This window comes from Medicago truncatula, chromosome 1 (assembly GCF_003473485.1).
Source record: "Medicago truncatula cultivar Jemalong A17 chromosome 1, MtrunA17r5.0-ANR, whole genome shotgun sequence".
Classification (NCBI taxonomy): Eukaryota; Viridiplantae; Streptophyta; class Magnoliopsida; order Fabales; family Fabaceae; genus Medicago; species Medicago truncatula.
The window spans coordinates 4,839,456-4,911,367 of record NC_053042.1 but is presented as its reverse complement, the minus strand read 5'-3'; the positions used below and the strand labels follow the sequence as shown (position 1 = coordinate 4,911,367).

General features: G+C 32.3%; 6 protein-coding genes and 1 long non-coding RNA gene across 8 annotated transcripts in view; 2 read left to right on the top strand and 5 right to left on the bottom strand.

The window, feature by feature from the left end:
- The window catches only part of LOC25482041 (AP2-like ethylene-responsive transcription factor ANT), a 4,533-nt gene extending 2,309 nt beyond the window's left edge, over window positions 1-2,224 (top strand). The window contains exons 6-10 of the mRNA XM_039832553.1: window positions 26-114; window positions 307-380; window positions 758-808; window positions 898-974; window positions 1,212-2,224. Coding sequence (XP_039688487.1) covers window positions 26-114; window positions 307-380; window positions 758-808; window positions 898-974; window positions 1,212-1,858 — 938 coding nt within the window. The 3' untranslated portion in view covers window positions 1,859-2,224. The remainder of the gene's footprint in view (window positions 1-25; window positions 115-306; window positions 381-757; window positions 809-897; window positions 975-1,211) is intronic.
- A 5,243-nt stretch (window positions 2,225-7,467) lies between these two features.
- On the bottom strand, window positions 7,468-13,365 carry LOC25482040 (ruBisCO large subunit-binding protein subunit beta, chloroplastic). Its single transcript, XM_013610502.3, has 14 exons — window positions 13,057-13,365; window positions 12,843-12,968; window positions 12,263-12,400; window positions 12,083-12,178; window positions 10,646-10,888; window positions 10,320-10,554; window positions 10,023-10,192; window positions 9,663-9,740; window positions 9,478-9,549; window positions 9,295-9,399; window positions 9,023-9,115; window positions 8,825-8,917; window positions 8,029-8,152; window positions 7,468-7,667 (listed from the first exon to the last, which is right to left on the bottom strand). Exons 1-14 carry the CDS (start codon window positions 13,243-13,245, stop codon window positions 7,654-7,656), a joined length of 1,776 nt encoding a protein of 591 aa, XP_013465956.1. The 5' UTR covers window positions 13,246-13,365; the 3' UTR covers window positions 7,468-7,653.
- Window positions 13,366-17,870: 4,505 nt separating this feature from the next.
- On the bottom strand, window positions 17,871-23,581 carry LOC25482039 (ruBisCO large subunit-binding protein subunit beta, chloroplastic). The gene is made up of 14 exons (XM_013610501.3): window positions 23,263-23,581; window positions 23,046-23,171; window positions 22,549-22,686; window positions 22,345-22,440; window positions 21,076-21,318; window positions 20,751-20,985; window positions 20,454-20,623; window positions 19,904-19,981; window positions 19,721-19,792; window positions 19,538-19,642; window positions 19,273-19,365; window positions 19,097-19,189; window positions 18,432-18,555; window positions 17,871-18,068 (listed from the first exon to the last, which is right to left on the bottom strand). The coding sequence occupies exons 1-14, from the start codon at window positions 23,449-23,451 to the stop codon at window positions 18,055-18,057; spliced, it is 1,776 nt and encodes a 591-aa protein (XP_013465955.1). The 5' UTR covers window positions 23,452-23,581; the 3' UTR covers window positions 17,871-18,054.
- Window positions 23,582-28,812: 5,231 nt separating this feature from the next.
- On the bottom strand, window positions 28,813-30,685 carry LOC112420274 (zinc finger MYM-type protein 1-like). Its single transcript, XM_024779054.2, has 2 exons — window positions 29,486-30,685; window positions 28,813-29,379 (listed from the first exon to the last, which is right to left on the bottom strand). The coding sequence occupies exons 1-2, from the start codon at window positions 30,683-30,685 to the stop codon at window positions 28,813-28,815; spliced, it is 1,767 nt and encodes a 588-aa protein (XP_024634822.2).
- Window positions 30,686-39,651: 8,966 nt separating this feature from the next.
- Window positions 39,652-44,165, top strand: LOC25482038 (transcription factor bHLH74). 2 transcript variants are annotated; one of them, XM_013610499.3, is made up of 8 exons: window positions 39,652-41,241; window positions 41,647-41,847; window positions 41,955-42,020; window positions 42,186-42,254; window positions 42,511-42,582; window positions 42,897-43,028; window positions 43,117-43,198; window positions 43,567-44,165. In XM_013610499.3, the coding sequence occupies exons 1-8, from the start codon at window positions 40,615-40,617 to the stop codon at window positions 43,587-43,589; spliced, it is 1,272 nt and encodes a 423-aa protein (XP_013465953.1). In that variant the 5' UTR covers window positions 39,652-40,614; the 3' UTR covers window positions 43,590-44,165. The 2 variants fall into 2 exon arrangements, with proteins under 2 accessions (XP_013465953.1, XP_013465951.1); XM_013610497.3 differs by having other exon boundaries at window positions 39,654-41,241; window positions 42,888-43,028.
- A 16,773-nt stretch (window positions 44,166-60,938) lies between these two features.
- Window positions 60,939-65,109, bottom strand: LOC120579851 (uncharacterized). The gene is made up of 4 exons (XR_005645588.1): window positions 64,691-65,109; window positions 64,495-64,596; window positions 62,643-62,733; window positions 60,939-61,879 (listed from the first exon to the last, which is right to left on the bottom strand). It is a non-coding gene; the product is annotated as an uncharacterized lncRNA (long non-coding RNA).
- A 548-nt stretch (window positions 65,110-65,657) lies between these two features.
- Window positions 65,658-68,104, bottom strand: LOC25482033 (uncharacterized). Its single transcript, XM_013610492.3, has 4 exons — window positions 67,788-68,104; window positions 67,443-67,638; window positions 66,494-66,580; window positions 65,658-66,084 (listed from the first exon to the last, which is right to left on the bottom strand). The coding sequence occupies exons 1-4, from the start codon at window positions 68,015-68,017 to the stop codon at window positions 65,932-65,934; spliced, it is 666 nt and encodes a 221-aa protein (XP_013465946.1). The 5' UTR covers window positions 68,018-68,104; the 3' UTR covers window positions 65,658-65,931.
- Between the last annotated feature and the right edge of the window lie 3,808 nt (window positions 68,105-71,912).

Below are 71,912 nucleotides of genomic sequence, written 5' to 3'. Positions count from 1 at the left end.
TTTGTTTGTGAAAATGTTACTAAAGGTGGTTATGATATGGAAGAGAAAGCTGCAAGAGCTTATGATCTTGCTGCTCTCAAATATTGGGGACCTTCAACGCATATAAACTTCTCGGTATGTTTCACGGCATAGTGACTTTAACGACAGAGTTCAAATTCTCTCTGAGACAGTTACAAAATGATCATCGGTGTCAGTTTAATTAAAAATATTTTTCCCCTTACCGGATTATTTTTAAAAAAAAAACGAGCGAAATTTTTTCTGGATTTGTACTCCTTAGAGTCTAATTTCCTTTATTATCTTTGGCAGATTGAAATTTACCAAAATGAACTTGAAGAAATGAATAACATGAATAGGCAGGAATATGTTGCTCATTTGAGAAGGTATAAACACTTATTAACTTGCTATTATTGGAGTGAGGACCCACTGTGGTCCCTAAGAAAAAATGCATCATCTAATTTAGTCTCTTAGAATAATATAGGACAACTTTGAGTCCCTAGAGACAAATAAGTTGTGACAACTTAATTCTTACTTGAACTAAATTGAAAATCATGACAATGTTCGATTAAAGACTAAGTTGTCTCGGTTTATTTTTCTCAAGGATTAGAATATTCTTTTATTTTTCTTAGAGACTAAATTGTGTTAGCCATTTTTTCTTGAGTATCACAATATCCCTTAACTCATTATTTTGTTGCTAAGAACTATCAATTATTGATGTGCTTAATGATATGATGATACTAAGCTTTTGGATGGTTTGCAGAAAGAGTAGTGGTTTTTCAAGGGGTGCTTCAATGTATAGAGGGGTGACAAGGTTTTGCATTTGATTCATATTTGTCTATTTTCCTCTATAGATTATTTAAGAATGATTTTGTACTAACTTTAGTTTTAAATGTTATGCAGACACCACCAGCATGGTAGATGGCAAGCAAGGATAGGCAGAGTAGCTGGAAATAGGGACCTTTATCTTGGGACATTTAGTAAGTCCTTCCAATAAATAGCATTTCCAATCCGTGTACTTCATTACACAGTCATAAATAATAGACTTTTTCAGCATTCAAATTCAAAGTCTCATAAACTTTTTTAGAATGCAGCGTGTATGACACCGACACGTTTAATTACATTTAGTTGTGTTGTGTTCGTGTCTGTCTCGTATTGGTCTCCTAAGAGCGCAATTTTCCTAAAACGTCTAGTAATTTTTTTTGAATTAAATTCAGGCACTCAAGAGGAAGCAGCTGAAGCATATGATGTAGCCGCAATCAAATTCCGCGGCCTAAATGCAGTGACAAACTTTGACATGTCCAAATACAATGTTGAAAAAATCATGTCCAGCAACACCTTGCTTGCTGGTGAACAAGCTAGAAGAACAAAGAAGAGTAAAGAGAGTAATGAAAAAACTGAGGCCAACGAGTGTAACAACAATGTTGTATCAAGTCCAATCATACATAGTCAAGAAGTTGAAGCTGTGACCAACAATGAAAATAATTGGAATCAGTCCCCACAACAAGAGTCAAATACATGTGACCAAAAATTAATTAGAAATTCTGATTTCTCAATGTCCCTACAAGATATCATTGGGATTGATTCAGTAGGAGGATCTAGCCAAGTTATGGTAGATGATTCTTCCAACAAGATGATAAGGACTCATTTTTCAAATTCATCTTCACTTGTGACTAGTTTAAGTAGCTCAAGAGAATGCAGCCCTGACAACAAAAGTACTGGCCCCACAATGCTTTTTCCAAAACCTCCAACAGGGTCAAAAACTTTGAGTCCTATTGCTACTAATGCTGGATCTTGGTTTCCCTCAGCTAGTGCTATCTCAATGTCCCATTTTCCGGTTTTCGCGGCTTGGAGTGATGCTTAGTGCATATTTGGAATGACGAGCATGAACGAAACCACAGTACTATCGTGATTTTGTCAAACTTGTGCTCGGAAAAGGAAAAGAAAAAAAAGAGCAAGGAATAGTTGTTAGGGTAAGAAGAAAAGATGGAATTTGATGTAACATTGATAATATGTATGTTAGTGAAGGAATTTTGGGATTAGTTTGGGGTGTAGGAGAAATTTATGTGTCATTTTAATGTATGCTAGTGGAACAAAACCTTTTCCAATCATAGCTTTTTGGCTCTTTAATTTGTGGATGGAAAATATGTTTATGGAGGGAAAGTGTTATTAGGAGGAAGACTAATGATTAATTTTCAAATCAAAGTGAAATGAAATGATGTTTTGACAATTTGATTTGAGTCTTTTATTATTGAATTTGCTTTATTAGGTGATGTACATTTTTATGGGTCCAGCTAAGTACAACAACGACTTTATGTTTGGCAATAATGCATAAGGTTGTGGTACTATTATTATCTTGTTTAGTTTAGATGTATCTTTGTATTTCTCAAAGTGTTTATGCGAAGGCAAAAATATTGAAGTACACCACTCATCCTCAATCAGAAAGATCAAAAGGTGATGTCGTAAATCTTCCTGCACTAAAGTTTTTGTCTACCCCATTTTCATAATTTGTTTAGATTATTACTTGGTGCATGTTTGGATTCACTTTTGAGAAAGATAAAATGGTTTTAAAGATCTAAATTTGATAATCACATGTTTGAGGTTTTTTCGATTAGAATTGACTATCTCTAAAATTGATTTTTAGTGTGTTTGGTTTAGTTTCTCTCTAGTTGCCGCCACCGCACATATGGTAATATTTACGGTGATAAACGTGGTTTTTTTAAACATAGGCTTTAACTTAGAACTATTATTTGTAATTTCTATCTCTAAACGTGGTTTTTATATTTAAATTTGTTGTTTAACCTTTTTTTATGTGATTGTTTTCAAATATCAATCATTTTAATTTAAACTCGCATTTATTTTAGTTATAAAATCGGTTAAATCAAAATCAATTTTTAACTATGCTAAACCAAACATACAATTAGTTGTAAAGTTGTGAAAAACATGTGTGCCTACCATTATTCCTTTTTTAAAGGCAATCTTTCTTTATTCCTTGACAAATCTGAGTTTTATGAAGATTGATGATTATTGTCAAATGAAAAAAGAAGATATGTTTTATTGTGACGTAAAAAGTGATTTCATGTCTTGGTGTATGTTGTGTAAAAAAAAATGCCATGGTGTATATTTGGATATACGAATTTCGATCTTGTTCGTTGATCCATCTTGATCGTAAACTGGGTTCAGAGTAATCTTCGAGTTTTACTCGTCTCATCCCAAACATTTAAAGGATACATCTACATTCTATTTATTCTCTCACAAAAATATATCTCACACTTGACTTTTTTGCTGAGGTTTAAAAAGTATTGATATGCCTAGCTATTCTATTGAACCCTTTTGTACGCTCCTAATGTATGAAATGTAGCACATTATTACTTATTAGAGTTCTTTTGTTTAAGGTTATTGAGTGCTTACTTTCACACACACATGTGTGTGTCCCTTGTGTTTTAATATATGTACTCGATTGCAATTTTGATTTTTAGACCGTAACATTAGGAGTTAGGACGACAAGGAGGAGGAATCAATGTCGGCAATGTCAGCAATGGCTGTATCTCTGCATGGAACAATAATGTATTAATAATCACTCAAAAGTTAAATTATGGTACAATTTTCCTAGATGGAACAAGTCTTTGTTTCTTCAATTAAGAGGTGGTAATATATCCCTAGTTCAACGGTGCAAATAGGACGAGACAATTTTTTCTTCTTTTCTCTTTGTCTTTACCCAAAATGAATTATATGTGGAATATAAATGAATAGTTTATTTTGACAAATGAAAATAAAGCATATAAAATAAAGTGAAAACAAAAAGAAGTACTCATTTATTGCATGACAAACTATAATTAAAAAAAAAGAAGTAAAGATTGCATGACAAACTAAAGGTTAAACTAAATTAAAATTGATGGTCAAAAAGCAAGCAAAGTCTTGTGGAAAAAATAGGAAAGCAAAAGATGTACACCACTTTTTTAATAGAAAAATAATAAAGATGGATCCATTTCAATCGCATGTTTTTTTTTTCCTACTAACCTTAGTGATTAGTCAACAAGTATGATTACAAATCTTATTCTAGACATATCGTAAGAACAATTTTTTTCCAATTTTGCATGAGCTGGATCATACATATAGATTAGTATTGTATTCAACTTTATCATAAGTTGAAAACTCTCTATGAAGAAAATTTCATAACTATATATATATATATATATATATATATATATATATATATATATATATATATATATATATAATCCAAATTATAATTATATGTAATTTTTTCTTATATTTATTACTGGATAGAGAAGGTTACAACTAACTGAGAGATGAGAATAGAAAGATAAGATACTTAACAAATAAACTCAGACAATGCACAAAAGTCGACAAAGGGTGACAGAAACGCTCTGTGATGTTTTTGTCTTGTGTAACTTTTAATGCATTATGGCCTATGGTGCGGGCATGGCTAGGAGTGGTAGGGGTCGAATCTCAATCAACTTCAGATCATTGTCAGCAATTTATTCATTACGCAGGTTGTTTGAGAAGGCGACGGTCTTTCTTCCACTTGATTTGGTTGCTTTGTGTTTCGGTGTTGTGGAATGAAAGGAATGATAGGATTTTTAGAAATAGACAAAGTACTCCTCCTTGCGACAAATGTTAGATAAAGTGAAATCAACTTCTTTGTGGTGGTTAAAGGCTAGCAATCCTGTATTTAGTTTTGGTATTCATCAGTGGTGGTCGAGCCCGCTTTTATGTTTGGATATTGACTGATTTGGTTGTAATTTTGTTTGGAACTTGAGATTTTCATGATTTGTTTGGCACACCTTGTGCGGTAACAATTACGGTGTCCGTATTAATATATCTCATTTTTGCATGTTCAAAAAAAAAAGAAACGCTCTGTGATGCTTCAAGTTTGTGTCTGTGTTGCATAATTAGATGAGCACAATTGTGTTGTAATTGTTATGCGACGCAGACATCAAGGTTGGTAGTGCAGGACAAAGGAAACGAGTGTGCTAGAATGTATAAAACGAAACCAAATGCAAAGAGGGAGATCACAAATCTATATCGGTTATACGGATAACCTGTGTAAAAAAAACATTCTACACCGATTGCAAAGACAATCGATGCAACAAATTTACACCTATTATCCTTACAACGGTATAAAAAATTTGCCATTATTTAAAAAAGTGCAAATGCTTCAATTTTTTTCATAGTTTACAGTAAAACCAAAATAAAATCTATTGCCTTGGTAGAATGTATCTATGTACGATCACAAAAGATATAACATTGATAGTCTGAGCTTCCAATTTCATATACCCTCTATTTTTAATTTTACAAAAAAAAAAATTTTTTGGATAATACAATTTTTGTACTAAACTTTTGGGAAAGTGTACAGCACAGTGATGGTAAATTTTGTACAGAATTTAGATAGATAGGTCATTGATGAGGAAAGGTCCCCTACCACACACACATATACAACCATGCTGAATGCAATGCAACATAGATGGTCCCCTTACAACTTGGTTGAAACTAAAAATATGGAATGTCATATTAGTTCAGTAACAGGACCACTGAGTGAGGGACAGAAGAAACCTTGTGACTATTTTGTGGTGTTATTGAGGGAGAGAATATTGAGTGTCCCCTTTAGACGGTCCATGTTTCCTTTGAGGAAGCCTTTAATTTAATTACTGCATCTATCTACCAAATCTTCTCATTTCAATTGATTGTCCTTGCATGCAGTGATTGCACAAAATGAAATTTATCTTCTTTTATATTTCAAATAAAAGAGAATATGAACTCAAATAAGTAGAAATCAAAATGTCAAAACAAGAATGTGATGAGAAGTGAGGGTGCTAAACATAAACGTGGGGTCTCTAAAATATGAGTCCACATTATACACTTGCTTCCTAGAGAATTTTATATTAAGGTTTGAAAAAATAATTATAAACTTCACTCCCTTAAAATAGCACTTAGTTCAGAAATATCATATATCTAGCGTGTTTCAAGGGGTCAGCAGCTACATACTAATCAGTTTTTATAATGACATTGCGGCGTATCGCAATGGATTTTTTGGTTTTTTAACCGTCAAGTTCCTAGAAGAAAGAACCCTGATAATTCGGGGTTTGGTCGGGAGGTTAGTAAATCCTGACCCTTAAAGCTATACATTCGTATTCCTCCAAACGGCAAACATCCATAGGGTCATTGATAAATTCACCATGTCCGTATTATTCAAATGGATAAGGGCTTGAGGCAAATATATGCTACGGATTGTCCACCACATTTTCACACATACTACAAATGCAATAATATACTGAACTGCAACTGAAATTTTGTTGGCGGTGATACTGTTAATTTCTGAATAATTGACCAAATAAGCATGATTTCAAAAATGGACCGGGACATGTTGAAATAGCATTGTTAAGAGTGTTAGTTTAGTCTGCTAGGGATTAAATTAATCAGTTTGGAGCTGGTTAACCACTGATTGCTAGTAACCATTGAGCTCTAATTGATAAAGAGTAGTGCTAGCAACTGATTGCCAGTAGAATTGTATCTCATTTTGTGTATCTTTTTCAATATGATTCCCTGTAAGTTTGCAGGAGAGAATAGAATTAGTAAGTGTCCCCTTTAGACGGGCCACGTTTCCTTTGGGGAAGCCTCTAACCTGATTACTACCTAATCTTCTCATTTCAAGTTGGTCATCTCCTCGTTATAAAATTTAAGTGAGGGGATGGTGCTTTAGTTCAAGACAGAGAAGACATTCAGACTCACAACGCACTTACAAAAGACTTATTTTTCATTGATTGTCCTCAGGTGAAATGATTGCACAAAATGGAATTTAGTTGTCGTTGTGTATTTAAAATAGAAAACAAGATGGACTCATATCAGTAGAAATCAATGTGCCAATGAAACAATGTGATGAGAAACGTAGGTCCTAGATAGCCATAAGTTAACGTGGTTGCTCTAACTAAGCTGAGTGATTGTTTCCTGCTGAATCTTACTAAGGTTTGAAAAAGAAGATAACAAAGCTACACACAATCACACTCAACTAAAATACATTAACACATAGTTCAGAAATATGATCAGTGGTTTGCCCAAAGTTTTTCATTCTTGTTCCTCCAAAATTTTCAAATGGCTGTTGACCATATGACTCGGTCCTGGACTGCATGGCAAATATGATGTCCCTGATGAAAACTCCCATTCTTACATTCTATACTATTCCTAGGTAAGAAGGGCATGAGGTAAATAAATGCCAAGGACTTTCCACCACATTTTCACACAAACTACATATGCAATATAAATAGAGAATTTGTTATGGGAACGGGACATTTTAGAATAGTTTTGTTAAGAATGTTAGTTCATTCTGTTGAGGATCAATTGCAGTAACTACCAATTCCTATGAGTTTTAACTTTCTATTCTTCAAGCTCTCCACGCTTATTTCCAGGAACACATACAAAATAGTTCGATAAAAGTAAAATATACTGGACAAATGATTTGCAAAACCTTTTTCGATTATTAGCTCAAGAGAAACAAAAATGTCACTCTAGTTCGTTACACTACAGGCGTCAGTCCTACATTTGGACTTGGTCCTACAAATAAAATAGCTACCAGATTGTGTATCACATCGGAAAAAAATAGGAGGAAAACGGTGTTCCCTTTTTAAGCAGCCTCCACTTCTACATACCGAATCCTAGTAGAAAAGAAAGGCAGAGTCAGCCAACAACATTTTACAAAATATGTGAGATAACTAGTATATAAAATCATATTTTGCGCCTTAAAATTCAAGATTCTTAGGTTATCAATTGACAGTTACACACGGAGTAATAGGAATAAATGGTATTTTTTTTGGTTACAAACAAATAGATATAGTTTATACATATTTCACATAAAAAATGTTAACAAAATATTTATCATTATTTTCTATTTTCACTTTTAATTAAAATATCACTATCTTTTTATAGATATCATACATACATTTCCATTATTGACACGGCAATAGAAACAAAAATACTGCAAACTCAACGATTCGAATGAATGTTCAAACTATATACCTGAATTGTCCATAGGGTTGCCAACAGGTGCAACCTCAGGTTCCTTTATCTCAACAACAACACAGTCTGACATTAAGAATGTTTTCGCAACAGAGGCTGCATGTTCCAGGCAACATCTGACCACCTGGACAAGAGTAGGATGCTTCAGTTTATCAAAGTTTTGTATCAAGAATAAAATATCATACTGTTACTATGTTATTGTAAGATAAGCATTCACACACATAGAAGGCAGAAACATGCACAATAAGGTACTCCCTCCGTTTCTAAATATAAACAAATTTTACTTCTTAGGTTCATTCAATTAATGATGTATGTGGTTTATAATAGACCAAATACATCATTAATTGAATGAACCTAAAAAGTAAAATTTGTTTATATTTAGAAACGGAGGGAGTATGTTCCAAGAAGCATTTTAAGAATCGTCATAGAAGAGTATTACACCCCAATTTCCCTAATCAAGAAAGTAGAACATAAAACAAACCAGGTCTTGTTTCTCACATTAAAAGTCCAGTGACACTTCAACAAATTTGTAATGTATTGTGCCTAACATCCTCCACATACAATTTTTTTAAGGAATGATACACTACCATTTTGCAACAATATGCATGATTTAAGAACCTAGTATTTGGTATGAAACCAAAATTTAATCAAAACTAACATAAGACATCCATACACAAACCATTTATAATGATGCGGGCCCTACAAGCTAAGTTTAATTTACTAGAGATAGCTGTAAATTCATATGCAGATAAGTTAAAAATAAATAAAAAAATACAGTAATGAATCTATAAATCACCTTTGTTGGATCAATGATTCCGGCAGACATCAAATCTTCATATTTGCCCGTGGCAGCATTATATCCATATCTCGTATCGTCGTTGGATAGAACCTACCAATATACAAGTTACATAAGTTACATCAGCACAACAACACGCGAGAATAACACCAGCATTTACACAACAGCACAAGTTCCAAATTTAGCCAACTTTTATACCTTCTCACTAACAACACTGCCATTTACACCAGCATTTTTTGCTATTAATTTCAGAGGGTAACTAAGGGCTCTTTTAACAATGTCTGCTCCAACCTGCGCCGTGTTTTAATTATAAAGTCATATTCAGAGTCAGATAGTTGAATATGAAATAATGATATAACTGAACAGAGCACAAACAAGTCAAGAACACTTTCAACGACCTAAAACGAAAATATCTCCATATACAAAAAAAAAAAATACTTGAGTTCTTGCAATATCGAATGATGACTAACTTTTTCTTCATCATTTGCAAGGGTAGCTTTGATTGCATCCACCTTTGATGCAAGTCTGAGCAAAGTGCAACCACCCCCAACTACAATACCCTCTTCAACAGCGGCCTAAAGGTGAAGAAAATATGAGCTTATCGAACCGGTAAAAGGATAATTTAATGAACATCATGGGAAAGATAAAGTCACCTTTGTAGCGTTAAGAGCGTCTTCAACTCTCAATTTCTTTTCCTTGAGTTCTGTCTCAGTTTGTGCACCAACCTATACTCGTAACAAAATAAAACTTGCACTACTTAATATGATCTGCAGAGAAGTTAAAAAAGCAAGCTTATTATCAAATTTCAACGATTTCACTGAGATGGAATCATTATTACCTGAATTACAGCCACACCACCAGACAGTTTTGCAATCCTCTCGTTCAGCTTCTCCTTTTCATAATCTTGTTCTGCAGCCTGTATAATATGTAGACATTTTATTAGAGTCGACGTAACAGTGAATCTGTCATACTCTTCTATACGTAAATTTCTCCTTATATATGACCACTCGTATGCTGCATATATACATTTGGATTACTAATTTTAACTATCTACCTAATGTTATGCATAACTCCAAAATATTTCTCATTTTTTAAGTGTATCATTACTTATTCTTCATGTACAAGGTCTCAAAAAAGTCACATGCCGTGCAAACAATTTTTAGGGGGTGGAGAGGCGGGGAAGGAGAGAGAGGGAAACCTCTATTTGGTTCTTAATTTGTGAAACTCGCTTGGTAACTGCTTCTTGGGTACTTCCATCACCAACTATTGTGGTTGTATCTTTGGTGAGCACCACCTTGGCCGCAGTGCCTAGAACCTCATTCCCAGCTTTGTCTAAGCTAAGGCCAACCTCCTCTCTGATAACAGTACCTATAAGCGAATTAGGAAGATACATATTGTTACCAACAGCTAAACCAAAAAAGGAACAAAGGGAGAAATTATACACTTCTCAATTTAACAAAATAAGCAAAGACATAAAAGATTCAAATTTATAAACCTCCTGTCAAGATGGCAATATCATCAAGGTATTGGCTCTTGCGTTCTCCAAATCCAGGAGCCTTAAGTGCTGCAATCTTCAGTGATCCTCTAAGTTTGTTCACAACAAGAGTTGCCAAAGCTTCTTGTTCAATATCCTCTGCAATGATCAAAATAGGGAATCCGTTTCTAATTGCGTCCTCTAGTATGTTAATAAGATCCCTTGCATTGGATATCTTTTTGTCTACTAAAAGCAACTGCACAAAAACATATATAAAATTTTAAGTAAAAACACAAGTTGATGGCGAAGATAATAATAAGTTGGCGAATAGAAAACAAATGTCGCACCTTGCAGTTCTCAAATTCAACAGTCATTTTCTCACTGTCAGTAACAAAGTAGGGTGAAATATATCCTCGATCAAATTGCATGCCCTCAACAACATACAGATTGTTTTCAGCACTCCTTCCCTCCTCAAGTGTCACGACACCCTTTCTACCAACCTTACTCAACGCCTCAGCTATCATATTTCCTACCTCGTGATTGTTCCCTGCACTAACTGCTGCCACATCAGCCAATTCACTATCCTCAACCTGCAATTCATACAACAACTCTTTTAAGGTTAAATGAAAAAGATGAGTGAAATCATTTATGAAGCACAAACACCTAACACGGTGTAGACATGTTGACACTATTGATGTAAAAAACATAAGACATTGACACCGGTGTGTGTGTGTGTGTGTGTTATAACTTAATAAAATATTAACTATTTATAAAATATTAAAATTGAGAATCAAAATATACAAGTGCATCTAAATAGGGATGTGCATAAAAACCGGTTCACATGAACTATAACTGAAAATCCAATTAATCAATCTAAAAAAACCTAACTGTTTATTTGCAAAAACTGATACTGTCCAATTTAAAATTTTAAAAGCAATTTGGTTTATTGTTTCTCAAAACTGGGGTATATCTGTACCCATTTCACAACCCCTCTTCTGCTATTCATATGATTTCACGAACTTCCATTTCATAATTTACAAATCTGCAAGTTCTTAATTTCAACCCAGAATTGAAGGCTAATGTTTTAGCACAAAACCATTTCAATTCATAAAAAAAGAAAAAAAAGGTTATTTTAGTTTTGTATTATAAACCAGTTCACCGATTTTGAATCGCATTGAACCGGGTTTACAAAAAAACTGATTTTGGATGAAAGAAGTTATACGAACTGAACCGAACCATAAATTTAGTTCAGTTCATGAACCATGCACACCCCTACATCTAATTTGAGAAAAAAATTCATTACAAAATAATTTTACAAGAAGATATATAGTCTTTCACCTTCATTTATCTATGCACAACCAAAAAGATAAAGTGATATAATCAAATTGAATGTCTTAAATCCCCTCATTGATTATCATTTCTTCAACACATCTTTAACCCCACAGATGTGTTCAAGGAGTACCTAAGGTGTGTTGAAGCAAAGAAAAAAAAAACTTTTTGGTATTTGTTTAAGTTGTCTTACACATGTTGTACATGTGCCGTGCAACGACGCATGTCGGACATGGAGACAAACCTAATCCCAAAGGTGTTTGTGTCTCATAGGAACTAATTGCTAAGCAATGTAATCCCAAAGGCGTTAGTGCTTCATAGATATTAGCAAATAATTGCTAAGCAATGAACACACCAAAATATGCAAAAAAATGTGGGAAGTTTGTGGTACCCGAAGCCCGTGGAATAAAAATGCTTAAACATAGATACACAAGAAAACAAGAAAACGGCTTCACCTCTTTTGACATTAGTTTAAGTTCAGCGACAAGAGCTTTCGCTGTCTTCTCAATGCCACGTGTGATAAGCACAGGGTTTGCACCAGCTGCAACAACCTATAAAATAAAATTTCACTCTAAATGAGACCCCAATTATGTAACAAGCAAAACCAAATCAAGCATTTATTAGTTACTTATTACCTTAACACCTTCTGCAATAAGACCCTGAGCCAAAACAACAGAGGTGGTAGTTCCATCACCAGCCAAATCATTTGTCTTGGCGGCCGCCTGTCTAACCAATTTAGCACCAATATTCTCAACCGGATCCTCCAACTCCACCTTTTTAATGCAAATGCAAACAGAACATCAGATGAAACACCCCATATAACTAATTCACTAAAAAAAAAAAAATCAAGTAAAATCTTAGACCCTAAACACCCCACTTTAAAACAAACACTGCACATAACTAATTCACCTAAAACAATAATTCAACTAAAATCTTAGACTCTACACTCAGACAAATTAAATATATTACCAAAAACAACATTTCAAGTAAAATCTTAGACCTTAAACACCCCACATAAAAACAAACACCCCATATAACTAATTCACCAAAAACAGTGATTCAAGTAAAATCTTAGACCCTGAACTCAGACAAATCAAATAATTTACCAACTACAATAACTCAAGTAAAATCCTAGACACTAATTGATACAAATTCATATAATTCAAATATATAAAATATCAGCAAATTCAAAAACAGACTCAATAAGAAACACACCTCTTTGGCAACAGTGACACCATCATTAACAATCTTAGGAGAACCATACTTGCTCTCAAGAACAACATTCCTTCCTTTAGGACCAAGAGTAACACCAACCAAATCCGCAAGCTTGTTCACACCATTCTGAAACAAAAACACAAACAAAACAATTAAAAAAAACATTAAAAAAATCATTTTTTTCGTTTTTTGAGCATGATTGTGAATAACCCACCTGGAGTTTCTTGATAGCGGAACCATCTTTGTTGAAATGCAACTCCTTGGCCATGGCTGAGACTTTAGGGTTCCGACTCTTCCTGGTTAGAGCGACATTGCTGGTAGTTTTTCTGCGGGAAGAAGATGGGAATGAAGAAATGGAAGCGGAGGAAGAGAGGTTGCATGAGGATAGATTTAATGACGCCATGGTAGTGTGGAATTGGGAGAAAATGGTGGCTAGGGTTTAAGAGGATTTGGTTTTGGATAAGTTTTCTAACCTTTGTTGCTCGGAATTGAGAATGGAGGATGAAATGAAACTATATATTAGGTAGAGGTTTCAATGTTTAATGGTACAATTTTTTAAGTTAGTTTTGTCTCTATATCTTTCTAGAAAATTCATTTTGGTTGTTAATCATATTAGTCCTTGATAGCATCGCAGAAACGCTTATTTTTAGGATTTAAATGAGTCTCACGTGTACAAATTAGTCATTCATAATTCTATAATAGTAGTATCATTTCGATCCGGATCTCTCACAAATTTCTTAAATAGGACACACTAATCCACTATCAATAATTTTATATCATTATATTTCAATTTTTTAATATAAAAAAATATGAGTCCCGCTTAAGATTGAGGGTCTTAAGTAAGACCCCAAAAAAATTCTCCCAATCAGGGTACTTAATAGGTATCAGGTCTTAAATGTTTAAGACATGGTCTAAGGTCTTAAATGTTTTCGAGTTTGGAGGGGAAGGGAGAGGAAGGCTGCGAAAAAAAGGAATGAGCAAGTAGAAGAAATAGAGAAAAATGAGATTGGAGGCTTTGGGGGTTAACTTTTTTCATAATACAAAATCCTCCTCATTTGGGGAACTTAAAAAATTGTATTAGAGAAGAGTTTTAGAGGGTTTATACGAATTCTTCAATTTTAATCTATGTTGTTATAATATTTTAAAATTAAAAATATAATCATATTGTCGCGTCATTTTTTGGAGATCAAGGCTATTTGATTAGCTTTTGAATCACTAATTCATTTCACGACTGAACATTTAATTTTTAAAGAGAAAGGGGAAAAAGTTCAAACTACCCCTATTTGAAAAGATTTAGGGTTCGGGGGTTAGTTACATAAAGGGAAGGTATTAGCACCCCTTATGTCTGTAGTACTCTATGGGGACCTCTTGATTTTATTTAATTTAATGTGCTATAAACTTGCTTATTATTTTTTAAAAGAAGGAATGAAAGTGGAAAAATAAAGACCTAATTATCTACATTTTTTATTGATTTGGAAGGACATGGTCCTCTGCCTACGTACCCATGAGGGATCAAAACCTCGTAGTTCGGGGTAGAAATTGACGTTTGATTGATTTTGTGTTTTTTATTAGTTTTGAAAAAGGTTTTAAAATGAAAAGCCAAGTGGCAAATAAGAGTTTGTTTGTGTTTTTTAATTTAAAAGAAAATGGACTTGAAGTAGAATTAAGTTGATTGAAATTTGATTAAGAAACAAAGACGGTCACTTGATTTAAGATCAAGGTTTATTGTAAAAAAAATATTTTTGATGGTTTTTGTTATTTGAATGTTTTTGTTATTTTGTATGATAAATAAAACCTAAAGCTAAAGCATGAGAATTTTGTAGTGAGGTTGGATCACCACAAAATCTCTTAACATAATCTATTTTTTTTGCATTTTTTATAACATGAGAGCAAAATAAAAATAAAAATTACCTTGAAACCGAAAGGGACAGAAAGGAGTAGAAAAAGAAGAAAGACTCGTCAAGACAAGTCGAAGAAGGGAGAAGAAAGAAAAAGCACAGGAAGCATCAACTGTGAATTTCGGGGTATTTTTGCCAAAATTTCGTCTAAAACGATGGACATTTCCGGTTTTAAAAGTACGAACAAAATGTGTAAAAATAGAGAAAAGTGGTCAAAATTTGGGGTATGACACATATGTTAATTTATCATTTTCTAAAAAATTATTTTGTTAAATATTTTGAACGATTTCTTCATTTTCCCTCATATTTTTCCACCCTTCACAACCTTCCCTTCCCCTCCCCTCCAAACTTTCAAACAAAGTCTAAAGAAAAAAAGCATTTTTTTCATAGATTTTCTTTACTCTAATTTCATTTGAGGCATTGTCGATGTTAAATAATATCTCTTTAAAAAAATAGGGTTAATTAAGTTTTTAGTCCCTATAAATATTTGCAGTTTTGTTTTTAGTCCCTATAAAAATAAATCACACTTTTCAGTCCCTACAAAAAATTTCGTTAGTGTTTTTAGTCCCTGTTAAATTAAAATTTGTTTAATTACACTTAAAATTTTAAATTTTTTAATGATTTTTTACATACTTGTTTAAAACATTATAAAAGGTTCCGCCACAATAAATTAGCTCAAAATTTTAGTTTTAGGTCCAAATTTTCGTTAGTTTTATCTTGAATTTTTGGCGTTTTAAAAAAATTATATTTAATTCATTACAAGTTAAAAAATTCTAATTTTTTATAAAAGAGATTATTATAATGTTCTTAACATGTCCGTTAAAAATCATTTAAAAATATAAAATTTTAAGTATAATTAAACAAATTTCAATTTAATAGGGACCAACACATACTTTTAGTCCTCGTAAAATTAAAATTTGCTTAATTGTGCTTAAACTTTTAAATTTGTAGCATTTTTTTCACATACTTACTTAGAATATTATACAAAGTTCCTCCGCAAAAAAGTAACTTAAAATTTTATTATTAGGCCCAATTTTCATTAATATAATCTTGAAAATTTTGCTTTTAGAAAAATTCATATTTAATTCATTACATGTTAAAAAACTAAAAAAAATTATAAAAGAGTGTCTTACGATGTTATGAACATGTATGTAAAAAATCTTTCAAAAATTTAGAAGTTTAAGTATAATTAAACAAATTTTAATTTAACAGAGACTAAAAACACTAACAGAAAATTTTATAGGGGCTAAAAAGTGTGATTTATTTTTATAGAGACTAAAAACAAAACTGCATATATTTATAAGAACCAAAAACTTAATGAACCCTATGAACATATCTGTTAGTTGGAATCCATATTAAGTTTGTCATGTTGTGAGACATCAACATTTCTGCTAAACTTAATTTATGTTGAAAAAAAAAAGGGTTAAATAAAATTGTAATCTTTATAAATATAACAATTTCGTTTTTAGTCCTTATAAAAAAGTGTCAGATTTTGGTCTTTATAAAAAAAAATTAAGACGTGGTTTTAATCCATGTTAAATTAGAATTTGTTTAATTATACTTTTTCTAAAAAAAACATTATAAGAAAACTCTTATAAAAAATTACAATTTTTTAACATGTAATAAATCAAATATAAATATTTATAAATGTCAAAATTTTAAGTTAAAACTAACGAAAATTTTGATCCAAAAATCAAATCGAGTTAATTTTTTGTAGAGAAATTCTTTATAATGTTTTAAACAAGTATTTACAAGTCCTCGTGAATTTAGCTCGGTAGGTAGGGACAATATATAATATATGCAAGGTCTGACGTTCAAACCATGGTCACCACAAAAAAAAAAAAAAAAAATAACAAATATTTACAAAATCATTCAATATTTAAATGTTTTTATCATAATTAAACAAATTCTAATTTTACAAGGATTGAAATTACATGCTAAATTTTATAAGATACCAAAACATATCAATTTTTTTACGAGGACTAAAAACGAAATTGACTATAGTTATAGAGATCAAAAACTTATTTAACCAAGAAACAATGTCGGTTCTTGACAAAAATAAATCAGGACTTTTTAGGGGTGCCTTGACACATCAAATGCACTTCAACATCAAGATCCTTCAGAGTGTTTCAGGCTACAACAGAGTATGAATATTTTGGAATATATAATCCAAAACATATTTGGATTATATAATGAACCAAGGGTATTTTAGAAAGAAAAAAATAACAGGAGCACGAGAATAACTTTTTCCTAATCTTCTCATTTCAGTTTGGTCCTCTCCTCGTTGAATTTTTTGGTTACAAAATTTAAGGTGAGCGGATGGTGGTTTAATTCAAGACGAAGACATTCAGACTCATGGAACACTTACAAAAGACTTCTTTTCATTTAGTTGTCTGTGTATTTAAAATATATTTAAAAAAAAAATGGATTCATATCAGTAGAAATCAAAGTGCCAATGCAACGATGAGATGAAAAACGTAGGAGCTAGATAGGCATGAGTTAACGTGGTTGCTGTAACTAAGCTGAGTGATTGTTTCCTGCTGAATCTTACCAAGGTTTGAAAAAGAAGATAACAAAGCTTCTCACAATCACACTCAAACTAAAATACATTAACATAGTTCAGAAATATGATCTCTAGTCTGGTTCAAGTGGTTCTATAATTACATTGCCTAAAGCAGCGAACTTGTTTGCCCAAAGCCAAATAACAGCATGATCCTAGGGTAGTCAATACATAATCAACTTCTGGCCAAGAAAAAATCCAAACAACAGTATGATCCTAATTATTGAGTTGGCAACATCAAATCCTTCGCGGGTAACAAAAATAGAGATTTTGTTATGGGATCAAGACATTTTAGAATAGTTTTGTTAAGAATGTTAGTTCATTCTGGTGAGGACTAATTAGTCAGGAGTTAGTTAACCAACAATGAGCTCTATAAATAGTACAATTGTATCTCACTTTGTGTATCCTTTACAAAACAATTCCCTATAAATAGAATAAGTGTATCTCCTTTTGTATATTTTTTTAAATATGATTTCCTATGAGTATAACTTTCTACTCTTCAACCTCTCCGAGATTATTTCCAGGAACACGTACAAAACAGTTTAATAAAAGTAAAATATACAGGACAAATGATTTGCAAAACCTTTTTCGATTATTAGCTCAAGAGAAACAAAAATGTCATTGTTACGTTACACTACAGCCATCTGTCCTACATTTGGACTTGGTCCTACAAATAAAATAGCTACCAAATTGTGTATTACATCGAAAAAAAATAGGAGGAAAATGGTGTTCCCATTTTAAGCAGCTGCCACTTCTACATACCGAATCCTAGGAGAAAAGAAAGGCAGAGTCAGCCAACAACATTTTACAAAAAGATATGAGATACCCAATATTTAAAATCATATTTTACACCTTAAAATTCAAGATTCTTAGGTTATCAATTGACGGTTACACACAGAGTAATAGGAATAAACGATGGTATTTTTTTGGTTACAAACAAATAGATATAGTTTACACGTATTTCACATAGAAAAATGTTGACAAAATATTTATTATTATTTTTTATTGTCACTTTTAATTAAAATATCACTATCTTTTTATAGATATCATACATACATTTCCATTATTGACACGATAATAGTCTAATAGAAACATAAAAATATCGTTCGAATGAATGTTCAAACTACATACCTGAATTGTCCATTGGGTTACCAACAGGTGCAACTTCGGGTTCCTTTATCTCAACAACAACACAGTCTGACATTAAGAATGTTTTCGCAACAGAGGCTGCATGTTCCAAGCAACATCTGACCACCTGGACAAGAGTAGGATGCTTCAGATTATCAAAGTTTCGCATCAAGAATAAAGAATGCATTCTTTGAAGAATGCAGAAACATGATAGAGTGTAGTGTCACACATAGAAGGCAGAAACATGCACAATAAGCTATGTTCCAAGAAGCCTTTTTAGAAAGGTCATAGAATAGTATTACACCCCAATTTCCCTAATCAAGAAACTAGAACATAAAATAAATCAGGTTTTGTTTCCCACATTAAAAGTCCAGTGACACTTCAACAAATCTGTAATGTATTGTGCCTAACATCCTCCAAATACAATTTTTCTAAGGAATGATACACTTCCATTTTGCAACAATATGCATGATTTAAGAACCTCATTTGGTGCGAAACCAAAATTTAATCAAAACTAACACAAGATATCCATATATAAACCATTTATAATGATGCGGGCCCTACAAGCTTAGTTTAATTTACCAGACATGCTACTAAAGATAGCGTTAAATTCACATGCAGATAAGTTAAAAAAAACAAAACAATACAGTAATGAATCTATAAATCACCTTTGTTGGATCAATGATCCCAGCCGACATTAAATCTTCATATTTTCCAGTGGCAGCATTATATCCGTATCTCGTATCGTCGTTGGATAGAACCTACCAATATACAAGTTACATAAGTTACATCAGCACAAGCACATGCGAGAGTAACGAATTCCAAATTTAGCCGATTTTTATACCTTCTCACTAACAACACTGCCATTTACACCAGCGTTTTTTGCTATTAATTTCAGAGGGTAACTAAGAGCTCTTTTAACAATGTCTGCTCCAACCTGTACCACGTTTTAATTATAAAGTCATAATCAGAGTCGGAAATTTGAATATGAAATAATGATATAGCACAAACAAGTCAATAACACTTTCAAGGACCTAAAACGAAAAATATCTCCGTATAAAGGAGAAAATAAACAACTTGAGTTCTTGCAATATCAAATGATGACTCACTTTTTCTTCATCATTTGCAAGGGTGGCCTTGATTGCATCCACCTTTGATGCAAGTCTGAGCAAAGTGCACCCACCGCCAACTACAATACCCTCTTCAACAGCTGCCTGAAAGTAAAGAAAACATGAGCTTATAGAACCGGTAAAAGGATGAATTAATGAACAATCTGAGAAAGATTAAGTCACCTTTGTGGCATTTAGAGCGTCCTCAACTCTCAATTTCTTTTCCTTGAGTTCTGTCTCAGTTTGTGCACCAACCTATACTCGTAACAAAATAAAACTTGCACTGCTTAATACGATTTGAAGAGAAGTTAAAAGCAAGCTTATTATTAAATTTCAACGAGTTAACTGACATGTGATCATTATTACCTGAATTACAGCCACACCACCAGACAGTTTTGCAATCCTTTCGTTCAGCTTCTCCTTTTCATAGTCTTGTTCTGCAGCCTATATAATATGTACATTTTAATTATTTTTTTTTAAGAAGCTAGCCTACATAATATGTAGACATTTTTTTTTAAGCAGCTAAATTAGCCACCCAAATTAGCACCACGGAGAATCAAACCTGAGACCTTGAAGAGGAGCACACTCCAAGGTCCCAAGCCAACACCATCAGACCAACCCAAGTGTGTTTATGTAGACATTTTATTAGAGACAACGTAAATGTGAATCTCTTGTAATCTACTATATGTAGAGACCCTACAGAGTTTCTCCTCATATATGACCACTCATATGCTACATACATACATTTGGATTACTAATTTTAACTATCTACCTAATGTTATGCATGACTCCGAAATATTTCTCATTTTTTAAAACTATCATTACTTATTCTTCAGAAACAAGGTCTCAGAAAAGTCACATGCCATGCAAACAATATTTAGGGGGTGGAGAGGCGGGGAATGAGAGAGAGGGAAACCTCAATTTGGTTCTTAATTTGTGAAACTCGCTTGGTAACTGCTTCTTGGGTACTTCCATCACCTACTATTGTGGTTGTATCTTTGGTGAGCACCACCTTGGCCGCAGTGCCTAGAACCTCATTCCCAGCTTTGTCTAAGCTAAGGCCAACCTCCTCTCTGATAACAGTACCTATAAGCGAATTAAGAAGATACATATTGTTACCAACAGCTAAACCAAAAAAGGAACAAAGGGAGAAATTATACACTTCTCAATTTAACAAAATAAGCAAAGACATAAAAGATTCAAATTTATAAACCTCCTGTCAAGATGGCAATATCATCAAGGTATTGGCTCTTGCGTTCTCCAAATCCAGGAGCCTTAAGTGCTGCAATCTTCAGTGATCCTCTAAGTTTGTTCACAACAAGAGTTGCCAAAGCTTCTTGTTCAATATCCTCTGCAATGATCAAAATAGGGAATCCGTTTCTAATTGCGTCCTCTAGTATGTTAATAAGATCCCTTGCATTGGATATCTTTTTGTCAACTAAAAGCAACTGCACAAAAACATATATAAATTTTTAAGTAAAAACATAAGTTGATGGGGGAGATAATAATAAGTTGCCAAATAGAAACAAATGTCGCACCTTGCAGTTCTCAAATTCAACAGTCATTTTCTCACTGTCAGTAACAAAGTAGGGTGAAATATATCCTCGATCAAATTGCATACCCTCAACAACATACAGATTGTTTTCAGCACTCCTTCCCTCCTCAAGTGTCACGACACCCTTTCTACCAACCTTACTCAACGCCTCAGCTATCATATTTCCTACCTCATGATTGTTCCCTGCACTAACTGCTGCCACATCAGCCAATTCACTATCCTCAACCTGCAATTCAGACGACGACAACTCTTCTAAGTTTAAATGAAAATGATGAGTGAAATCATTTATGAAGCACAAACACCTAACACAATACAGACATGTTGACTCTGTTAATGTAAAAAACATGGGACGTTGACACCGGTGTGTGTGTGTGTGTTATAATTTAATAAAATATCAACATTATTTATAAAAACTGACTCTCTCCAATTTAAAAATTTAAAAACAATTTGGTTTAATGTTTCTTAAAACTGGGTTATATATGTACTCATTTCACAACCCCTCTTCTGTTATTCATGCGATTTCACAAACTCCCATTTCATAATTTACAAATCTGTAATTTCTTAATTTCAACCCAGAATTGAAGGCTAATTTTTTAGCACAAAACCATTTCAATTCATGAAAAAGAAAAAAAGTTTATTTTAGTTTTATATTATAAACCAGATCACCGATTTTGAACCGAATTGAACTGGGTTTATAAAAAAAAAAAAAAAGATTGTGGATGATAGAAGTTATAAGAACTGAACCGAACCATAAATTTGGTTTAGTTCATGAACCATTTACACCCCTACATCTAATTGAGAAAAAAAAATTCATTACAAAAAGATAAAGTGATGTAATCAAATTGAATGTCTTAAATCCCCTCACTGATAATCATTTCTTCAACACATCTTTAACCCCACAGATACGTCCAAAGAGTGCCTAAGGTGTGTTGAAGCAGAGAAAGAAAGAAAAAAAAATTGGTATTTGTTTAAGGTGTGTTAAACATGTTGTACATGTGTCAACATGTGTCGTGCAACGACGCATGTCGGACATGGAGACAAGCCTAATCCCAAAGGTGTTCGCGTTTCACAGGAAATAATTGCTACGCAATGTAATCCCAAAGGCATTCGTGCTTCATAGGTATTAGGAAATAATTGCTAAGCAATGAACACACCAGAATGAGCAAAACAGTGGGAAGTTTGAGGTACCCATAGCACATGGAATAAAAATGTTTAAACACAGCTACACAGAAAAACAAGAAAACGGCTTTACCTCTTTTGACATTAGTTTAAGTTCAGCAACAAGAGCTTTCGCTGTCTTCTCAATACCACGTGTGATAAGCACAGGGTTTGCACCAGCTGCAACAACCTATAAAATAAAATTTCTCTCTAAAATAAGGCCCCAATTATGTAACAAGAAGCAAAACCAAACCAAGCAGTTATGAGTTACTTATTCCACAACTCATAACAAGTGTACCTTAACACCTTCTGCAATAAGACCTTGAGCCAAAACAACAGAGGTAGTAGTTCCATCGCCAGCCAAGTCATTTGTCTTGGCAGCCGCCTGTCTCACCAATTTAGCACCAATATTCTCAACCGGATCCTCCAACTCCACCTTTTCAACCAAAATGCAAACATAACATCAAATGAAACACCACACATAACTAATTCACCAAAAACAATAATTCAAGCAAAACCTTAGACCCTAAACTCAGACAAATTAAACATATTACCAAAAACAATAATTCAAGTGAAATCTTAGACCCTAAACAACCCACGTAAATAATTCACTAAAAACACGGTAACTCAAGTAAAAGCCTCGACCCTAAACTCAGACAAATTAAACCTATAACCAAAAACAATAATTCAAGTGTAATCATGAACTCCAAACTCACACAAATTAATCTAATTCACATATATAAAATAAAATAACATCACAGAATTCAAAAACAGTTCAAGTAAACAAACACACACCTCTCTAGCAACAGTGACACCATCATTAACAATCTTAGGAGAACCATACTTGCTCTCAAGAACAACATTCCTTCCCTTAGGACCAAGGGTAACACCAACCAAATCCGCAAGCTTGTTCACACCATTCTGTAACAAAAACACAAACAAAACAATTAAAAAAACATTAAAAAAAAAAATCAATTTTTTCGTTTTTTGAGCATGATTGTGAATAACCCACTTGGAGTTTCTTGATAGCGGAACCATCTTTGTTAAAATACAACTCCTTGGCCATGGCTGAGACTTTAGGGTTCCGATTCTTCCTGGTTAGAGCGACGTTGCTGGTAGTTTTTCTGCGGGAAGAAGATGGGAATGAAGAAATGGAAGCGGAGGAAGAGAGGTTGCATGAGGATAGATTTAATGACGCCATGGTAGTGTGGAATTGGGAGAAAATGGTGGCTAGGGTTTAAGAGGATTTGGTTTTGGATAAGTTTTCTAACCTTTGTTGCTCGGAATTGAGAATGGAGGATGAAACTATTAGGTAGGGGTTTCAATGTTTAATAGTCTTTTTTTTTTTTTTTTGGATAAAATTTAGGTTTGTCTCTATTGTTCTCTATTGTTTTTGTGGGAAGAGAGAAAAATGTTATTCGGACAAATGATCTTATTTTTTATTTTTATTGTTTTAATTTTTGCGTCAATATTTTTTTTTTTATATTTATGGTTTTATGAGATATTGTTACATAAAATGGTTGTTAAAACAACACACATTATATGGAAAATGTTAACGAGTACTCCTTCGATCATATTTATATATGTAAAAAATAATTTTTTAAATATATTGAATAATTAATGCATGTTAGAAAGAGAGTGTTCATATCGCTCCTCCCAGTAAAAAATAGAGAAACTATATAACCTTCTCAAGAAAAATTGTTATCGTTGAACGTTTCAATGGTTGAATATGTCAAAACACTTTGTGATGAGCTCTATTTATATTATTCTAATAAGACTCAAGATAGAAAGATATATAAGCATAAAATGATACTACTTTATTACAAGAAATATTTAGAAATACTAGTATCTAGTTTATGTAGCTAAAAAGTTCTAGAGGTATCAAGATGCTCCTAGTTATTATGACTTTATTTAGTAGTATACATGAATGTTCTTTATCATTCTCCCTGGGTTGGAAGAGACTCTTGCTCGAGTCAAGAATTTCTTCTTCATCCTCAAGACAACAATTGTAACCAACATTTGAGATAAGCTGAAATGAGCCATTTTTAAAAACATGTCTTCGACAACCATTTTGGGATCTTTTTGTTGTTGAGTCAAAAGTATTCCAAGGATAAAATTCGTACCATCATCTTACCAAGATGACTTAGGAACTAGATGAGGCATGTATAACATTTTTTCTTTATCATTGAATAGTTCCTTTGTGACTAAAAGTTCAAGTGGCTTGAATTCGTTTTTTACTTAATTGAATTCATTTATTGGTAGAGGTTAAGTCACAACGATCATATTGACAAGGTAGCCCGTGATGAATGTGACAAGCAAGTATCCATAGGAATAACATCACACCATAACTTTTCTTTATAATTTGTTCTGATGGAAAATCAAATAATGGAGTTAAGATACTTTTACCTTAGTATCCTTGTTGGACCATTGCAACTTGTATGGATATTGGTGCTTAATCACTGAGAACTTTAGCTTTTCTCCTATACAGTTTGATACAATGTTTTCACATCTTATATTATTGATAACATTACAAACCATGTCTTACGAAGTGCAACGAGTGTGAAGGATATTGTGTCTTAGCCATAGTTCTTCTTTGGTTGTTGTTGTTTACAACCTTCTTTAACCTCCAAAGATTCGCCATATTCAGCAGGAAGATATTATTCGTCGTATATTGGTTTGTCATTCTCCTCTTTTTCAAACACTTCATGAATGTCATCGGGACCATACTCATCATCATATATTAGATATTTGTTTCCATCTTCTTTAAACACTTTAAGAAAGCCAACACCAACATATTCTTCATCATAAATTGGTTCTTCCATTGTCTCTTCTTCAAACGATTTATGTGTGTATTCTCTTTCTTCTTCAAAAATATTGTTTATCTCCCCATTAACGATAGTGATTACTTTGGTATTCAGACAATCTAAGACGATGTACCCATACCCTTGACAATGAAACATTTGAGTGTCTTTATATTTACCTCTTTGATTGTGTTATGTTGGGGTTTAAATGAGGAAATAGATTGATGGCTAGGTGGTTTGTGAGAATCAATATGATATCTGGTAGAGGAAAGAGGTTGGTATGAAGATTTTTTTTTTTTTTTTTATAATTTTAATTGAGTAAAATTGTCCTGATAAAATTTAGTTTATAACGCATATGGTCTCACGTCTTGATCTTGATTTTCCCTTCAGATTTATGTTTCCTTTTAAGATTTTTTCATCAAATTAAAGCGTGTTTCCTGAGCTTGAGTGCGACGATCTTTACTTTATGATCCTCAGGTATCTCTTTGTACTATAATATGCGTTCAACGGTCTGAAGCCAGTCAACAAACTCATCTGGTTGCATTTTTCCTTCGAAATCTGAAATGCCTACCTTGATATCATTGATTCTAAACTTTTGTCATCGTGAATGACTGTTTCTAGTTGATGAAGAGTCACTACTAGAGCCACCATCTTCGAATCTCATATGTTGTACTTCCAAAAGGGCTTGCTGGGCAGTGACATTCTATTGTATTGTTGAATTTGTCGCCTAATTTCTTTCATCTTTATCTCTTGCAAAATTCTTTCATTTTGTTTTCGAGGTGACATTTTGATGACGATGGTTCAACAAACTATTTGGCAAAGATCACGGTGGTTGTCGTGGTTTTTGTTGGTGGAGAAATATTAATAACCAAAGGTTTTCTTCGCTTCCCAAACAAAATGATGATGTTAGCTTCGTGAACAAAATGGACGCAAATTGAAAAGTTCCATAATGTTCTTTATCGTTTTCTATCATTCTCCATCATTCTTTATCATCTCTCTTTTCCCTTCTATGGAGCATCACTTTAGAACACTAACAATAATTGTCTTGAAAATTGATTTTCAGGTGTGACGCCATCGGTGGTGGAGAAAATTGGTCTCAAGAGCTTAGGTGGAATTATATTATTTGTATAGTTTGGTCCCTAACAGAGATAATACAAGGTGGATATTAATTCCATACAAAATTATATTAGCTCAATTTGATCCTTTTGTACCAACCATGAGCAGTAAAAAGGCACGTCATAGACATTACTGTTATGATCATCAACAATTTGAAAAGCATAATATTCAACAAATAATTTTACCTTGAAATAAAAACCCTCAAAGAAGTGTCTATTGTGATTCTCGTATGTCTTTACAACATAATCGTGTGATTTTAATCCTCACATCTACCACCAGAGATAAAGCTATGTGATCTTGAAGAGCTCACAGTCTAACTCACACCATGTTTAGAAGTAGATTAAAAAAAATCATGACATACAAGCAATCGTAATGTTTGAACTTCCCATGTAAATATGTACATTTAATGGAATTATAGAAATTTTAAAATCTTTTAGGTACCAAAATGTCAACTTATGTATTTGTAAATATGAATCAGTTTGTCCTTTTCTTAAATCTACCACATGGTCAATTCGAACATGCCACTTCAAGTCCAACAATCTTGTTATGTTTTGCAACAAACTACATCCCGTTATTGTCCCTCCTTGAGCAGAAGAAATAGTTTTAGCCACTAGCCGAGAATCATATGAAACTCCACCTTATGAAAACCATTGCGATCAAATCAACTTCGACCCCTCAACACCCTCCACCCCCATCGTATGCACCATCCATGTTCAAATAAATCTGACCCCTACTAGAGACAACCACTAAATCTTCTCTAACATAGTCATGGCTCTGTATGTTCGACAAAGTTTGAATGAGAACCATATAATTGAACTAACCTGCGGCTACTAATCTCCAAACATGAGTTCCCTAGCATGGAATCACAAATTTATCAACATGCGCCCACTTATTCATCCATGAACATGATGTATAGATATACTCCCTTTGTCCCTTAATGTAAACCCCCCTTTGTTTTTTTCACATTTCTTAAGAAAAGTTGTCGGTGTAATTATTGTGTGTTTTGTGTATTAATATTATCAAATTGTCTTTTGTTTGTATGTGTATTAAATTTGACTTTTCAAATTTCAAGACAAGTTAGTAGTATTAATTAAGAGTATGTTTAAGAACAAAATAATAAATACATCTAGTAATTTGGAAATGAGTTTACATTTAAGGACAAAAATAAAATCAAATGGGTGCTTAGATATAGTGACGGAGGGAGTATCTAAAATTCAAAGTTTATTGGTCATTACCGAAAATAAATTTATAAAAGGTAAATTCTAGGTAATTTGGAGTTTCATTGGATTATGATATCCTTAAAAAAAATTACCACTGTTGTCACCATTTACAAAAGATGAATGTTAAAGACAGTCTTTTTTTTAACACTCATTTTTTATTGGATGAAACTAATACATGACCTATCATTTTAAGCACTCCCTCCATTCCTTTTTTTTTTTTTTTTTTTATGTTTTAACTCTTGACACAAGTTTTAAGGAGTAATTAAAGTATATAAACATTTGTGTGTGTTTTACTTAAATGTCCTTATTTATCATTAAATTCACATGTGATAAACTAAATATCACAACTACCTTAATAGTTTATTGTGTTTTCCAACAAGGGTAAACTTGAGAAAACAATGATAAATTCACTAAAACATCAAAAGTTTTGGAATATAGTTGAAGTTCTAAAACATCAAAAGAAAAGGAATGGAGGGAGTATAAGTATAACTCATTTTCAAAGTGTGAGATCCACCACAATTTAAGCCAATAAAAAATAAGTGTTGGAGAGAATGTTAAAAAGAGAGTGTTAATGACTCAACTATTTAAAAACATGGTCAAACCATCTTAAAAGAGTACATACACCACCGCCAAGTACATATTTATAAGCTTAGCCATGACAAGAGTATAAATACAACACCTAGAGTTACTCACAATTATTTTAATGTCCAATTTGCTAGGTTTGAGATTGACTCATTGAATAATCGAACTCAATCTTCAAACTTCAAATTGACTTTTCACTTAATTTTCTAAAAAAGTTAGTTTGGTTCATTTTACGAGTTAAATGCAAATAATTCACAAATATCTCAACTTATTTATTCTCCAAATTCTTTTTTTTTTTTCGATCCACAAACACTTATCTTATTTCATTCATCAAAATAGTAGTAATATAAGATGAAATCAAATCAAAGACTTGGTGACGAGCATACAATTTTGACTCCCTTGCTAAGCTATGGGCGACATAATTTGCTTGTCTCCTTACATAATTTATCTTAAAGTTTGGAAAATGTTGTAACAAAGCTCTACAATTAGCCATGCTATTACCAAATTCAAATTGGTTATTAGAGCTATCAACAACGTCGTCGACAACTAGCTTACAATATAGTTCAATATGCACTTTTGATATACCTAAATGACCAAGCCAGAAAATGGCATCCCTTAATCCCGTTGATTTAGCTTCTTGCACCGAAGGAACACCATCATACCACTTTGTTAAAGCTATAATAAAATGTCATTGAGAATTACGAAGGCACAGTGGCGTTGCTAGGACCCAGGGTCAGGAGGTTCAAAATTTTAAACTTTAATTTATAATAAATATAATAATATATATCCAAAAAATTACATTGTATTCAATTTACAATGTACTCAAAAAACTTCATCCATTGTTTACAAATGTCCCCTACGCGGTGCTATCTTCTGAAATCGTTGAATAATCAACTCATCATCAATTTTGTCCGCCACATCTCTCTCAATATAAGTCACGAGACAATCATTCATCCAATCATCTCCCATTCGATTACGCAATCTAGACTTCACAATCTTCATAGCAGAAAAGGCTCGTTCAACGGTTGATGTGGCAACGGGCAAAATCATTGCTAACTTCAAAAGTCCATAGACTAAAAGATAATCAATATGTTTTTTGAGTGCAACCATTTTTTTTGAAAGATCACTTATTCCTTTCAAAGATGCAAATTCAACACTCCTACGCATTTCAAAGATGTAAGTCTCAAGTTGACTATCAATCAACTTCAATGAAGTTAGAGAAAATTCAATTGGATAAAACTTTGCAAATTCAATCAACTTTGCTTTGTCAAATTTAGAGAACGAGTTGTTTGGGCACAAACACTCCATACAAATGAGCAACCGACTATTTGTCTCATTAAAACGATTATTAAGTTCTCCAAGTTGCATGTCCACAACCGTATAAAATAATTCAATGCGGTAAATGATTCCCTATTGTGATAGATTCAGCATTACCTCCACGTTTTGACTTTCCACGGAAGAATATATCATCCATGCTTGGAATGTTAATGTCATGCTTATTGCAAAATAAAATTACCTCCTCCAATAAAGGTTCCCATCCATCATCTCTTAGAGCTTGTAATCGCTCCTTTATGATGCTAACTAGGTTCATAGCATTGACGATGTCTTGATCTTTCCTTTGCAATGCTTGTGACAATTCATTTGAAAAACCTAAGATCTTTTTCATCAAATGCAATGTGAGTGCAAAATCAAAAGTATTCATGAGAATTAAAAGACTTTTTGCTTCACCTCTTCCATCTTTAATTGATACATCATCTCTCAACATTTCAAGAACATCAGTTATAGAACTATACATCAATATCAAGTTCACCAAAGTTGCAAAGTGAGAACTCCAACGAGTATCAACAGAACGCTTCATATTAGGTTCTTGGTTCAAACCTCTTCCACTAACAATTTCCCCATTTTCCAATGCTTCCTTAACACAGATTCTTTGTCTCTCACGAAGCATGTCAGTTCGTTTGCAAGATCCCCCAGCAACATTTGTTAAAGTGGATATTACACTAAAAAGAGAGTTAACTTGAAGGTGATCTCTAGCAATAGCAATCAATGCAAGTTGTAATTGATGAGCAAAACAGTGTACATAAAATGCACACAGATTTTCCCTTAAGATCAAAGTTTTAAGACCAGAAAATTGTCCTTGCATGTTGCTAGCCCCATCGTAGCCTTGTCCACGAATTCTTGAAGTAGTTAGACTATGCTTACAAAACAATTCATCTATGGCCATTTTTAAAGACATGGATGTTGTTGTTGTAACATGAACAATGCCCAAAAATCGCTCAACAATACATCCATATTTGTTAACATAGCGCAAAACAATAGCCATTTGCTCCTTATTAGACACATCTCTTGATTCATCAACAAGAATATCAAACAATTCATCTCCAAGATCCTCAATAATAGCTTTAGTGGTTTCGAGAGAGATGGCACTAACAAATTCCTTTTGAATAGACGGACAAGTCATTTTATCATTTTCAGGAGCATTTTCTAATACAACTCGCTTCACTTTGTTTTTTCTCTTAGCAAACCATCTAAGCAATTCAAGGAAGTTTCCTTGATTAGAAGATTCTATTTTTTCATCATGACCACGAAAGGGCAATCCTTGCTTCAATACAAGTCGAATACAATCAAGTGAGGTCGTCAACCGCCTTCGGTTCAAGTTACGAGTTGTTTGAGAATGCTTAGACATCAAACCTTCAATATGTTGATCTTGTTTCATCAAATCTCCACATTTCTTCCAAGCAATATTGTGACCACCTCGCCATCTTCCCTTCTCAAGTTTGATATAGTATTCCGCTTTCTCTTAGCAATTGCCATGGCATGAAAAAAACGCGAATTCGTGCCACCATCTTTCAACCAATATACTTTTGCTCTCTGCTTCCAGAACGCTTCTTCTTGTGACAAAAGAATTCCCATTCTCTTCTGAACTTCCTCGTACTTTACAGAATGGAAATGAACCGTGCTGCTCCTAAGCATCTCCAACTCCTCCCGACATTCGTCAATAGCCATCTTATATTTCTCCTGACATTCCCAAATTCTCTTGAAGCGTCATTGGTTTGTTACTTTGATGAATTGCATTACACACGACAACAAACTTCCCAAATAATATTTTCATGTCTTCAATTACAAGACCATTTATAAAAAATTGTTTGTCTTTAAATACAAGACCATCTACATATTTTTAAATGTATTTGTTATTTTGTTTTTACTATACTTCTTATTAATACTCCATCCGGTCCTTTTTATAAGAAACAAAAGTGAGATTTTTTTTGGTCCATTTTACGAGAAACTTTGACCAATTTTTAAGTGTGCTTGAAACTAAATTTCATTTGTGCCCTTATTTATTATGAGAAGGAATATTAAAAGTAAGTAAGTTGGTGGAATGAAAAGTAATTAATTTAAAGGTATTCATGGAAAACTATTTAAATGGAGAGGTGTATTAAATGAAGATAACTATTTTTAATGTATTTCCTTGGTCTTTGATTTATGTATTTTGTTTCTTATATAAAGGACCGGAGGGAGTATTGAATAATTAAAAAAATCGATGTCAAAATATAAACAACTACTCCCTTCGTCCCTATATATAACCCCCTTTTGCTTTTTTCACATTTCTTAAGAAAAGTTGTTAATGCAATTAATGTGTCTATTTTGTGTGTTAATATTACCAAATTATTCTTTGTTTGTATGTGTGTTAAATTTGACTTTTCATATTTCAAAATAAGTTAGCCGTATTAATTAGGAATATGTTTAGGAAAAAAAATAATAAATGCATCTAGTAATTTGAAAAGGGGTTTATATTTAGGGACAATTTTTTAGTCAAATGGATGGTTATATATAGGGACGGAGGAAGTAATTAATTGGTAAAGGAAATTAATCAATCATTTTGAAATATGAAAAATCAACATTGAATGCATTTATTTATGAATGACGGTTTAGTAATATTTACATATTTTTCAAATAAACTTATTACTCCAATAATTTTTTTTAATACCGTGATTTTTGTGAACCACTCTTATATTAAGGGTCAGAGAGAGTATGATTTTTCTTCAATTTAATCTTTATTATTTGAAAATATCATGTGGGGTTGTAAGGGAGTTGAAGGGATAATTAACATTGGACGAAGTACAACCACACAAGTGAATTGAACACCACAATTTAACTCAAAATCCTAAAACAATGAGTTTACAAGTCTTTCTTACCTATAAAATGTTCAACCTCCACTATTATAAACTTACACTTGCCACATCAATCTCTTTGTCTCCATCAATTCATTATGTGTCCCCTCAAGCAGAGACTTTTTTCATCACACAAAATGGAAGTTCCACCTGAACATTTTGTTAAAAAGACTTTCGATAAAAGAGTCGCTCGAACCCCAATACCATTGTTGGGTTACAGGGAGAGTCTGAGTATAACCCACATTAAATTAAGAACAATCACGCAAATGAGTTGGACACCACGATGTAACCAACAACTTAAAATATTAGATTTATGAATATTTCACCTATAAAATGTTCGACTTTAATTTTTCTAAGTAACATGAGAGTTATTTATCTCTAACACTTGTCACAACCTATGAAGCCAAGATACATGATACGATACAGATACGATACAACACCGATACATAATTTTTTTAAAATTCAAAATACGATACAGATGGGATACTTCAATAAAAAATTAAATTTAAACTACATATTAAAACTCAAAATACCAAATATGGACTAAAACTCAAAAGTAAAAAAAATTGGTGCAAAACCTAGACCAAACAAACATAGAAAAATGATAAGGCACAACAATGAAATTGCCTTCACACAACAATCAACAATAACATCGTTCTCAAACAAACAAAGACACATAAAACAGACGGCGGCAATAATAGAAATATAAATGTAAGTAATATTGATAATAAAGAAAGCGACAATTAGTTAATTACATATATAATACTCATAAATTGAAAACATCATTACTTAGTCAATTACATATATACTAAATATAATAGAAATATCAGGTAGTCCGCACATATCTGTTTTCCACCTCCTATCGTTCGTATCCCAGATATATCGAAAAGTATTGGATAATTGTTTTTTTTTAAAATAAAATTTAATTTTCGGATACTCTTTTGATACGAATTGGAAAGTATGGGTAAATATCAGTGCAATATACGTAAGAAATACGGTACATCATCCATTTTGAAGTATCCGAACTTCCATAGGTCACAGCATATTATTCAAAGAGAAAACCAACCAAGGAAGCATCCAAGTTAGTAACATCTTCCTAATTAAGATATAGCAGCCTTTTGGATTTAATTTTTAAAGCAAGGTCGATGATGATTGCGCTGCTTCAGACCCTTCTTCGCATGCTTCCATCTTTTTAAATTAGAGAGCTTATAATGGTACACTTCGCAGTCACGTAATCACTGAAAAAAATATATGTAGAACTTTATTGGCAATTTTAATGTAAACTGAGTTGTTTTGTACTATGTATGTTCTCATTAGATTCTCTAATCGGCTGTTAATTAGTATTCTAATATCAATTGGAGGAATTAATTGTAGGATTATATTCAGGAGAAGTCTGGTCTTCTTGAAAAAGTGGGGTTTGGCTTTTGATAACTTTATGTAAAGAAAATTAAAAAGTTTATGCAGAAATTTAATTAAATAAATTTAATGCCACTAAAGTACACGGATGCGTGGGGATAAAAGTTAGCAGCAACTCCCCATGTGTGCGTATAGCTCTGTTGTTAAAGATATTGTATATTATAGATAGGTGTGGATGTTGGAATTTTGCACACATCATTAATTTATTTTAAGAGATAAATTTTTAATCATTGGAATATTTAACAACAACCATTCTAACACTCTTTTTAAGATGTATATCTAATCGGTTAAAATTCATGTGTGTTTCACCACTATATGTGATATCTGGTGTCAAAATGTAAAATTTATGTGAATTTCGTTCAATAAAAAAGTAAATGTCAAATAGGGAGTGTTAAAGACTTGTGAGAGTTGTTAAAACTACTCTTAAAAATATGAGTTTTCTTTACCTCGATGATGCAATTTTAGTTAAGGTATTCTCGATTCTTTAAACCTGGTATTTCTAAATTTGGAGACTCAATTTGGTTCTTGATAATAATAAAAATGATCTCTAATCAGATAGGTAAGCTGGAGCAACTTAGTCCCTATTTGAAACTCAGCAGGAAAGTATACAATTAGATTTATGATAGTAATTAAAAGTTTGATCCTTGGAAATTATTAAAAATAAATGACTATTTTTTTTTTTATCAATCATCATTTTTGTTCTTTTTATTCTTTTGCATTCAAAAACAATTTTTATTTTGTCAAAAATAAAATAAAATTATGTAGTTCATAAAATGAGTGGTTGAACCGGCCGAAATGGATCATCTCTATTTTTAACTCTTTCATATACCCCCTTCAATTTGCTCTTCTTGTTGAATTTGATTGTGACACTAAATGTGCGACAAAGTCATTGATTTTGGTCATCTATCTCAAATTAATAGTGTAGTTTAATTACAAATGATTTTGTGAAGATTTAATTTGAACCGACCGATACCAACAATGACTAAAATCAATAAATGTGTGTATTTCTTAGTGCATGTAATTTGGATCCTTTCTTTTTCACTCTCTCTCTCATTTGCTTTCTTTCTTTTGAATGTTGTTACAAACTACCGTATGTTAAAGGAACCAGAATCCATTAGGATCCTCTCTTGCATGTTGGCCTCTACGACAAAGAAAAAAGAATATTTAATATATAAATTGATCTAAATACCCTTCGATTATTGCAAATTGACATGCTAATCGAATATGTGGTCCATCTAGTTGATCTCACATTAAGGCAATCATACCAAGACTAATTTGTATAAAATTTAGGTCTCTTGTGGACTAATTTGTATAAAATTTAGGTCTCTTGTGGACTAATTTGCCAATTATTAGCTAATACACAATTGAAATTACCTATAAAATTATCTACGTTAAGATAACCTAAATTTCATATGAAATTACTCCATAGTGAATTGTTATTGACAATATACCAACTTGCAATGTAACGTGTCTAATTAATGCGTCACATCATAATCTTATCAACTTACAATGTAACATGTCCAATTAATACGTCACATCATAATCTTAAATAATACTAGAAGTTAACGAAATAATCAATTTGATTGATATTTTATAGTTCAAGGGTACGTTTACCAATTGAAAAAAATAGGGAAGATTTTGACTAATTTTACAATTTAGATGATCAATTTTCTTGTTCATAGGAAATTTGACGGTGCGAGGATAAAGAAAATAAGTAAATCAAGAATGTGATGAAAAATAGAGGAAAAAAAAATAGAGATAAATTAAGGATTTGGAGAGAGATACTCTATAACAATATCTAAATTGATATGGGTCTAAATGAGCATGGTAAAACCTGCATTATGGATATGGATACATATAATTATCCACTAAAACAGGGGCGGTTTTACCACCCAGCTAGCCTGGGCACACGCTTGGGCTCTGTCCCGGATCTCGCAGGAGACCCATAGGTGCCACTGCAGTCCTCAACGTACCTATAATTATCATATTATCCATAATATATCATATATTACATTGTGTTGTAGTGGATAGGTGCGCTACCTGACCTTGTTATGGTGTGGGTTTGATCCGTGGTAACTCTCCTTTTTTATTTTCTATTGTATTAAAAATATTTTTATTCAAAAATAGAGGTCATGTAGGGATTTGAACCACGGTTCTCCATGTTAATATACCAATTCACAATTTTGCTATTATTTTAAAACTGTTTAATATATATTATGAAAATATTTTACCTAGGCCTTGCAAAATTTCTGGCTCCGCCGGTGCACTAAAATGTGCAGATATGATTATGAGTAACTTAGTAGTTAATATCCATCCCGTCCAAAAAAAAATGTGATGTATACTTTTTACAAACATTTTGGAGGATAAATGACCTGTAAGTTTATCAAATTATTATTTTGATGTTTGATTATAATATTTACTTATTTAAAATGTTTATAGTTTTAAGAAGTTAGTATTTTTGTTTATAATTTTTACAATTCAACTTGAAGAACTTTGAATACTCTTCTAATTGTATTAAAATAGTATGATATTTTGTTTATTTATCGATTTATTTTTGTTAAAATGTGAGTAACGAGTAGTAGGAGTATGAGTACTTAGTTATCTAGAGAGTATAGACACAATTGTTAAGGTTAGTATCCACACATGTATGAATCTGAATCCTTATATTTTTCTATGTTGTGACAAATATTTTAGCACCATAGTTAGACTCTACCCATTGTCGTTCCTAAGGAACAATGAAGGGTGCTCTAAGGTGACAACTAGGGTATCCATGGAAGAATGGTGGGTAATTTACCCCAACCAATACACATTAGTCACATAAGCACATTTTTAAGTGGTATCCATGAACTATCTTGACCCTATCAATAAATTGTTCATTTTTACCCACCATTCTTCATAGGTAATCTAAAAAAAACCGTGCTCCAATCAAAATACACAACTAAATTAACATACTGTTATTTGAGTGTTCTCACATAGAGCCGGTGCCAGATCTTGAGATCAAGTGATTTTTATGAAATATATATTAAATGGTTTCAAGTATTATCAATAATTAATAGCTGATCAAGTGGTATAAAAAGAAGATGGCTGGGTGTTGAACCAATGACTTAGAGCAATTTATAGTACCCCTTTCCACTACAGCAAATCAATTCTAGTTGTTAATATACTTCTAATATGGTATATAAGGAAACTTTGGAGGATACCACGACACCTGCCTGCCCTCAAAGAGATTCGCCCCTGCATAGAGCAATGCTAACATCGTCATCTCTAAAATTCTATTTTCAACCTACGTTTCTATAAGTGAAATTCACGTGAGTTTCATTGTTTTTAAAATGGACTTGCAAATGACAAAACTCAGACACATTTCATCCAACAAAAGAACGAGAGCTAAAAAATAATATCTGAATGAGTGTTGTTGATGTTCTTTTATTTTGTTTTAAATTTAAAGAGTCTAGCGACGAAACTCGCACATCTTAAATGATAAGAAATGTAAGATTGTGAATTCTAACTCATGTCAAACACATCAAAAATGTTTCTCTATTGTTAATTGAGAATCAAATTGAAGACCTCGAGGAGGAGTACATTCCAGGTCTCAAATGAATACTATCAAACCAACCCAAATAGATTAATATTTTTAAAAGAAAAGAAAGAATAAGAGGTGCAGGATACAAAGACTTCTTCCACGGGTGTTCAATTCATATTGTTCATTGGTTCAACTAGTTAGGTGTACGTGTGCTTACCAAATATCTCCACTAATCACACGCTTCAAATCACAACTTTACCCTCAATTCTAGGAAATATATTTAATCATTTTCAGCAGGGATATTTATAAGCAATTTTATAATGTATTATTATTTTATTTGACTCTATATGTGTCTCATTCTTGATATGATTATGCCTGTCAAGAAAATAACCCGTTGATTTAGGGAAATTTTATTTAATTTAATTTAATTTTGAGGAGCTACTAGTATCAATATGTAGTATTTCCAGCAAGATCACAACAAGGTCACATGTTGACTAGAGTATCATTTTGGTTTGACTGGATTGGCTGAATAGACAAGGCTTCACAGACTACAGCTGGAAAACGTAGGCAGGACAAGAAGGTAAAATTCATGATTAGATTCCATTATTATTCTTTCTGTTTCTCACTCACTCTCTTCTAAAGTTACAAATACAAAATAGAAAATTTAAATTAAAACAAAGCTTTCTGCTTCAGGATTATTACTACTTAAATTAATGCTCTTTGTTAAAGTTGAGATCCAAGCTATACTACTCTGCACTGCCACCACACACTACACTCCTATGCTTCACAAGTTTGAATGGTTTATTTTACAAAGAAAAAACATGAAGATCTAACTCACCTTTGAAAAATAAAATAATTTAACACGCAAAATTGTTTTCAAAAGATCTAGTTCAATGATTCATTTTTTTATTTGTTTAAAAGTCAAATTTGTTTTTGATAAATAAAAACTTTAAATATCCTGTAGTTACGACTCAATTGATAAAATATTGTTAAAACATTTGATATGTTAGGAGGTATGTTGAAATCCGCAATAACTCATTTTTTAGTATTTGGTATTCGAATTTTATCGTTGAAGAAGGGTGAAATTTTTATTAATTAAAGTGACATTGTTTTATATCAAAGGATGAGAACTAAGCAAAATTTTGCTCAATTAGTCAAATCAGAGATAGGTTTCACAACCAATCTAGATTGCATAAGTCTCCGTGAACTTAATTCAGTTGGTAGAGACAATGTATAATATATGTAAGGTTTGAGGTTCAAACCTCGACCAAAAAAAATAAAATTGCATAGATTACTCTGATAGATTTATTGAGTCACAAATACGGTGGCTTTAAAATTAAACAAATCTAAAAAAATATTTTTAAAATGATTACTTCAATTAACAAATCAAATATAAAAAGAAAATTCATATTTTTTTTACTTATCTTCATCAAATAGGTCTAAGGATTAATTTTCTCAGTCATCATTTGATTTTTGACATTTAACTCTTAGAAGAAAGATTTGGTGGGGTATAGTGTTTGGAAACCATGATGAACAGTATCTGAGTGAGGGTTGATGAAGGATGATGGAGGTTAGTTGTATACAATTGAGAATTCTAAAAAAGAAATGAATAAGGTTAGTTGGCACTGAGTAAAATGAGTGTGTAACAGCAAAGAAAGAGAGATTGAAAGAAGGAAAAAAAAAAGGTTATGTTACTTAGAACAGTTGGCAAATGTGTCAGTAAAAACATTAAAAAAATGAATAAAAATACTAAAGATGTTTTTTAATTATGAAAGAATACTAAAGGGAACAAGCTTGGCCTTCAAGAGAAGAACCTCTCAATTTGAGAGAATTCAATCAAAGATAAAAATGCACACGCCCCTGATGAAAAAGGTGAAAACTTAATTAAATTATTGATTAACAAAATGATTAATTAACTAACCTGAATAATTATTACAGTTGGTAATAAGTAGTAGTAACAATAAAATGTGTGAAATTTGGGGAGACAACTATCAGGTTTAAAATTAATGAGATATGATCTTGATCTCCTGTCATCGATGTGTGGACTGCATGAATGTAAACATTATTCATAAGATGACTGTTCAAATTGATTTATCTTCCTTTCTTTTTTACTTTTTATCTTTAACATCGTTCCCAAGTTTAAAACGTATTATTTAATCAACAAAACATAAACATGATATCTAATACCGTATACATTTATTTTGAATTTTGACTGTTTATAATGGATGATTTTCTACATTCACATAGTAGATACATCCATCTTCTATAAATCAAGATCAAATAATTTAAAATCTAAATGATCTGATCTTGATCCGACAATCATCAATATGTCGATAGCAGGCATTTCAAATTAATCTCTTTAACTCGTTTTTACTTTTTATCTTTTACGACTTAGAAAGATTAAAAAATACACAAAAAAATCAAAGTAGATTATATTAAAAGCATCAAAATTTAGGAGTTAGAAAATGATTTGTGAAACTAAAAGTGATTAGGTTGTTGTTGATGTTGTTATGTTTGTGCAATAATTTACCAACAGGAGCAGTTGGCAGTAGTTAGTATGTCTTTTAAAATGATACATGTCACTTCATAGCATGGGCAGGTAAGCAAAGAAAGAAAGCAAAATACACACTTTCTCTCTCTATATTTTCTCTCTCTTTCTAGTTCTAGCTTATAGTGTTGTCTGTAATCTATAAAAGTTAGATTTTTATACTACCTTTGTTGTTTATGGTTACTACCCAATTGGTGAAATTGGTTTTTATTGTCTAATCTATATAGCATTTGATGCTAAATCCTGTCCCTTTCACTTTCAAGTTTCCTCAGTCATTGCAGGATTTGAGTACTTGTATTTGATTCTTTTGGTCTTTGTTTCTTCTAGGATTCCAACACTTCCACTTTCAACATTTCCTCATAATAATAACAACTGTTTGTTAAATTGCATCACAGAACCTTCTTCTTATAACTATTGATAATGATGAATCATACATAATCTTTGCTTAGCATCAAACAAAATTGAAGATTGTTGAGTTTGTTGTGTGGACTGTGGACAAAGGAGAAAAGGGAATCTGCTTTATTTGTTGTTTGATGTATAAGAGCTGAGCTGTTAGCTAATCTAATCTTAGTGTCTATGTCATTGTCATATACTTTATGCTCTTAACAAGACTGAAAGGTTTTCACTTTTCTTGTTTCAGAGAGGGAACAATTTTTATTATTATTATTATTATTATTAGATTTTGATTTGATCCTAGGGTTTTTGATTATATTCCATTTTATGAGAAGAAGGGTTTTATTTTTATTTTTTCTTCTTTTACTTTAACTTCATCTCAGTACTATAAAGCTGCCAAGTTATTTGTTCCTTGTTTAGTCCTGCAAGATATCTCTTGAGCCAAACTTAGTCAAAATTCACTTTTCCTTTAATCATTTATATGCATTTCTTGAGCCAATTGCTGAGTCAGGATTGTTCTAATCAATTGTTATATAAATATAGAAAGAGAGAGACATAGACATAGAAAAAGGTGTTGTTTTCTTTCTTGAATTAAGATGGGTGGTGAGGAAAATGCAATGGAGTTTCAACATGGAAATGAGAATATTATGAGTTCTTGTCCATCTTCAGAAATGGATATCAGTTCTGTGTCAAATATGGCTAAGACTTCTTCAGATGTAGTTAATCATCATCAGCAGCAGCATCATTTCATGGCTTCTTCTGCTTGGGATAATCCACTTGTTTCATTGAGTCAAGCTCATACTTTTGGTGGTTCTTCAATGGTTTCCCATAATGAGTTTGCTAATGCTAATTCATCTTATAACCCTCTTGTTTTGGAGAATCAAGGAATGAGTAGCACTTCTCATCTTGTTCAATACTCAAATCTTGGAGGCATGATCCACAAGATTCCTTCCTATGGAAGTGGAAGTTTCTCAGAAATGGTTGGTTCCTTTGGCCAACATGGGTCAGGTGGGGAACATGTAGCTAACACATCAGGGTATCCAATTCCATCACAGCATTATAATCACATCAAGGATGCTGGAATCCAAAGGGGTCAAATTAATGGTGAACAATCTCAGATTGAGGACTCTATTCATGAGGATGGAGCTACAGGATCTGCACCTGGTAGTGGAAGTAGAAGAAAAAGAGGACTTGATCAAAATTCTACTTTCAGTCCAAACAAGGTTTGTTTCTAAACTAAGTTTGGTATTCATATATCAATGAATCTTATACAGGACTTTTTTTAATAGATAAATTTTAGTTGTAAATTTGTTAGAGGGAGAGAGAAATGATAGTAGCAGAGATTGAACTTAGACTTGATTCATAGAACTTCATCGGTGTCTCGAATAGGACATGTATTGTTGGTTTGTTTTGTTTGATATTCAAAATTAGCTTAGGGGTTTTATAAGATATTTATGAATGAAATGCCTTGTACATGAGCTTAGATTAGATCAAGGTTTGTTGCTAAGCTATGTTTGATATTCATATATCAATGAATCTCATATAGGACTTGTAATATTTAATTGTCTTGTTTATGAGGTTTTATGAGATACTAATGAAAGAAATGCCTTATATATGAGTTTGATTAGAATGCTGAGGGTGATGGAGTGAAAGATTCTCCAAGGAAGATTTCTGATGGTTCAAAAGAAAATGATAAGAAACCAAAAGTTGAGCAATCAGGGAAGCAAGCTAAAGATAACTCTCCCAGTGGAGATGCTTCTAAAGATAATTTCATTCATGTGAGAGCTAGAAGAGGTCAAGCCACAAACAGTCACAGTCTTGCAGAAAGGGTACAAACTGCAAACCATCAACATCTTTATACTATAATGTTTGTTATGATAAATCCATTTTCTTAATGTATACCAAGTTTTAACAACTTTTGGTTTTGCTTTTGCAGGTTAGAAGAGAAAAGATTAGTGAACGAATGAGGTTGCTTCAAGAACTTGTTCCGGGATGCAACAAGGTAGGGATTGGTTTAGATGATTGTGTTAAATGGTTTCTTATGATTCATCATAACTTATAACTTATTTGGTGACACACTGATTGATATATGTCTCAGTAGATTAATTTCATTTTCTCTTTGTTAATTTTTCTGATGATTGATGTCTTTGATTTCTTCTCTTATTAGATAACTGGCAAAGCAGTAATGCTAGATGAGATAATAAACTATGTGCAATCACTGCAACAACAGGTTGAGGTAAGACAGCAGTGCCTTGCAATCTTTAAAGTATCAATTTATTACTATTATTCAAAGTTCAAACTTAAGCATGTGCATAACACCAAGGGAAATAAAAAAAGGAAATACTTTTATAAAATAATATAAAGGATTTAATCATTTCACTGAATAATGAATATTAAGAGATTGTTTTATGATAATTACATGACTTCAAAGCTTCAATTCCATTATATTTTGGTTTTTGTGGCTATCCATCTTATAAAGATATATTTTGCAGTTTTTGTCAATGAAACTTGCCACCGTGAACCCGGAACTGAACTTTGATGTAGAGCGGCTCTTATCCAAAGATGTAAGTGAAGATCTTAATCATACGGATTTGACTCCTTGGAAGTGAACTATTCACTTTGGAGGGTGAAGTAAATAATCTCAATTGTTGATGAGAAATTTAGCCATTGATGTAACGATATGGTTATGCATAGCAAATCTTAAATGAGTCCGAATATCAATCATGGCCTCACGGATCTTCTCATCAACTGTTGACATTACTTACTTTATCTTCTAAAGTGAATTGTACACTTTAAAAGAGTTACTCTTACTAACTTAGTCTATTTAATACACAATTATGATTATGACGTGTATTTCTCTATCAATTAGATTCTCCAGTCACGCTTAGGACTTGGAATTGGTGGATTTGTTCCTGGTATGAGCTCTTCTCATCCATTCCCAAACGCAAGTTTCCAGGGTAACATGGCTGGCATGCCTAGTTCATCAACACAGTTCCCTCCTTTGCCTCAGGTAAAAAGAGTAAAGATCTTTTCAAGTTCAACATTGTAGTATTAAGTCACTTGTTTGTGAAGTACTGATATATATTATGTACATGCAGAATGCTTTGGACCATGACTTCCAAAACTTTTATGGAATGGGATATGATCCCAATACAGCACTTGACAATTTGGGATCCAATGGTAAATAGGCAGAATCTTTTTTTTTTTGAAAAACAGTCGAGAAATTTTCGAGATGTGCGAGACATTGTTACTACAGTATCAGAATATATCAAATTACAAAAAGGTCCTTAAGTGTATCTTTTGCTAGTTATTAAGTGGCTAATAGAGGACACATTCAAAGATCAAACTAACTAACAAAAAATACATTCAAGGATCAAACCGACTAATGAGACACACATTTGAGGTTGTTTTTATAATTTTTGTTAATTCAAGACTATAGCGATACCAGTACCACCGACACATTCAAGGATAAAAATGACCATTTACTCTTTTTTCATTGTTTGCACGATATCAATTTTGTCGAATTAATTTATTTCCATGTTGAACAGGGAGGTTGAAACCAGAGTTATAGTGTGTTGAATATATAGCCTTGTTTCTACAACAGAAGACTATGGAATTTTCCTGTTGACTGCACAATTTAACTGATGCTGAAAAAAAAAATAGAGGGAAAAAAGGAAAATAAAGGTTTTAGTTGTATAGGATTTAATTAATACCTAACTATTGGCGCTTCGAATTTTTAGTAGAAGATGACTTTGTTAGATTTATCAATTGGGAAATGAGTTACACATATTGTGTGAATGTGTGTAAAAATCTTGATCATTAAGAACAAGTTGCAAGGGTATTTATTGATATGAAGGGCATGGAGTTACATGAGGAGCATGTGAGTAAAGTGTTTGCAACTATAATTACTTCTGTGAAATTATGTATAGAGTTGCAGGACTTGGATTTTTGAAGATCACTGTGTTCAAAATTTGTGTTTTGGGAGTTAGGTGATGTGTGCATTTTTTTAAGGGTTTCTGGTTGTTCTTGTATTTGTTCTTTTGAAAAGAAAATGTAATGAATGAAGAAATTCTTGAGTTTATATAAGAATGAACATGTTGCAACTTGTATGAGTATGACAGATTGAGTATACAAGTGCTTCTTAGAACTTTTTTGGCTTTAAACCTTTGAATTGGTAAAATTGTCAGGTTGTCTGCGTGAACTATCGGTTGGTTTTTTTTTTTTGCGCCTATTTTTTCCGTTCAAATTACACGAATCAGAGTGTTGATTTTTTTTTTTCCACGATGATTTGAACTTGGCTCTAGTGCATTTAGTAGGGATATTCTCAAGGACTACCTCACTTTGCGGGTAGAGAATTTTTCTCCGAAGAAAGAAATTATTTTCAAAAACATTTATGAGACGGGGTGTGTTCATGTATGACAAATGTTGTATTACTTTTTTTGTTGTTGTTGCCAATTTTGATATCTAGATGCTTTTGAACAATTTGATTGAATTGAAGGGTTGCATCCCAAATACTAGGAACATAATTAGCTCCAACAAAAACAAAACCATGAGAATTATTGTCACAAAAGACCATCCAGGTTGAGTCTAAGGGAGAAAAACGCAATTGGGAATACTGGTATAAGTTGAATTCCATAACTCATACAGGAAGGATCTTTAAGTTCATTCTCTATAGGATGCACTACAATTAAATTAAAACAAGTTATGCTGTGATTTTTTTTAGAAGGGTTGACACCACATGTTACAAACTTAATTTTTTTTATTAGAGATGTTACAAACGTATAATTACAAAATTAAGCCATAAAAAAAAGTCTTGCACTACTATGTAGACCATGTTTGGAACATAAGAAAACAAGGATCTAAGATTTTTTTTTATTGCGATGGAATGATATGTTGGACCAACTAAAATTCTAAGAAAAACTATTTATTTAGTGTATTGTTGTTGTCAACAAAATTAAGTATCTGACACTTGGGTTTGTACTCTTGGCTAGTGAATTTGAGCATTAATCGTAGCATTCCAATGCTTACATCAACAAACTTAATCGCAAGACCTGCTGTTATCACTTATCACCACAAAACCAATAGCCAAGTAGTAAACCCCACTTATAATCTATTATAGTGATACAAAATTTAGTCAACCACTCATAGCCCTATACATTAGAATCAAACCACTACAAACCAGAATTAGGCAAGACAGTGCTAATACCCAACCAATTCAAAACAAAAATCCAAATGTGTCTAAATATCGGACACTCAAAATATAGACGTTTCACGGACACAATCATAATAGAAAATTACCAATTAAGACAATTATAGTAGGAAAATCTAGACATTACACTATAGTATAAATAACTTCGTCTGATCTGATCACTTCAATTTAATACCAACTTTTCAAGTTTATAAATCATTTTTATGTTGACATCAAATATAATTTCATTATTTTATCACTTCATTCAAAAAATCAATAATCTTAAGATCTATTATAAGAATAGAATTAACATGTAAAATAATATAGGAGTTTAGTGGAGATTATTGACACCATAATAATGTTTTGCACCCTGATCCAATACGAACTCATCATATTTCATATAAATCTATATTATTATTTCAAAAGAAATATAAATCTAGCTGCTTTTTTACAAATAAATATCAAATACTCATTTCTATTGGATGTCTGTATGAAACTGTGCATGTCTCTTTTTCTTAGTATCGAATGCACAGCAAAGTTAGTTTATACCAACGGTACATTAAACTAAGAAAGTTATAAGAAAAATATATGCAATTCAAATGTTTTAACTTTTCAAAATATAATCAAAGAATGATTAATTTGCTTAATCACAAAATATTTGAGTTAGATTTTATAACAATTTACATACTCACCTTTTTCTTTTGAGAGTATTCTCTTTTATCCCCGTGAACTTAACTCAGTTGATAAGAATAATCCATAATATATGCAGATTCTTGTTTAAATCTCGTCCACCACAAAAAAAAAGTACGCTCTTTTCAAGAAACAATTAGTTTACTTATTTTTTTAAGGAAATTTATTTACTCATAATAAGCATTATAGTTTATCACGTCGATTTAATAGTATTATAAATAGAATCAACGTGATAAACTAATTGACGTGATAAACTATTAAATTAATGATGTATGTGGTTCATAATATGGACCACATACATCATTAATACTACTTATTTTTTAAAGAAAAGGAAGGGTTAGTTCTCATTTGCATATTAACTTCAAAATTGTGAACTTGTGAAAATTCATAATCGTGACACAATTATGGAGGCGTGTCACGATTTTTAAAGCAAGGAGCATAGTTTCTGTTGAAGGTAAATCGTGGCACGATTTAGTGACAAACGTTATCAATTTCAGAATTTGTGACAGGTGTTGAAAATACTAAGCTTGTTTTATTATTATCTATAGATTCATCAAAGGAGCTTTGCAATTTTAATGGCATATGACCATTATGGATGTTACAAAATCATTTAAAAAAATAATTGAAGGGAATACGTGGATATGAAAAAACACGTGCAATCAATCTTTTTTTTTTTTTTTTTTTCTTGAGGGAGAAGAAAAAAAAACGTGGATATGTATCTCTCCGGCTTATACTTAAAGAAAGAGGTTGTCAGAATGTATCTTTACTTTGTTGCTGAAAATTAAGTGGTGAAAATGTCTTTGATGAGTAGTTACCAAGTTAAATTGACTTTTAAGAATGAAGCTCAGTTTACTAAAAATCAAAATGGAGAGCAAGACTAATTAGATATAATTGATACTTACCCTTTGAATACATTGTAAATGTTATTCCAACATTGCAAAAAGTATTTCAATTCCAATTGCAGCTAGTGATTACAGAACAGAATTTACATTAAAGATGAGAAAATGAAAAAGGCTAGTTTAATGGCCTCCCAACTTATTTCCTAAAAACAACCATCTATTAAAAATTTGAAATTCTATTTTCAGAAAGTTCCAAGTCCTTAAACATGTGAATCCCACATTTTAGCTCTAGATCAAGATCCATGTTAGGGAGCTTCTCAAATTAGGAATGGAACCAACATGATCAAATCAAATCAGACAAAAAAAAAAACCATATGTTTTCATGCATCTCAAAGTCAAGCACATTCTCTGTGATAACAAAAAGAAGAAAAACACAACATCGTAACCAAATAATTCAACCCCAAACTAATAGATATCACATCCTAAATATAATCTAATCACAAACAAATGACAAAGCCCAATGGAATAATAATAACTTCATCCAAGAATTGAACGATTCGAATTCAACCAAGGCAAGGAGAAAAATAACTTGAAGGATAAAGGAGAAAGGAAGGAGAGGTCTTCAAACATTAATCAAAGGTTTTCAAATTTCAACAAAACAATTAGCAAAGTTGTAAGTAAGCAGAGAGAAGAGTGAAATAACAGAATATTGTAACCAAAAAGGAAGATAGAAATATCAAGCAATTAAATAGGAAATAGACCAGAAAATGGTGCAACTCCAAATCACATTGACATGGAATTTGGAATAGCCATAATTGGCAAGTTCTCAAATTTCAATAACTGATACTCCTATATCATAATTAATCATTCAAACATGGCCTCATATTGAGGATGATATTAATAATCGTCAAAGTACCCTAACTTAAATCCTAGTAACTGTCAATTATAGGATACCTTTCCATTCATGATGTTTGACATCATCTTCCTTGCAAGGGTTCTAGCTCCAACAAAGGCATTCAGTGGTGGAATTGACAAGGATAGGAATAAGAAATAATTCCCCGTTGATGTTGGAAGATGGATTGATCCAATGGATGATGTGAGGGATCGACGACACTCTAGAAAGGAACCAGAGACATATATGCTGCAATAGCACCAATTTAAGTTCCGTTGTTACGTTGTGGATGCAAAAAGGTCCAATTGAAGCGGTGTGAGATAATGATGAGCATGAAGATGGCAGGGAGCATGCATTCTGCGGTGATTTTGAACGATGGATTGATCTGATGAACGAGCCGAGGGAGGTAGAAGTGAACAATGAGTGTGAGGCATGTATAAAAAAATGAACTCTGCTGTCATATTCATTGTCACAAATGATTCCATCCAATCCATGAAAGGAGGGAGACAGAACTCAAAAGAGAGTGTGTAGCATATATGATAACATAACTCCATCATTTCCATTATTTCTATGAACAAGAGAGTAACATTACAAATCAAACATTAACACATAAAAGAAAAGAAAACGTAAATTGAGTCATCAACACAAATTTTAGTTGTCGTTGAGTCATCGTATCCAACATTGAATTTTCTCAATTCATATTCTTTGTGCAAAAAGAAACTCGATGGCATGTACCGTACTGCCCAATTGAAAATTAAAAGTGTGCAAAAAGAAACTTTTTTTTTTTTTTTTTTTTTCCTTCTAATAAGGCTACATAGGGTGTTGGCTGACTTTAGGGGGAGAGCTCAGTTAAGTTCTTCATTAATAAAACATAAACAAATTATTGTTAGATTTAATAGGTGGTATATGCTAGTTGAAAATAAATATGACAATATTCTTTAAAAAAAAATTAAAATTAGAATATCTACCCACAATCTATGAAGCACGAAATAGAAGGATGTCACGTGTCTGATATGTGTCGGTGTCCGACACTGACACATGTGATTATGTTCAATTAATTTATTTTTTCAAATTTTAGGAAGTGTCGACGTGTTCCGTCATGACCCAAATCCAATAATACTTAAAAGATGTCATAATATTGAGTTTCACTTTTTTTTTTTAAATGACAATTGTTAGTAATTACGATTGTTATAGTAATTTTTTCACTCATGACCTCCAACATCTTTTCTCTTAGCCTTTGTTTGGTTTGAGAGAAATAGAGGAGAGAGAGATAGAGAAGAGAGAAAGAGAAGAGAAGTTGGAGATTTCTCTTGTTTGGTAAGAAGAGAAATTGAGAAGAGAGAAGAATAAATGGTGGGTCCCATACCTTTTAGTTTTCTCTTCAAAAGTGAGAAGAAAGAGGGAAGAAGACAAAAATGTCTAATATGCCATTGATTTTTCAATTAATCATAAATTATAATGTTGTTTTATCAAGGATATTTTTGTCTTTTTAAAAATAATAACATTTCTTTCTCTTCTATTTCTCTCTTCTTTCTCTTATACCAAATAATACATCAAATCTTCTCTATTTCTCATCTTTTTTTCTCTTCTCAAACTCTCTCTTGCCTATTTCTCTCTTTCCAACTTCTCTTTCAAACCAAACAGACCCTTAGCGACGTACGACACCCACCATTGAGTTTCTCGTATTATGCAAAAACATTCAAAGAAAATCAATGAAAACAAAAGAATAAGCTAAGTTAGTTTGAATTACCAAATTAATAGTGACAGCTGTCAGAAATCCTAACTAACTACACCTGTCATAACTAACTTAATTACACTCAAATAAGAAGTTAAACTGCAAATGCAAAGTCGAATCCGAAGGTGTAATATGTAATTATGTTCAAAAATAGAAGGATGTCAGGTGTTCGATACTAACACATGTGATTATGTTCAATTAATTTATTTTTTCAAATTTTAGAAAGTGTCGACAGTGACTTTTTTGTTTTGACTTTTTGCATTTATGCCATCTAGTTTATGCAAAAAGATTGTTTCTTGACTTTTTTCTTCATTTTCTTTATCCATATAGGGACTGAGAGATATTCTTCCCATCACTTTCTCTCACTCTTTTTCCCTCTGTGACCGTGACCGTACAATATGACTATTTTTGGACTATGTAAGTTTCTTTTTATTCATATAAGTTTTTCTTTTTCTGCAGTATAAATCTTGAATTTTCATTTGGTTTGCATAACTTTAACAATGTGTCATTCAGGGTCATAGGTGGATCATGTCTCATACCGTATATTAGTGTCTCACATTAAATTCTAAATAACTTAGTAATGTGTGATTTAGGCTCCATAAGTGGATCATACGATGTTATCATGGATTCTCACACCATAATATTTTCTTGTCTGTTATATATTCATCAATTTCCTTAATAATATGACAATATTCTTTAAAAGAATAAAAAATAAAAATTAGAATATCTTCTATCCATAATCTATGAAGCGCGAAATAGAAAGATGTCAGCTGGTGTCTGATATGTGTCGGTGTCCGACACGGACACATGTAATTATGTTCAATTAACTTACTTTTTCAGATTTTAGGAAGTGTCGATGTGTTCCGTCATGACCCAAACCCAATAATACTTAAAATGTTCTAATATTGAGTTTCACTTTATTTTTTTAAAATGATAATTGTTATAGTAATTTTTTCACTCATGACCTCCAACATCTTTTCTTTTAGCTAGGGCACCCACCATTGAGTTTCTCATATTATGCAAAAACATTTAAAGAAAATCAATGAAAACAAAAGAATAAACTAAGTTAGTTTGAATTACCAAATTAACAGCGACAACTGTCAGAAATCCTAATTAACTACCCCTGTCATAACTAAGTTAGTTACACTCAAATAAGAAGTTAAACTGCTACTGCAAAGTCCAATCCAAAAATGTAGTATAAAAAGTCATCACCTTTTCATAACATTTCCTAGTAAGCGTTGTTTTGTATATATTCAGTTGCGCGCTCATACAAAACGTGACACTCAAACAATATAACAATAACAACACTTTCTTTTTTCTTCTCTTCTGGTAACACAATCACCTCACTCATCTCTCTCTCTCTCCCTCCTAATTTGCGTGTGACAGAAGGTATATTTCGTTCTTAATAAGTCTATTTTATGGATTCTTGATACATGTTCTTGTTCTTCTTGATTCATCATTGACTATGTTTATACATGAACTAATATTGCATTGCATGTTTTGCCAATTTTGTAATCATGTAAAATCAAAATTTTCGCGCGGTTACAATAAATAATTTATTTTTCTAGGTATGAAATTGAATCATTGATTAATTCTTGTTCTAATCTTTGTTCATTTTTTTTTTTGACATTTCATTAATCTAACCTAAACTACTTCGTTTTGTACTAGTATGTAGTATCCCTTGCCATGTATCTGATTGTTATGTTTCATGAATGTTGAGTCCCTTGTTTTACTCTACAATGTTGTTGTTTCTCTTCAATTGAGGGTATAGCTACATTGCATTCAAACTGTTGAAGAAGTTACCAGAGTTCAATGTATAAGTACTCTTCAAAAATAGAAGGATGTCAGGTGTCCGATACTAACACATGTGATTATGTTTAATTAATTAATTTTTTCAAATTTTAGGAAGTGTCGACAGTGACTTTTTTGTTTTGAATTTTTGCATTTATGCCATCTGAGTTTATGCAAAAAGATTGTTTCTTGACTTTTTTCTTCATTTTCTTTATCCATATAGGGACTGGGAGATATTCTTCCCTTCACTTTCTCTCACTCTTTTTCCCTATGTGACTGTGACCGTACAATATGACTATTTTTGGACTATGTAAGTTTCTTTTTATTCATATAAGTTTTTCATTTTCTACAGTATAAATCTTGAATTTTCACTTGGTTTGCATAACTTTAACAATGTGTCATTCAGGGTCATAGGTGGATCATATCTCATACCGTATATTAGTGTCTCACATTAAATTCTAAATAACTTAGTAATGTGTGATTTAGGCTGCATAAGTGGATCATACGATGTTATCATGGATTCTCACACCATAATATTTTCTTGTCTGTTATATGTTCATCAATTTCCTTGATAATATACTACGGTCTTTCATGCACTCTAGCCGTCGATTAACATTACCTTTTATTGTGTAGACTATATTATTTTGGAATCTAATTTGGGACACAAATGCATGGTTGACTTATGCACCTAGCCTCAGACTTGAAACAAAGGAAATGATAGAAAGGAAGTGAAAATGTTAAAGAGCGATTGGATTTTGCATTCAATTAAAGTAATAATTTTTTTCTTAATTAAATCGCAGGTTTTCTCTATTCACCGGTGCCGATCTCGGCAATGCCGCCCGTGGTTGCATTCACATTAGTTTTCATGTATTACATGCTTCCTATGGTATATAGTTGGACCACGAGGGTCGTCCCGGTGATCGCCAGACAGATAAAGGATAGCTGCACCTGGACTCTAGGAGGGGCGTTGATCTTTGGCTATTTCTACATAGCACTCATGTTGACTGCAATTCATTTCCTAGTGAAATTCAAACACTAGGAAATGATTTGTATAGATTCATAGACTATTTTTTTGACTAGATTTGACTTTGGCTGCTGTTGTTGTACTATGGCATTTTTAGATTGTTTATTATTTTTTGATACATATGTTTTGTTACTTATGTTCTATATAGATACTTAGATCACTTCTTGACACGTGTATGTATGTATGAGTTTGGAATTGTAGAAACTTTACATTCCTTTTAGAAGTGAATGGAAATTAGTACTATTGAGAAATTATGAATAAGAAAAGGAACACAAAAGTCAGTCTATCGAAGATTAAGCCTGTTTAAAATAGTTTTTGTTTTTAGTTTTTGAAATATACAAGTTCTCTTCTCACAATAGTTATCCTAATTCAAAACAGTTTCCAAAACTGTAATTTTAGTTTAGCAAAAAAATTTTTAAAAACTAAAAAATAGTTTTTGAGAAGTGTTTCAAAGAGGCTCATTTCCCCAAATTTTGTTCAGTCAGATTTTTAAGGATGGGTAGGTAGATGCCTTATAAATTTGAAGTCTAAACTGTCCCAAATTCCTTACCAATCTTTTTGAAACTTAATTTCCTATATTTTGCGGATACAACACAAGGCACATGCCTTGTTGCATTAACAGAAATTCGGAATCAAAGGAAGTGTGCAATTTGGAATTTTGACTGATAGAGTATTACACTTGGTCCATGACACATGACATGGAATTTAGAATTGAATAATTGACAAAATCTTATATAGTATTGTTGGCATTATAGATTGCATCCCACAAAATTCTACCCAACATAAACAAAACAAGTATCAATATGCATGTAACTGATATATCATAGTCAACTATCCAAACATGGCCTCATATTGAGGATAATACGAATAATCCAAATGATATATCTATATATTAACATTAATAATCATCAAAATAACCTAACTTACATTCTAATTAGTAATGAATCCTAATATTAAATATAAACAAATCCTAGTAACTGTCAATTATAGGAAACACTTCCATTCATGACGTGCGACATCATCTTCCTTGTGAGGGTTCTTCTAGCGACGGCAAAGACTTCAAGGCTTCCTTGAGAGGGTTCTAGCTCCGACAAACGCATTGAGTGGTGGACTTCAATGATGAAGACGAGGATAGGAATAAGAAATAATTCCCCGTTGATGTTGGAAGATGGATTGATCCAATGGATGATGTGAGGGACCGACACCCTGGAAAGGAACCAGAGGCCTATATGCTGCAATAACACCAATTTAAGATCTGTTGTTGCAAATGCAAATGTCCAATTGAAGCGGTGAGAGATAACGATGAGCATGAAGATGGCAGGGGGCATGCATTCGGCGGTGATTTTGAACGATGGATTGATCTGGTGAACGAGCCGAGGAAGGTAGAACTGAACAATGAGTGAGAGGCAAATATAAAAAATGAACTCTGCTGTCATATTCATTGTCACAAATGATTCCATCCAATCCATGAAAGGAGGGAGACAGAACTCAAAACAGAGTGTGTAGCATATATGATAACACAACTCCATCATTTCCATCGTTTCTGTGAACAAAGAAAGTGTGAGTATAATTAGTAATATTACAGATCAAACATAAATGCAGAAAAGAAAAGATAAACCACCAAATTAGTCCTTGACTTTGTATGATGCACTTCAATAGTTTCATGAGATTATGAATATTTCAAAAAAGTTGCCGACTCTATTAATTGTCAAGTTGGTCCCTATATTTACCTGCTTACTATCAATTTAGTTTGTAACATGCTGTCAAAAGGACTAATAGGAGTCAAATTTGACAAGTCAAGGACCTTTTTAAAAATATTCATAATGTCAGGAACCTATTTGAGAGTTCCCTCGAAGTATATTTGATGGTTTAGTGTAAAAGAAATATTTTAATTACACATCTAATCCCCAAGTATCGTAATTGTACTTAAGAGGCCAAAAGTACAATTAAGTAAAAAGAAAAGTGGAACCAAAATTTAAGAGTGTTTCCCATGTCCCAAACATAGCAATTTATGGAACTAATGTTGTTATTGAAACAGACATCAAAATGGTACGAGTAGCTGATATCATGTTGAATTGATAGAGATCAGTAAGGAAGGGACAAGGGAGGGACGGACATACCTTTAGTCTGCTAATGCTATTTCCAGTCCAGAATACTGATTTCTTCGATTGATTTCAGAAGCAGAAGAAGAAGAAGAAGAAGAAGTGAGTAACTAGTTTCGCTAATAACCCTGGTTTATATACTATGTTATATCCTTAAATAAGTAACAACTTGTACCCGTTTTGTCGTGATGGTTCCCTAAATCATATTAGATTTCACTGAAAAAATATGATAGGGTTTCTTTGTTTCCGAGTTAAGAGAATTTAGAAAAATAGTTTTATTTTTTTTTTTTAAAAAAAAAAAAACCAAACAAACAAGCCCAAAATTCAAATATATAACAAACAAACTGGTAGCATTCTCTTTACCAAAAAAATAAATAAATCTAGCAATCACCTTATACGAGTTCGTTTGCTCTTTTTATTGCATTAGTTCGTATAAATTATAAACAATATTTTTTATGAAATTTTGATCAAAATTATAAATATAAATAATAGATATTTTGTAATTTCATATTATAACAAACTATATTTATCTTGTTCTATGATATCTATAATAGTAGCAAATTTAATATAAATTTTTATATTTTTTATTAACACCAACATAATAGCATTCTTATAGTTTAATTTGTTTAAGAGTGTTATTTTTTTTTTTTTGGTGGTGTTTAAGAGTGTTATTTAAAGTGAAAAAAGTCAGCACAAAACCATTTATTCTAGATGAATTTGAAATCAATTATATTATTATTTGAGTAAATTTTCATAAAAATCATTTTTATAAATAAAAAGAAAAATCTTTTTTTAAAAACTATAACAAACTGAGTCCATGGAATCAGGGTTAATATTTGTACTAATTTCTCTTTTAATGTAAATTGCCATGTTATCATTTAGAAACCGACATGCATTCAACAATAACATAGAAAAAGTCTTAGTAACAAACAACAAGAATATAGTAGCGCCCTTAAAAAAAAGAGTTAATTAAGTTTTTGGTCCCTATAAATATATGTAGTTCTTAAAAAAATAAATTACACTTTTTAGTCTCTACAAAATTTTCTGTTAGTGTTTTTAGTATCTGTCAAATTAAAATTTGTTTAATTATGCTTAAACTTCTAAATTTTTGAAAGATTTTTTACATACATGTTTATAACATCGTAAGACACTCTTTTATAATTTTTTTTAGTTTTTTAACATGTAATGAATTAAATATGAATTTTTCTAAAAGCCAAATTTGGTTTTGGTCCCTGCAAATATGCATCATTTTGGTTTTGGTCCCTGTAAAAAAAAATTGTTGTTTTTGGTCATCCAAAAGGGACTATTTTCAAAAGTAAAATATTTTGCAGAGACCTTTTCAAAAATCAAAAGATTTTGCAGGGACCATTTTTCTAATAAATGGGTTCAGTCATCATGTGCCACGTGTTTAAATCATCACAAAAGTGGGGTCAGGGACCAAAATCAAAACGAGACATATTTGCGGGGACCAAAAACAACAAAAATTAATTACAGGGACTAAAACCAAAACGAGACATATTTGCAGGGACCAAAACCATATTTTAGTCTAATGAAAATTTGGACCTAATAATAAAATTTTAAGTTACTTTTTTGCGGAGGAACTTTGTATAATATTCTAAATAAGTATGTGAAAAATATGTTACAAATTTAAAAGTTTAAGCACAATTAAGCAAATTTTAATTTTACAAGAACTAAAAGTATGTGTTGGTCCCTATTAAATTGAAATTTTTTAATTATACTTAAACTTTTATATTTTTAAATAATTTTTAACAAACATGTTAAAAACATTATAATAATCTCTTTTATAAAAAATTAGAATTTTTTAACGTATTATGAATTAGTTTGTTTTTTGCAAGCGGAAATAAAAATGCTATCAAACCTTCTCTTTTATGTATCTATTTTTAATATTACATATTACTGATTGTACTCTCTTTTATTCACAGAAACAATGGAAATGATGGAGTTATGTTATCATATATGCTACACACTCTGTTTTGAGTTCTGTCTCCCTCCTTTCATGGATTGGATGGAATCATTTGTGACAATGAATATGACAGCAGAGTTCATTTTTTATGCATGCCTCACACTTTTTATTCATTTGTACTTCCATCGTTTCATTCATTGGATCAATCCATTCATCAACATCACCACCAAAGGCATGCTCACTCCCATCGTCATCACCATCATCCTCTTTCACCGCTTCGACTGGAGCTTTGCATCCACACCAATGGATTTTAAAATGGCATTATTTAGTCATATATGCTATGGAATCCTTTTCAATTTGTCCATCCCTCGCATCATCCATTGGATCAACCCATCTTCCAATGTCACCAATGAGTTCCTTCTTATTCCTATTCTCTCTGCCATCATTGAATTCCACAGTTGGATGCCTTTGTCAGAGCTAGAACCCTCGCAAGGAAGCTGATGGCACACATCATGAATGGAAACTAGGATTTTTTTTTTTTTTTTTTTTTTTTAGATTAGGATTCATTACTAATTAAAATGTAAGTTAGGGTATTTTGATGATTATCCTCAATATGAGGCCATGTTTGGGTGGTTGATAATGATTATGATATATATCAGTTATATGCATATTGATTTTTGTTTTGTTTATGTTGGGTAAAATTTTGTGGCTTGCAAGTTACAATCCATAATGCCCACGACCTTATTTGAGAACTAAACTTCTCTAATGGCTGAAATATGAACTTGTCAATTATTGTATTCGAAATTCAATGTCATGTGTAAGGGACTGAGTGTAATACTCATAAGTCAAAATTCCGAATTGCATGAACTTTCTTTGATATTGTAACAAGGCATCTGCATTGTGATTTATCTACAAATTGTAGCAAATTGAAGTTTCAAAAAGAATGATAAGGAATTTAGGGCATCCGCTAATCCATCCTTAAAAATCTGACTAAGCAAAAATTTAGTCTTCCTTCAGTAGGCTGGCCTTTGTAATGGTGTGGAAAGGGTGAATATATTTAAGGATGATTGTTTTCATAGTTTCATTTAGCACATCTCATTCTGCACATTGAATGAACGCATCAAGGTTGATTGTTTGCAACTTTGTATATTTCAAAAGAAAAAGAAAAGAAAATGATTAAAACTTTGTAACCTTCGTGTTGAGTTATTGCCACAGACAATTGTCCACTTGTTCCAACCATTTTAGGATCTGATACTTAGGCTCCCTCATCACTCATCAGTAGTTTGATGTTTCCTAGGAGTTTTCTACAAGTAACTTCATTCATGATCTCCGCCTTGAATTTGCTCCTTATGATCAATTTGACGCTTACTCTACAAATTTATTTTATTTTCTTTTCTAAATTGATCTGATATGATACGTCTAATTGAGTTCATTTTTAATTAGATTATAGCTTGAGAAGCAGCAATTCATATGATTATGTCCCTACCATTTAGATAATTATTGTTATTTTACTATGAAGGTATGCCTCCTAATTGAGATTACACGAAAACTGAAATACTAGACAAGTTATAGACATGAGAGAATGGTATGAGTTTCAAGAATAGAAGATGCAGTGTTGTTAAAACTTCAGTGAGATCTTGAATTCATAGTTATGGTTCTGTATAAGATGAGCCTTGTGATCAGTAATAAATTTTAACCGCGCAGTAATATTTTCAGTTTTAGAATTATCTTCGTAGCAAATGTAAATCTTGCGACCTATATGCTCCAAACTAATACATACATGTTCAGCACGATGATGTTACCAAACGAATACTTAGTTGGCTTAGGACACTTATAGTCATATATAGAGCTTTTATTCTTCTTAAGCTTCCTTAAACTAACTAACTACATTTCCTAAAAAAAAAATGCCCCAAACCAAAAGTTTGCTACAGCTTGTTACCAAAGTAGATCCATTGATATAATTAATTAATTAATCATCCTACAAGCTTGATACATGCATTTTGATCAGTTTCTACGACCAAATACTAGATTGTGAACTTGATTAATGGACGTGAATAAAAACCCTTGACCAATAGGATTTAAGGACTTCTAAGCTGTTTCAATTTCAAACATGGTAGAACAGTTCTAACATGCTAAAGAGGACAAAGACCGTGAGATAAATTAAATTAAATCCAGAACATTTATATGCAAGTAAAGTTTTAATACGAGGAATTTACTAGATATATATAACCATAATAAAATTCCTTTTCTTTTTATGCTCAAAAATTTGAAAGGTTTTCTTTTGAAGAGCTAAAGCCTGCTTGATTAAATAGGTAGAACATAAACAAATCTAGATTTTTACATTCCTTCATAGTGCTGGCTTGGAAATTATGAGGGTATCAAAGTGGAAAGGCATACTTCAAGCCAACCAATTACTCAAGGAAACTAGCAATTACATTCTTATTTTTTTATCATTAGAGGAGAAAAAAACATTGATAAATTATCACACATAAAAGTCCAAACTTAATAGTTGAAATTTGATCATGAGTACATCAATTTGCCGCAATAGCAAAAACATTCTCACCTATTGACCCTCACCCTCCTCACATCAAGATGGTTCATCCATTAACCTATGTCAATAATGTCATTAGAGACCTATCGGTAACCGTTTGATTGAGAGTGTTTAATGATGAAAATACAATAGTTGTAGAAATCTAATAACTTGTCGTGATCACTAATACCTTTTTTTACTTTCTTTTAAGTATTCTAATGGTTATAAATTCATTTTAGCATCACTGATAGCATTTCAGAGGTTTACAGAAACAGGATCTATCTTCTTAGCAGGAGGTGTCTTTTTCACGACATTTGTTTGATCCTTCGTGAGTGATATATGCTCCTATATATCCTTGTTTTATCCAAACGCTAAATCTTTTTAAGGAGACAATTCAAATGATTTTAAGGATAATTAGTGTTTACTCTTGTTGTGTGGCTTCTTAACAGAGTTGACTGTTGAGCCAACTATTTAACAAAAGTTTGTGGTGAAATGTTGAAAAAATATCAAGAGTTTGGCGAGAAATGGAGAATAGGGGAAGAGGAGGACTTTGGGGGTTTATTTTTCTTTATAATATCAAATCCTTCTTTAAAGAACTCAAAAATTGTATTGGAGGAGAGTTTGTAGCAAAGTTATGTCACACCATCAAGGTCCATGCCTTTTTAACTTAAAATGTGGTGGCATTGTTCTCATGTGAAGCCGAATATTAAATTTGGCAGTTTGTCAAGCATCATGGTTAGAAATTAGAAATGTTACTTGATGAAATTGGTTTAAATGGATCCGTCATCAGAGACAATGAGGATGTTGTAGATTAAAGGTCTGTGCTATATTTGTGCTACATAGAATAAGAAAACATACTATTGAGAAAGAAAAAAAATCATATTTTGTGTGACCGTGTTAACAAGGAGAAGCTGCATTGCAAGACAAAGGTTCAAATGGCAAATGTGCTGACTAAACCAAACCATTGAGTAAGGGCAGGTTTGAAGGGCTCAATTAAAGAAATGCTTGGAGTGGAGTCACTAGCCAAAGTCAATCAAGGAGGTGTGTATGTGTAGTTAAGTTAGTTAGAATCTAACATACGTCACTTGGTTGGCATATCACCCCTCAACCTTGTGGTTTTTGGTTTGAAACTAGCCTCACAAGTTCAGTTAGTCAATTAATAAAAAAAATTGACTTATAACTGTTTCTCTTTCTTTCTTTCATATGTTGGTGTAGGTTATGTTGTTAGTAAGAAAAATAGTCTTTTGATGTCGGTATATGTTGGTTGTATTATGAAGATAGTAGTTTTTCATATTCATAAAAGGATAATACTTATCTTTGTAGCACCGACACTTCTGATCGAAGACGTGTCTGGTGTCCAACATGATACCGATAAATTTAATTACATTGAATTATATAATATTTTCTAATTATTATTAGAGTTAACATGTCGGTGTCGACATGTCAATGTCAGTATACTTACACATAGTACTTGAGCACAATTCATCTGGTTTCTCACATAACCTTTTCTAAACAATGTTGTTTAAATCATTTTCATATACAATAGTTGTTATAATTTGTAGCTTCAGGCTATAATCGAGTCAAGTTTACTCAAAATCAATTATATAACTCTAAAATAAACACATACACTAATAATACAACATAAATGAATAAAATAAAATAAAATAAAGGTGAGTGATTAAACAAGCGATTTTCCATTGTAAGTTGAAAGCGCTTCCTTCCAAACGCTAACGTCCTTGAATCCAAAATCCATAGCTTACCGTCACACACGGTTACACCGCTTTTCAGTTTGATATCTTTTTTGGTCAAAATAGTGTAAAAACTATCTTTTAAGTCTTGATAAATCAAATAAAAAAACATCAGTTTTCCATTGATGTAAAAAATTGTTCCCACATTCAAATAAAAAAGCCAAAAAGAAAATTTTCCCACATTCAATGCTATAATCTTTAAAATATTCTTTAATGAAACAGGTTTCTACAAAATAAAAAATTGTTTAGCAAGTGAAATTATTTTTTGATCACGCCAATTTAAATAGCTTAATTGAATTTCTTTTGTTAATCCAAGTATTATTAGTTATTTTTACTTATAAATGAATCTACATGAACTTTACATTTCTTTGCACATTAAATTTACTATAGTAAATTGCAAAAAAATCAAATAAAAAAGTTAGACAAACCTAAGTACCAAACTATAACAAGCAGAGAATTACTGAACATACAAAATTTCCATTGATGTAAAAAATGAGTAATGAATTACTTAAGGAGTGAATACGTTTGTATAACTTATATTCAGGCCATTATATCTGAGAGGCTGAATAACAATACATTCACTCAAGCTGGAGAGTAAATGTTCTTTGGTCCTATTTGGTTACACAAGTATGGAAAGGGGTTTGGTGACGCAATCTGCTAAATGCAGTGAAGAAGAAACAAGTAAATGAAACAAGTTTTGTGGTAGCTTTTCTCAAACGATGCGGCAGTCTAATTCAATGTGCTCTGTCTTTCATTAAATTGGCCATGCGGCGAGCTGATTGGCTGTCACTTCACGGTATAGAACAGAAGGACTTTGAAGTCATTGAGAAGATAAGCGAGCCACTGCAATTCGCAGATTGTGGATGTCATGACACGGTATTTGTCTCATGATGATTTGGAAATTGTCACTCCCACTGATGGATTTTCTGTTGTCTGGGCTTGTTGCTCAATCTAAATCACAAAATCCTTTCAGCTGTAGGTGTGAATTTGAAGGAAAGAATAGCCCTAATGCTAGAGAAATTTTGATATATCCAAGGACTCTTGTTGTGGCTTCACAACGAAGGGTAGCGCGTTTGCTCATAAGCTTGCACAGCTGCTGCACTGAATAGGAAATATTTTACCTTGTGTTGGTTAGGTAAATCAGTTTATCAACTAGTCTTCTGTATGATTCAGGATCTGTCGGAAGTGTGCCTGATTCCTAAGGCAATTTGGTGCCCCTCTGTATTCGTGTGGAGGCTGATTTGGAAGCAAGTAGTATTGTGTCAGTTTGAGACCTGGAAATCTCCAATCCAACGTAATATTTCAATTATCCCAGGTCTTCAATCTTGAACCAGCTACAAAGAAAGCTTTTGATTAATGTGATTTCTTCAAAATCATTTCCAGCTAAAATAAGATTATCTACATAAATAAGCAAAGCAATGAATGAGTCTGTATTACTTTTAATAAACAGATAAGGGTCAGAAATAGATTGTTGATATCCATAAACTGTAATTTTCAGAATAATTGCAATTTTCATCAGTAGCATGATGTAAATTCTGGTATGGAAAGCCTTGTTCATAAAAAATGGCGTCTAGAAATAAAAGTACATTGAGTAGTAAGATCAAGTAAACCATAATCTTTGGTGCCAATTTTGTAGCCTAAAAAAATACATTTACTAGGTTTTGGGCCGTTTGTCTCTTTGTTGAACTAAAGTAGGAGCAAAGGACAAATAACCAACGATTTTAAGAAAGGTAAGTAGGTAACATGCGCTAATGCATAAGACCAAAAACATTTGGGCAATTTAGAATGAAAACGAGATCTGGTAACATTCAATAAATGTATATGCTTCTTTCCTACTCTACAATTTCGTGGTGGGGTATCCACACAAGTTTGATGAATGATTCCTAAAGAATAGTAAGTAGGCATTTGAAATTCCAAGCTATATTATCACTTCTAATTATGTTGAGCTTGACAGAAAATTGAGTAGAAACAAATGAAATAAGATTTTGAATAGATTTCTTGTATCAGATTTATGTTTCATTAAAAAAGTCAAAAGTATCAGGAAAAACCATCAACAATTGTCAAGAAATATTGAAAACCTCGTAAAGAGATGGAACTACTGGGGACCCATATATCCATATGTAAAAGGCCAAAACAATTTGATAAAAATCTGTAAACTCACCTGTTTAATCAAGGAAATCACAGTTGACAGATATGAATAAATAAAAATCATCCTCAACAATAACATCAGCTCTTCAACAGTTACAATGATGCTGCATACAACAAATAAAATTAATGGATGCAAAACGAGGATTAAATGGGGAAGAAAATATGAGAAGGCAAGTGGAGATATGGAACTGGAATCCAAAGAGATCTCAAGAATGAAAGGGTGAGAAGGTCATTGGGTTTTGAAAAAATTCAATTAGTTGTTTGTTTTTAGCTTTTTCAATGAGCAGGGCACCCCAAGAAATCTTGAAAAATATGAGCACATGTTAAATTTGACAATGATGACTGAAAATATTAAAACCATGTTGACCTAACAGACAAAATTGTTCTTAATAGCAGAACTCTAGTTACAAAACGTCCACATAATTTAAGCGTGAAAATGCTTAAAGCCATAGCCACATGACAACCTTACTTTTATACTTTATATATATTAAGATTAAGATATTGAGATATATAGGGTACAAGCATGAATTATCAAGTAACATATATATTAGCTATGAACTAAACCATAAATAATACAAGGTTCATTTACATGCATAACAATACTGCATTCAGTAACACTAATAGTATCGATCACATTGATCAACCAAACTAGGTAAATAGGATTAAGCAGATAATATTGTAATAGCAGGCAGGTAGTAGCAACTCGTAAGAAATGAGATTAGGACTTGTTCGGCAATAACAAATTTCAATCCACGTTCCAAATTAGAATAGTAGAAAGGGTTTAGGTTCATGCTTAAAAAGTATGCAAGGAATACAAGCGGTTGAAAAGAATGATATACGCATAGAATGTAATATTTTTCCAAGCATAATGAAATATTTCTTCAATGTATTGTCTTTTTTGGAAAAACTGAAAGGTTGGAATTGATTTGCAATATAGATTCACATGGTACTATAGTAAGATGAACGATTTGAGTTTGTGGTTAGAGATCCAATAGGAGGACTATAGAGCACATAGGAGGAACATACAATTTAAATAGATTTAACTCTCCTTACTATGGAATCTACAGATCTGTTCTACCATTCCTAAACCACCAAAGTCTAGAATCAAACACCTTTCCTAAGTGTTACGCCAACTTTATCCAATACTATCATTCCTAATCCTGTCTCATCTAGTATTTCCACACATCCATTGTAACATTCTTACCTCTGCTACACTAATCTTACTCTCGTGTTGACATTTTACCTCCCGATGTTTTGTCTCATACAACATCAATGGTCTTAAAATTGTACAAGATTATCCCTTTAGCTAGAGTGGTACATTGTTATCACAAAATCCTTGAGAAAATATAGACTGTACAAGATTATTATCCCTTTAGTTTGAATATAGACTGTCAACCATGTTTTTGACTTGTAAATATATTGCCCTTTTCATGGGAAATAGAGAAAATTACAATCTGGTTAACAAACTCAAAAAGTTATTGTCGTCTTACATTTTTCTTGTGTAATTTCAGTGAGATGAGTTACTTTATTTAGTTGCGATTTTCACTACCCCTGAAATTTGAACATAATGAAAATATAGCAAGTTGCTTATTGATAGAAAAAAATTACACGAATGGCCTCACAAATTTCACAATAGAAATGATATCCAGTAACAGGTTATAGTTAGTTCTTTAAGCTTATCGAAATGAGATAATAAAAAAATTGCAACATAAACAAGTCAATTATATTAAGCAATCTTTATTATTTATTCTTTTGATCCTATTTGTTTACCTCATGAGTCATAGTCTTTTTCTTTACAAGGTAAATTTATCTATAGCCCCACTTAGTATTCATTCTCAAAATTCCTGACTTAAAAAGAATTTTACCTCTTTAGACATGACATAAAGTTCAGTGACAAGAGATATTACTTCCTTCTGAATTCCATGTGTGAAGACCATAACCATATACTTTCCAACAGTTACAGGAACCTATAAAAATTAAGTCAAATGTCAAAATGAGGTTCCAACATTGGTACTAGTAACAATAAGAAAAATGAAACTCAGCAACTCATAACAATCCTACCTTTACACCTTCAGCCTGAGAGAAACCATGAAAAATGCCTCTGCAAATTCATGCTCCCTTGGCTGATGTCGGTTGAAACACTCATTTCCAAGAGATAATTGCAAGTTTAGTGTATGTTGTTACTCAAATGAAATAAAAATTTATCAAATGAAAGAGAGACAGAAAATACGTAAAATCACCTGTTTTGTATACATTGAATTAGATTCGCGAGTTGAGTGAATAAGTGAACAATTCGGGTTCAAGCTCTGAGAATGAAATTTCAGTGGGGATTTAGATGATAATGGAGTATGATTATGAAACCCTAGCTGCGTTTGGAAAGGTTAAGTCAAGTTAAGAGTAGAGGAGAGAAGAAAGTGTGAGTTTCTTTCAAGTTGAAGAGTGTCGTCACTTTTTGTCTAGGGGTCTTGAACCTCTAATGAGTCACAATAGTCTTATCAAAAAATTTAAAGAAAAAAAACAGGGAATTAATTTAATATTTCATCACAAAAAAAAAAAAAAAAGATTTATTTTTTTCTTTTTTGATCGAGTAACAATTCTCACTTACTTAAAGACATTGCATAATGCAAAGACCAGGTTTAAATTCTGAATTTCTTACTTATTCATTAAATGGTGTGAATTTCTTGTCATTAGATTATTTGATCCAAAAACTAATAATAATTTATTCATTAAAGTGAATAAGTGAACGATTTGAGGTTCAAACGAAATGTTATCCTGGATGGCCCTAAAGTTTTTTTTATTGAAAATTTATGTGAATTGAACTCCAAGATTCATCAAGATGAAGACAAACTTGAAGACTCAAAGAACGTTTTTTTAAAGTACATGCACATCATCCACTAAAAAGGCTCTCAAATTCGTAGCACGAGTTGAACCCACAAGCTTACAAATTAGTCAATTCTTATCAACTCAACCAACCAACTTTTATGGGGAATGAACCCACAAATTTGATACATTATTGAGCACTGTTTAATAAGATGAAGTCCATGCAAGCATTAAATGAGACATTATTGATCAGCCATGATGTGTTAATATCAATAAGATGAAGTCCATGCAAGCATCTAAGTTCCATCACAAGCCCATTTTCAAGAAAGGAATGTTAGGACTTCTAAAAACAAAACATGAAACTTCAATTTGGTTACAGCTTAAGAACAAAAATGTCCCCAACAACAAGGGGGGCAAAAGTTGCATAGCATAAAAGGACAGACACTACTTGTAATTTCTAAAATTAATGGTCCACTTTTATGTCAAGTATTTCTCTTTCTTTTAGAGGTCTTGCTTGGATTGGTCTTCTCAGGGTCCTTATTTGATTTAGGTGCTGATAACTTCCGTATAGCACAACTCCACAAAGCCCTTTCTACATCAGATGGGGTAAATGAGGTATCTTCTGAACTTAGTTCCTGCACATTATTTTCCAACCAGATATTCATGAAATTAACGCAGCTAAGTTCCTAACACGCAAACGGTACAGTTACAGAGTTACTTCATATATTAATGCCGCAAATTGTAAAACAGAAAATGGTTACTAAAAAACACATGATTGTTTCTCTGCCGCCAAAATTGATGCCCAGATTAAAACCAATAGAGACAGAGATGATGCAACAGGCATCCATAGGAAATTTGTAAGAAAGACTGAAAGGGTACTCGTTTTAATTATGCGGATAAAACTATTTTGATCAACATAATTACATAATCACAGTTGAGTTCAAAATAACCAGAAATGAATCAATCTATTCTTATCTTATACATCAAAATTCAAAACACCAAGCATGAATCCTTTCAAATTAAAAATACATTGATCAATAGTACCTTTGCTTTCTCCTGCAGTTTATTGGCGAATATAAGATATTGCTTGAGCGTATAATCTTTAGAATTTCCAAGAGCAGCCTGCATGGCCTGCATTGTGGTGCAGCCAATGATGACATAATCACAAGAAAAACCAAAAATAAATGAGAAGTAATAAATAATCGCAATAATTGTTTATTGTTCCAACAATAATAATAATATAAGATAAGATGCCTGTCCCCCCGGTATCTTAAGGACAATTCTTACATAACTACAACACAAAAAGCAGAGCAAAGGCTCAAACTGATACTTGAGAAAATATACTGACGTCTAAATAATTTAGTATTTAAAAAGGTCGGTGAAAATTAGTCTTTTCAGTATAGTTTTTGGGGATGTTTTAGTTTTCATTGGGCACAATTTCGATCAACATTAAACCCTTTGAGCACTAATTGATAATTTTCATTTTCCTTACACTTCTTAATGACCAGTTAGGGCCTTATTCTGAGAAATATTTAGTGAAAATGGTAGAGTAAAGCAGCATTTTGCTCATCAAAACTTCAAGGATCGCACAAGTACTTCAAATTCTCGAAATGAAAATTTAGTCCCTTAAATTAACCAAACATTAGTCCATCCACGAAAAGACGTATCGCTTTCGAAAACATCCACAAAAACCAATGAAAAACCTACATGTTGCCTTAAATAGTCTTATCCTGCATCAAGATGATCACAGAACCTTAAAATTGGAGTGAAAATTTCGGTAAAAGAGTTATACTACTGTGCTATTTAATTTAACAAGCTAGACCGCTGAGTCGCAAATTTGAGTTACTAAATTATCCCTTAGAATTTCAAGACTAAAATGCTGATTTACTCAAACCAAACATGATATTATATGCATTGGGATCATGATAATGATAATAAGGGATCAAACTGAAAGTGTGAATTGTAATGAAACAAAATTGAAAGAAGAAAATACCTCATCAGACATAAAAGGAGTTAAATTCGGAGCAAAAGCAGCCAAAACAGCAGAGGCAGTAGCAGGACCAACGCCTTTCAATGCACTCAGTTCAGAAATCGCTTTCGATATATCAGGTAGACTCTCAAAAGCCTTTTCAGAAGCACGTTTGACTACATCTTCATCCAGCGCAGAAACAAAATCCAACAAACGCGGCCTAAAAAGCAAGAAGAACTTTCAATAAAGCCCTATATATTTGGATAAACAACTTATATGTGCAGCTTATAGCACAAACGCGTAAGTATAAGTTATTTCTATAGCAAAAGATAAAATAAAATAAAAGGAGTGAGTGAGTGAGTGATCAACCTCCATTTGCCACGTGTGAGTTTCCATTGCATGAGTTTGGAGAGTTCTTGGGTAGTGATAAAAGGGTTAGGGTTTCGTTGGTGAATGAGGGAAGGTAGTTCATTGCAATAAAATTGGTTAAGAGAAACTAAATTGGGTTTGTTTTTGGAGAGAGAAAGTGATTGCACTTGAGATGTGTAAGTTGAAAGTGCTTCTTTCCAAACATTAACGTCCTTGCACCCAAAATCCATAGCTTTCTGCTTCTTACAGTTACAGGAAACCAATGGTCCCGCTCCACCACCGCTTTTTTTTTAGCTTCATGTCTGTGTCTGATTGGAGGAGTTTTATGTCTTTTTTGTGTCAAAAAATATTGAAATGTTTATTTAACTTTAATCTTAAAATTTGAGTTGGATGTGAAAATAGCTAAATAACAAATAGAGTTCTGTTATTTCAACATGCGACAACTTTTGTGACAATTTAAATTTTATAAAGGAAATGAGGTAGTGGCACAAAAATCAAAGTAATAGAGAGATAAAGTAAAAAGATAACGTGAATATGAAGAAGAAAGTTGTCAAAAAAAATTGTAAAAAATGGTTTTTCAAATATCATTTATCTGACAAATAAATGTCTAAGTTCTATAGTTTTGAATTCTTCATATTTTAATATTTTATATAAAATATTTTTTTAGACATTTTAACTCTTTACAAAAGTTATTTTCAGACTTCCGACAAATATTTTTTAATAGAATGAAGGTAAAATATAAAGAATATAAAATTATAGAAATGAAATATGTTATTTCTGGTACATAATGCCAAGAGTGACACATCCTTGTTCATCTACACCTCAGGGTTCTACAACCGCTTATTTTTTGGTGTATGTTGATGATTTATTACTATGCGGCAACGATTCTAGTTTTCCAGATCAATTTAAAGAGGCACTTGCAGATCAATTTTCCCTCAAAGCCACTTTCTTGGAGTCGAAATTATACCAACCAGGACTGGCTTATTTCTTACACAAGATCATCACATAAGAGATATTCTCCTTCGAGCAAACATGGGCGACTGCAAACCTGTGTCTACTCCCATGGCCACCTCATTCTGCTCACAACCTAAACCCGACTCCACATACTGTGACAGTAAGGAATTTCGCAGTATGCTTGGTGCCTTACACTACCTTTCAATCACTCGCCCAGACATTGCATTTCCAGTGAATAAACTAGCATAACAAATGCAAGCTCCTACTGTGACAGATATGCAAGCCTTGAAGAGAGTATTGCGCTATCTCAAATCCACCATCTCCAATGGACTCCATCTCACAAGATCTTCAAATACAAACCTCACAAGCTTTTGTGATGCAGATTAGGCAGGAGACACAATTGACAGGAAATCAACAGGTGCTTATTTAATTTATTTTGGCCCTAATATTATCTCTTGGTCATGCAAGAAGCAACCAACAATTGCAAAATCGTCAACTGAAGCTGAATATCGTACTATAGCAGCCACTACTCAAGAATTAATATGGGTTCAAAACTTGTTACAAGAACTTCAAATTCCATTAACTGCACCAACAATATTCTAAGACAACATTGGAGCTACATATCTATGTGCAAACCCTGTCTTTCACTCTAGGATGAAGCATATTGCCATAGATTATCATTTTGTTCGCGATCTCGTTGCCGCCAAGAAGCTTCAAGTTTCACATGTCCCAACAAGTCATCAACCAGTCGATCTTCTAACAAAGCCGTTATCCTCGGTACGGCATCACTTCCTTAAAGACAAGATTGGAGTTATTGATGATACCTCCTTCTTGAGGGGGCGTGTAGGAGTATTAACTTAAGCATTGACCAAATCAAAGAATAATGGTTGTAATAATATCTGTAAATGGAAATCATATCCCATAGTATAGTTGACTGTTCCATGATTTTAGCATAATTCATCATTGTATTATATGTATATATGGCCACACAAATGTTAACATTATTTTCTATTGACTTGAATATAACAGAACGTATTTATCCTATACATCGCAGGTGGCTACAGAGGATAGATGGATTTGGCATTTACCCACATCTCATAGTTACATAGTTAACAATGCTTGTAATAAAGTAACAAAGGTGTTTCAGAACTCTACTCCTCATGTTCTTTGGCTTAAAGTAGTACTTCTCAAAGTCTCAATTTTTGCTTTACGTTTGAGTTTGAATCATGTTCCTGCTAGAGACAATTTATTTAAAAGGAGGGTCTTAGTGCTGTTTGTTTTTCTGTTTTTGTAGTGAACTTGACCAGTTGCATGTTTCTCTAATCTTGATGGGTTGGTTTCGTACACCTATGCTGAAACAGTTGATCCTGATTTGTTAATATACCATTTTTTTAGCCTTTTAAGAAAATCAGTCATTGCTAAATTAGTGTTTATTTAAGATATTAACCCCAAAATTTATCCTTTTTTTTATTGTATCCAAAGTTTTTTTATTTATTTTATAACGGTTTTTTGTTTTTGTTTTTTGAAGGAAACGGTTTATTTTATTGTTCCGTAAACAAAAATTGATATCGATTCTTAAAAGAAAGACATTGATGCATTTAAGTAAGGGGAAGAGATTATCTCCTGCGAAATGTTTCTCCAGTAAAATCATGGCTACCCGTCTCGTCTTATTTATGGCATACAATTCAAAATATTAAAATAAAAATTGAATGGGGGATACATGCATCTACCTTACATACATTGAATGAAAGAAATATTATAGGTTTCACTAGTTCGATCTTGCATCTAAATTTTAAAACACTAGATTAGATCCATGTTAAATTAGGATTTTAGTCTATTTTGGTAACAATGGAATTTGGCTCTTAATGAGATTATGAATTTCCCACGTATATTTGGTTTTTACTTTAAGAGGGTGGTAGCATCTGTTTTTTATTTTTGTACAACTAGAATTTTTTCAGATAAATACTCAAGCGCAAAACTAAATTAAAAATTAAAAATAGAAATTAATTCATAAGCAAAGTTTCAGCAATTGATTCATAACTAAAATACAACTACAATTTTATCTATAAAATGACTTAACAAAATAATCATAGACAAATGATACAATAAAAAATGTCATTGACATAACTAAAACTTAAGATAACCACATTACCCATCTAAACATCACCAAAACACAACAAAACTTAAACACGGGCAGTGGCGGAGCCAGAAATTTTATAGAGTCTGGGCAAAAAAATTATCGCAAAATGTTACTTTCTTCCTGCGAATAATTTCACATTTCTTGCGGATAATTTCACATTTCCTGCGGAATCTGCAGGAAATGTGTTTCCTGCGGAATTTACATAAATATCCGCAGGAAAAGCTAAAAGTTCTAGTAATGGCTGGGCTTGCTACAAAAAAAATTGGAGTTGAGTCTGGGCTAGTGCCCAGGCTAGCTGGGGGGTGGCTCCGCCCCTGAACACGGGCCTAAACAGACTTAATGGATCACTATACCAAAAGACCTTTGCATTATTGCATATAAAACTAAAACCTACTTCATCTAAATCATCTGGCGTATACTTAAGTACTTAACCCAGAAGAGCGTCAACTTCAACACATCCCTAAATCATGACTAGACCTAGAAGAGTATTTGGTGATCCCAAGTCTTGCACCTGAAAACAAAGTATAAATTATATTATTAACACAGGCATGTTATAACTTGATCATATGAGTTAAACATCGAAGAGAGATATTGCAGCGACAAAAAGAGGACAAAGACATAGAACTTCCCGCATTCGTAACATGAGCTAATAACGAAAAAAAGAGCAAAATCTCATAGGGCCTACGTCTTTTCCAACCTTTTCCAAGTTGCGAAGAAAAGGAGCCGATAAACCATATTTCCATTTTGTGCCCATAAATTGATGCTGAGGAGAAACAATCAATGAAGTCAGCAACCCCTTGGTCGAACAACGCAAGGCTTTGGAGATCATAAGTACAAAGTACAAACAACGTGTAGATCGATTCTTAAGCTTAAGGGAAAAAATAGATATCCGTATTTAATATTGTATTGTTTTCTTAATTTCAAATGAAATCCAATGCCTTCGTTTGGTAAAAACGGGTTTAGACAAAAATTATAGAACAAATAGTTAACACATCTGATTGTAGGTTAATTGTTCTTAATTTACTAGACAT

Bases quoted from the DNA above. Each gene is read 5' to 3' on its own strand.
- LOC25482033 (XM_013610492.3), bottom strand. From the start codon at position 68,017: ATGGATTTTGGGTGCAAGGACGTTAATGTTTGGAAAGAAGCACTTTCA. The intron at 67,639-67,787 runs GTTGATCACTCA...CTTGCTTTTTAG, and splicing joins CTCACACGTGGCAAATGGAG to GCCGCGTTTGTTGGATTTTG. The intron at 66,581-67,442 runs GTATTTTCTTCT...ACCACAATGCAG, and splicing joins CTCCTTTTATGTCTGATGAG to GCCATGCAGGCTGCTCTTGG.
- LOC25482038 (XM_013610497.3), top strand. From the start codon at position 40,615: ATGGGTGGTGAGGAAAATGCAATGGAGTTTCAACATGGAAATGAGAAT. The intron at 43,029-43,116 runs GTAAAAAGAGTA...ATGTACATGCAG, and splicing joins AGTTCCCTCCTTTGCCTCAG to AATGCTTTGGACCATGACTT. The intron at 43,199-43,566 runs GTAAATAGGCAG...CATGTTGAACAG, and splicing joins TGACAATTTGGGATCCAATG to GGAGGTTGAAACCAGAGTTA.
- LOC25482039 (XM_013610501.3), bottom strand. From the start codon at position 23,451: ATGGCGTCATTAAATCTATCCTCATGCAACCTCTCTTCCTCCGCTTCC. The intron at 19,982-20,453 runs GTTTCCCTCTCT...CATATTATATAG, and splicing joins AAATTAAGAACCAAATTGAG to GCTGCAGAACAAGACTATGA. The intron at 19,190-19,272 runs GTATAAAAATCG...GTATATTGGTAG, and splicing joins GCAGTGTTGTTAGTGAGAAG to GTTCTATCCAACGACGATAC.
- LOC112420274 (XM_024779054.2), bottom strand. From the start codon at position 30,685: ATGAAACAAGATCAACATATTGAAGGTTTGATGTCTAAGCATTCTCAA. The intron at 29,380-29,485 runs GTAATTTTATTT...CTATCACAATAG, and splicing joins GGGAACCTTTATTGGAGGAG to GGAATCATTTACCGCATTGA.
- LOC25482040 (XM_013610502.3), bottom strand. From the start codon at position 13,245: ATGGCGTCATTAAATCTATCCTCATGCAACCTCTCTTCCTCCGCTTCC. The intron at 10,193-10,319 runs GTTTATAAATTT...ATTCGCTTATAG, and splicing joins TATTGCCATCTTGACAGGAG to GTACTGTTATCAGAGAGGAG. The intron at 9,400-9,477 runs GTGACTTTATCT...CTTCACCTTTAG, and splicing joins ACGCTCTTAACGCTACAAAG to GCCGCTGTTGAAGAGGGTAT.